Here is a 72,089-nt window from a genome sequence, read left to right as displayed (position 1 = left end):
GATAACATTGTACCCCATGATACCACATCATGATCTAACAATTGATTGAATACTTTATGTGCCTCCTTGAGACTTCCGCATTTTGCATACATGTCAAGAAGGGCACTTCCGACAACTACATCTCTATCAAGGCCGCTTTTCATGGTTCCCTCGTGTACCAGCATGCCATGCACTATGGCTCCAACACTAGTGCACGCTTTTAAAAGACACAGAAATGTGACTTTGTCCGGCTTCACACCTTGCTGTAGCATTTTGTCGAAAAGTTCTAGCGCAGGAAAGCCATCCCCCTGCTGCGCATATCCTGAGATCATAGCACTCCATGTCACTGAATCATGGACTGGCAAACTGCGAAACACCTTGTGTGCCTCCTCTACGCTGCCGCATTTCACATACATGTCGACAAGAGAGTTACCGAGCACGGTATCAGACTGAAGATTACTGGTAATAATCTGGTCATGAATAAGCCTACCTTGGTCTATGGCTCCAATGTTGGCACATGCTGTCAATACACATGACAATATGACCTGGTTTGGATTCCGCCCTTCCTGTTGCATTCTCTTTAAAAGGTGAAGTGCCTGAAGACTATCTCCATACACAGCATGGCCTGCAATCATAGCGCCCCACGATACAATATCTCGTCCAGGCAGATCATCAAACACTTTCTCTGCATCTGCAAGCCTCCTGCACTTTGCATACATGTCAATAACAGCACTGCCAACAAGCACATCAGATTGACATCTGCCGCGAACAATATCCCCATGGATTAACCTGCCCTTTTGTACATCTCCAGTACTGCTACATGCTTTAAGTACATGCAAATATGTGAACTTGTCTGGCTGGATGCCATCCTGACACATTTTATCATACAGTTGAAGAGCTAACCCTTCTTTTCCAAGCTTGGCATGTGCTGAGATGATGGCATTCCATGTGAATAAACCTGGGCTTGGAAGGTTATGAAACACTTGATTGGCTGCAGGCAAGCTATTACAGGCGGCAAAAAGGCGTATAAGCTCTTCGGCCAAGCAGTCAAGTGAATGGAGCCCAATTCTTACGATGAGGGCATGCGCTTGCCTGCCAGCTCTGAGGTCTTTCTTCTTCATACATCCCTGCAAAATGCATCTCACAAAATCCTTTGAAACGGGGACGCCCTTTTGGTCCAGTGACTTCACAGTCTGGAGGGCCTTTGCCAGTCCTTCCCCCTTCCATAGCTTGCTGAAATCTCCAAATCCCTCGTAATCTTTCACCACAATTTTCGAGTACATAATGCCATGGTAGACATCGATTCTGCCCCATGCATCCCACGACCGATGTACAAATGTGAGACTAGGCTGGTTTCAGACCCAGCGACCAAGTCTCACACACGCACCAAATTGTGAGTAGGTGGACCAATTGCAATTCTTTTGTTTTCTTTTTTTCTTTTTGCTAGGAGGAACACACACACTTTTTCTTTCACGAGGTCCTACACACACACACACTTTTTCTTTCACCCTTGTATGTGGCACTTACACTGCCCACAAGCTTCAAGACAAAAACAAACATATTGCTTGGTATAATATCACTGACGTCTGCTGTTGACTCACGAATGTTAATTCATGCCTCCAAACTCACGTCTCATGCATCTAGGCTCATGGCTCACGTCTCCAGGGGTTACATGTATTGACTCACGTCTTTTTTGTGGGATTATGGGCTCGTGTCTCCCAACCTGAGAAATGGGTTGGCCTGGTTTTTAGAGTTTTTAGGTTTTTTGGACTTGATTAGCAGGTGATCAAGGTTCCTAATCCTTATTAATGATGGTTATGCAAGTGATTGAGTGGTTTTTATTTTATTTTTGTTGATTTTACATGCGCTCTAAGCTACCACTCCAATCCAAGCCTAATGGAGCTCACTGCTTATGTTTCAGAGTGGATTATTCCACTCCTAATCATAATTGCTAAACTATTCCTTAGCTTAATGCAGTAAGATCAAAGCCTTATGGGCTTCAAATTCATGTGCAAAAAGTCAATGAAACTAGAATTCCCTAATGCAACAAGCCAAAGTAGAGAGCCTACCACATGAATTCCAAGTATAAACAAACGATCAAGAGAAGAGCTAGGCAAGCTCATTGACATGAGATTTGTGTATGAAACAAAGCACACCAAGTGGTTGTTATCGTTGATAGTGATCGTTCTCAAAAAGAATGAAAAGCTTAGAGTGTACACTAACCTAAAAAAGATTAATGCTGCCATAATTCACGATCATTCCTTACCATAGACTATTGGAAAGAGTCATCGGAGCAGAATTTGCTAGCTTCTTGGATGGCTTCTTACAATTAAGCGACGAGCATCCCTTGCCTTAGACATGTTGGAAAGAGCCATCGGAGTAGAAGCTGCCAACTTCTTGGATGGCTTCTGAGGTTAGAATCAAGTGACAATGGATCCAACTAATCAATACAATACATGATTTACTACAGAGTGGGAAACCAACGTTTATTATGTCATTCCCTTTTAGCTTGTTGACTGATGCCTTTTCCACCGTACAATTCTTGATGTGTACAACCTTCAAGGATCTCCTTTGGAAGATCTTGAAGATACTCTTTGATGACCTATGTATGCACTCCAAGTGAAAGGATAATCTTGCTCATCTTAGGCTATGTAGACTCTACCACATCTCATTGAACCCACTCAAATGTTAATTCTAGGTTAACACGATGTCATTCTGGGAGACATTTTCTCCAAAAGTAGCATCTCCACACATGAGAAAAAGATCTACATGATCTTGAAATTGCCACCACCCATTAACTAATAAGGGGGTTCAGAGATTCATGGGGCATGTAGGGTATTGTAAAAGATTCATCTTCTTCTATGCTGTAAATGCTAGACCCTTATATAAGCCATTGATTATCTTTGAATGTGCAGACGAATGCCAATGGTGGGCATATGAGAAACTGAAGAAGGCATTAGTGATTGCACCCATCTTGAGATCCCCTAATTGGGATCTAATTTTCCATGTGCACATCGACACTTCAACATTCACTATTGGACGTGTGTAAGCATAGCCCCGCCAATGAGAGAGCAGATTCATTGTGACCTTTACTAGTCATCAATTGAATAAGGTTGAATGCAATTAAACAACTCATGAGAGAGAGCGGGTAGCCATGGTATATGGTGTAAACAACTCATGAGAGCGGGTAGCCATGGTATATGGTGTAAACAAGTATAGGCGTTATCTCTTAGCTACAAAGTTTATCTTCTTTGTCGGCCACATCAACCACTACTTTATTTGGTGACCAAGCCTTGCATCGTGGGGCACATCACGAAATGGTTGCTTATTCTTTTAGAGTTAAATTTCACCATCATTGTGCAAAAGGGATCTGTGCATGTCCATGCTAATCACTTTTCCAAAACTCCAAACGAAGAACCCCTCTACACATTGACCACATACCATAATGAAGTGAAGACATTGCCCACTTTTTGGCCAATAGAATCCCATTTCACTATCCCATCAAGACGGAAAAAGCAAGACTCATCATCAGAAAGGTGGCCTCCTAGTAAAAGCTATTAGGAATGCTTTACAAGAAGGGTCAAGATGACATCATGAGGAAATGCATTCAAGAAGACAACTTTGTCACCATTCTTGAGCAAGCTTATTATGCCATAGGACGGAGGACACTTTGTCAGAGACACAACAGCCCACAAGGTTCTCCAAACTGAACTATGGTGGCCTACACTCTTTGGAGATGCAATTGAGTCCATCAAATGCTACACTCTTTGGAGATGCAATAGAGTCCATCAAATGCTACAATGAATACCATGAGGAGATGCATTCAAGAAGACAACTTTGTCACCATTCTTGAGCAAGCTTATTATGCCGTTTTTAGCTTGCATTAGGGATTTCCAATGGAACACATGGTTCTAATCCTTTGAATTGCAGCAAGCCACGCCCTCAAGGGAAACCCTTTCATAAGGATATTAGTTGCTTTATAACAACTAAGCAAGCCAAGATTATGGTGTGCATCACTTATGCTCATCCTCTCCCATGCATTCTTCTCATGATATCAAAACACCGGTTCACACGAAGAGCTCAAGAGTCTTAGTAGCCATATACACGCACTTCTATCATAGCATGTGTGAACACACTCTTAGGAGGTATCTTTTCATTTCTACCTTTTTGCATCCCATGCTCAATACCCACCACCATCTTGAATGTATCTCTCCCAGGGATTTTCTCATGTAACTGCAAATAAAGCAATGAATAGACGAATCTTCAATGGAAATTACTCTCTTTGTGTTCTTGTGAATTACGTTAAAGCGTGTGCCTTCAACACTTGGTGACCACGATCATAAGAATTCCCTTTTGGTGATGTTGAAGGGCAACAAATAATTTCTGATTTCTTTAACCGATTACTCTTCATCACCTTCGTAGCATGTATAGGCAAGGTGGTGGTTCTTTTCATACAAATAGGAGTAGCATGGGCATGGTGGGGTGTGGCTATGTCAGCATGCATGCGAGAGACACCACAGTCTCTGTGTCAGGGCATATTCTAGATGTAATCATTTAGAAGAAAATGTCAATATTAGCCTATACATCATAGCTAATTCTAGTTCATCAAAAACCATTTTTTAATTGCAGAGCTGAATTAGCAAGCATAAACAAGCAAAAAACAGGCTAGAGGGCTGGAGCACTAGATTACATGTGGACCATCCATAATTGTAATTTCCAATCAGTTTGGGTCCATAGGCCAAGCTAAGGCAAAAGCAAAACCAAGTCATGATTGGATGCCACTCAATGTGCCCTTGCTTCTACTGGTGAGGCCATCATGATTGTCTCTACCTCTATTAAGAAAGTCGGTATCTCTTGAGAGGCCTTTGGACTCCACCAAGCCACATGGTGTGACGTCCATCCCCAATCTAGGCCAAAATTTGGAGCCACTATGAATGGAGGTACAATGAACATTCGGAGTCTAAGTTCTAGGGAGCCATGGTACACAAGTTCGAGTTCCATCTATGGTAATGGTGGTGAAAGTTGCTATTTCACAGAAGTTCTAGGGAGCCATGGTACACAAGTTCGAGTTCCATCTATGGTAATGGTGGTGAAAGTTGCTATTTCACAGAAGCCATAGTAGCAAATTGGTATGAATCAAAGGTCATAGAAGTTTGAGTCCATAGTCAGAGTAGAAGTATATGATTCTGTGTGATCCAGAATTTGGGATCTAGAGTCTAAGTCGGAGAATCAGTGCTCACATAACCCGGTTTTTGTATTGTAATTTTCTTGGCTGAAATTTAGAAATCCCAGTTGGAATTCGACGTTGCCTTTAATTTTAAGTGATGAAATTTGTACATCTTAGTTCTAAATCCTGGCATTTGTACGATTTCTAGGTATCCCGGTTATGCCTAAGAATTGATTTTAATTTTAAGGGTTTTAAAAATCCTTTTTTCAAGCACTAGTGAGAACTCCACTATTCGAGCTCTAAGTCTAATTAGCATCAGCGATGTGGCCAACAATAAAGAACATTTTCCAATTTAAACTTTAGCATGGTCTTTAAGGCTTAACCACATGTAAAGGGATGGTTTCTATGTTGTAGGCCAAGTGTAGTTTTGCTTTCTGATCTAATGGGGAAGAAGAAGAAGAAGAAAAAGAGTTGTGCACTTTGCCTTGAGAGAATCATAAGACATCTACATGCTCTTGGTTGTGTGCACCTTGTCTAAAGAGAGATAAATGTAAGTATTTTTGCATGGTGGATCTAGTAGTGGAGATTTATAGCATTATTAAATCCTTAAAGAGAGCCTCATCATCTAAAAAATTAGACAAAGCTAGAGACAAAGTGGTGGATTTTTTAGAGAGCCTAGATGATGCCTATGACTATCATGAGGGGGGTAAACACAAATCATGTTCTAGTTGCAAGAGGATATCTTCATTGCAATTAGCAGTAGAGGAACTAGAGGAAGCTTATGAGAGTGACTTAGAGTCAGAATAGTGAATGATGATGTTAAACTTGATTACCATTATGTCGGGATGGATATGGTGGGGGTTATTGGATTATGGGAGAACGAGGAAGTCTGGAAGTGCTAGGAGGAGTTCTTAGATGACCTTAGCCTCTCATCAGGTGTTTCCCATGGTTTGGCACATGGTCAAGATTCGCATGATGATGTGCAATTTGGGCATGGAAGTGGTGAGGTGATTTTTAATGTTCTCGAGGATGTCTTGTGATGAGGCAACGTCATATGGCTTTTGTAGGAGATCACTTCTGATATTAGGCATGTTATCTGATTCCTTTTTGGTGGACTCTACTTCATGACATGATGTAGTTTCTGATATGGTTGATGATAGCTAGGTTTCTTCTCATGTTTATGATGATGCTTTTACACATGATGCAGTGATACATGGTGATATGGTGGATGATTATCGCATCCATATTCTTGATGATCTCAAGGAATTAGCTTTGGATCGCATTAATGTAGATGTATGCCCTCTTTTGGGTCTATGTAGGATGTTCTTCTTGTGGGTGTTCCAGATGTTTGTGATTTATATTTGGGCGTTCCATCTATTGACTTATTATGCATGATGGTAGTGACCACATTAATGGTTCTCCAAGATTTCATGATATTTATATTCATGTTGATGGTGTTTTTATGGATCATGCATTGTGCATGAATGACATGCTTCTTTATGATGGTGATGATATGGTGATTATGCAATTCTTGGTTTCTCTTTATTATCATGGTGATGATGATGATTAGCATAGTTATCCTCTATGTGCTTCATTGGATGATATGATTTTAGTTCTTGGTGATCATGTGCATGATGTACTTAAGGCGAATGTCTCAGATGTAGATTCTTTTATGGTGGTTCCTCTTGTATATAGATTTCCCTATGCTCTTTCATGTGTTGGATGTTCACGCATGTGCTTACCCTTGAGGTGAGATTCCCAAAAAAAAAGAACCCAAGAGGGTGTAGGCCTCTAAGCATGTATATCTATGTATATGCTAATGACCTTCACGTTGATGCGGTTACTAAGATAGAAACAATAGTGGAACACCTTCTTGCATGGAATAGGACTACCTAGATATGTGACAAGCCTTGGTTGACACCAGGGCTAGTCACAATGTCTTATCTTGGGAGATGTGGACCTTGTTAAGCCACCCATCCTGCAACCATCATCACCATGATAAACAATTTCCAATCCATAACTGTGGGTTGTTTTTAGTCTTATGTGACCCCAAAATGAAAGAGTGCATTATTTTCGGATGGATTGTGGCCCCTGATTGTGTAGTCAAGAAGAACCGTGACACTCCAGCTCCACCATCGAATGGTCATCAGACCTTGGTAAACAAATATAACCGCATTCATCAGCCCTAACATCATCGAATCATGCCAAAGACAACACTCAGAGAAGCCAAGGAAGATGATGGGAAGGATCCAAGAGTGTCCTTGCCTAGCATAAACAACAACTGTACATACTCACCCAATCTATAGGACTACACATTCCAAGGCAATCTCCATAATAGCCTTGATACACCCTTTGACATGGCTAAAATCTATCTGGTGAATCAATACCTTGCCCAGTGGAAGATCAACTACCTATAGTGCACCAACAAGTGAGGCTTAATCGAAGGGACTACACAACCACATAGTCGCATAGGAGTACACCCAAGTGGCATATTCCCTACTCAATGACCACCAAATGTGGCAAGAGTACATGGCCGTACGTAGAGAAATCTACATCAACCTCAAGTTCATGCCAATCAAAAGAAGGTGATCTTGGCATGCACAAGTTCTTGCGCACCGAAGGAAAAGGGCACATTAAGCATGCCCTACCCAACAAAATATAAAGGAACCTTCCATGGCCTCTGCTTCAGCCACACCACTTATTGCTCCAAATATCCTCTAGTCCCAAGTTATCTCAATGACGTCAAATAAGCCAAGCAAGCAAATCTGCTCAACTCTAAAAGTCCTATTACCACATATTAACATCTAATGATCCTAAGAAAAGGAATGTTGAGAAAATGTCAAGGAAAGAAACAAAAAGAGTCAAAGAAATATGGGCTACCACACCTCCAAGAGGGAACTCAATGCATTCACCTAAAGGATGAGCAATAGATCACAACCGTCGTAGGTGCACTTACCAATGCTTCGAACTTGATTCTCTTGAGGCCTCCAAGCTCACTTGTTAAGCTCCACCTCCACGCTGTCACCGTAGAGTCGCTCACACTATCGCATAAGGCAATCACTCTCTCTCACTCTCCCACACAAGCATGAATCATACAAGCATAGAAGAGGCACAATGCTAGAATGCTCTCTCGCTTAATCTCTCTCAAGACACAAAGAAGAGCTCTCTATATCACAAAAGTGGATTGTGTCTTTTTATTATGAGAAAATGCCTTATATACATTTGGACCTTATTCACACTTGGGCGCCCAAAACTTACTTAACTAGGCCTTGAGTGGCCAACATCTCATAATGTACAACTTTTATAGTGCCTTTTCATGACACTTATTAATGTCCTCAATTCGAGGAGCATGCTTGTTAATCCAAAATGGGATTAACATCCCCCCCTTCCTAATGTAGGTTCTGTCCACAGAACCTGTTAACCGAGGTCTAAAGACCTGGTCACTGAGAACTCATGTTGGTAGAAATTCCTTTATGATTGAAGCTTCCTAAGTGTGCGTCTGAAGGCTGAGTGGGAGCACCAGAACCCTGTGTCCACCATGTCCTTGAACGTGACATGCATGTAAGCCGGAAGACACCTTTAGATGGTGGTAATACAGCATCATGCCCCAATCAGATAGGCCTTGATTCATGCTGAACTGCAGGTGCTGAGCGTCGTGGCCATCATAGGGCTCTTTAGGTTGATCAATCAGGACCACTAGCAATTTCAAAAATCTTACACTTGCCACGATCGCTGGGTATGGGATACGGCGCCATGCTTGTATTCAAGTAAGCATTTGTTTCCTTTGCTCCCCAATGTCTGGAAAGGTTGCTGGCATGAAGACCAGAAAGTTGTAATAAATAGACATGGGAGTCGCGCCGCTTGGCCTCCTGAACCTCCAGTGGAGTCCATCTTCTCCTAAGGGGCATGTACAATGGGTAAACCCAGTATGTTGGTGGCGCGCACATATAGACTTGGCTGTACTCTAGAATTATTAAGTACTTTTTCCGCCAGTCTGGCTGTATTCCAAAATCTTCTAGTTTGGGTTGTGTCTCATCTGTGACAATTGTGGCATATTTGCCTCTTGCGTGTACAGGGTGAGCCTTTCTCCACCTGCGAAAGCAATAGCTAATCATGAAGGTGACAATCCTAATTTCCAGCAGGTCAGCCAATTGGGGATTGGCCAATTTTGTGTGCCGCACCACATTAGCCCATAATGTGCCTTCTCCAGCCAAGGGAAGTAATTCTTCTAAATCCGGGCGAGATGCTCGTAGTGGGTATGGCACATAATGCTGCTTTGTTGGTGTCACCTCGAAGTAGGCTTTTGGCATAATCCATCAAGTTGGCTCAAAGGGTGTTACTTGCATAAGCACTTTGAACATCAACTTGGCCTTTAATAGAGGATTGCCAGCGTGAATGAAGCCCTCATATTCTGCACCAGACAATGATTCCAAAATTGTATTATCAGTGAAAGCTTCAATATTGTCCTGGGGAATAGGATAGCGTACCTCCTGAGGTTGCCATTATTTTGGGGAGATGGGTGAGGTGCCAATATCTCCTCAGGGGCAAGAGGGTTAGTGGGAAAATCAATCTGTTGGAGGAGTGAAAGTTAAGAATATGCAGTCGGCCTAAGATGTGTTAGTAGGTGGGGTATTAGGATAGGGATTAAGGAGTCTACTAGCGACATTAGAATAGACGATATAAGTGGACATTGAAGATGAAGACCAGGTTTCTTCCTAGCCATGACCTATGTGCTAGGGGGTGGGTGGCTAGGCTTGTGAGATTTCATAAACTCTTGTAGGTCAGGGATATCCTCAAGATTTATGGTAGGATATTCAATGTGGATGGCATCAAAATTGTTTTGTACATTGTTAGCATGGATTCTAAGTTTTTGTAGATATTAGAGTAGCTTTAGAACTCCAAAAGGATGATATAAGGTAGACTCACATAAGTTCAGATGTTAATGAGTATTATAAACTTCGAGCCACCCATGGCTTATAAATCCACTAATAGCTATGTGCTACCGCCTCATAGTTGGCCAGTGTCTCGGGAATGTCATCTGGAACAAACAGGTCTAATTTTTTAACACTGTTGTCCAAAATTTTAGAATTTTGGAGTACCTGACACTAACTACGAAGGTTTAACACAATAGGATGTAATGGGTAAAAGAAGATATCTTGTGGATTAGTTAAGACTAAGTCCCCCCACAAAATTCCCATTATTATTGTAGGGTCAACATTGTGGTCAATATTCTGCTTAATGAGGGTTAGTTCACCTAGGCCTAGGTCTTCAGATAGATTTTGAAGTAAAGAGAGGGTTAGTGTAGACAAAAACAGAGTGAGAGTTTGAGGAGGGGCCCGAGGAGTTACTCGCAATTGCAAGGCACGGTCAAGGAGGAGACGTAGGTCATCTGTAGGGTCCGGCCATTGACCCCGATCTTGTATCGCCACAACTGGCGTTCCAACTCTTGTAGATGAGAGTCATTATTGCTGAGGAGGTTTGATATTGCAGTTTCACGTATCATCCTTGCACCATCCAATTCCTTAAATCTCAGGGTTTCTTCCTCTTGGGCACACCTGGCTGTAGCTTCGCTTTCTTGAGCTTCTGTGATTCTTTGGAGCCTTTCGGCAGCCAACCTCTAACTGTCTTATAGTTGCTACGTAATTTGTGCCATTGCTTCTTGGTGTGCTGATACCATCCTTTGCATTTCGACTTGACTGCCACTAATGGTGTCGTTAAGTGCCCTTACTTTCTCTGCATGTGCCTTGTTTAATTGTTCTCTCTCTTGTTGTAAGTGAGTCGCTTTGTCCTCTGCTGCTTTCAGATTGGAGGATAGTTGTTGGATTTGTCGTTGGCAGCTCCTCTTCTCTTTGGCCATGGAACTGTGCTGGAGTTCTTGTACTTGCTGGGCATGAAGGGCTGTGCGCTCATGGGTGTGGGTGACCTCCTTCTGGAGTTGCTCTTTAGCTTGGTTGCACCTGATCTTTTTCTTGCCTTTATCAAGAGCCTTCTCAAACCTATTGTTGCTACCTGTGGAAGGAGAAGAAGTTGCAGACCTACTAATAGGAGAAGAAACAGTGGAAGGGGCTGCCTTACCACTTCTTCTCTGCTAGTGGGCAGCAACAAATGCCTGATCAACTGCACGCTGCCTAGCCCTATTTTGCTTGGACTGCGCTTCTTGTTGCAAGAGCTTGTTGACTAAAGTATCATACTTGACAACATCAGGTCTGTCCTCAATAACAAGTCTCCACGTGGAAGCAAAAGTCTGATATGACTCAGGTAAAGCATCAAGAACAGTCTGCACAAGAGAATGATCAGGAATAATCTCACCTGCAGAAATCAACTATTCCTTGAGATCTTTAATCTTAGCAAGAAAAACATTCATATCATCATCTTCTTGCATAATCTTTGATTCTAGCTCTTTACGCAGGTAAGAGATTTTTGCCTCGTTATGACCTGCATACAAACCAGCTAGAATATCCCAAACCTGTTTTGCTGTTTTAGCTGAACGAATATGTGGAGTGATGTTACATTTGACAGAAAGTGCAATCAAGGCATGAGCTTGTGCATCTTTACCATCCCAAACGAGCTTGTTCAGCAGTGGGTAAAACAGCAGCAAGAGTAAAGCTGCTAGAACCTGCAACATCCTCAACAGATCCTACATCCACAGAACCTAGATGTACATCCATACCCTGCACAATGTTCCACACTCCTTTTTGCAACCAAAACATGCTGCATCATGTATGCCCAAAGTGGGTAGTTGCTATCTCCATCCAATTTGTCATCAGCAAAACAACATGCGAAATATATCATTGCTGTTATCAGCCATGGCCACTGACTGAAACTGATGCAAAAAACTACCTGTAATGAAGCAAAGACTGAACAGAAAACAACTCGTGCTATGTAGCACGGTCCACAATAGAATACATATGCCTGTTTTGCAGAAAACTGCACTGTCAAAATTTCTGCACAAAATGACGAAAACACCTGTACAAAACTTGTAATGCAAAAACGGAGTCCGAAACGACCTCAGATGTAATTTTTGAGAACACAAAGCCCTACGCATATCTGCAGAGTATAGGGACCTGCAAGCACTCGTGAAAGCTCACCTCAATCGGAGAACGTGAGTCGGAAGGTGCTAGCGACGTAGCCCTAGGAGCCGATGCCTCCTCTGATACCAATTGTTGGAATTAGGGTTGCAGAAAAGCACACAAAGCTTGGAGAAGAAGAAGCAAGAATGCACACAACACACATTGTATTAGATTGTGTCAATGTACAAAGATAAGTTAGCCCTAGAATAATGGGCGTATATACAAGCCGGGGGAAAAAGCCTCCTAAAGAGGGAAAAAGTGCCCCGGTGGTCCTAAGTGTGTTCACACACATCACTGCCTATATATATGGCAACAAAAAGAACATCTTGTTATATAAGAAAAGCTTATATGGTAGGGTTATCTAGGCAATCGATAGTCCCTTGGGGGCCAGTGTTGTCACATAGCCTCTAATGTTTGACCAGGTTATCCTTTGCCTTCCCTGTTGGGATCATACGCGTTGAATTTAGGAGCGGCAATGGTTAGCATTTAGTAAAAATATCCAGTGGGTCTCAAAATTATTTTGAGAGCTCCTTGGCCACCCAAAACTTGTGTTCACTAACTTGATATAATTTGATGCCATCGTGTCAACCAAAAGTAGCATCTGTTAAATTTAGTCATGATTTACTAAAAATCGCAGGTGAGCTAATGGTATACTTGGAAGTAAACTAATGATTATTTTGATCACCTAGGAGGGTGTGAGATTAGCTTTTTCCTGCTTTAACATTCACAAGGCATCTAAAAATAGGACTTTTCTATATTTAATCCATTTACTTGCTATTAAAATAACAGGGTCCACCATCTTCCTGAAGCTTTTCCACGCACCTATTTATCTTGAATTCAAATTCTTGTGAGGATTCGAAGTCATTTAATCCTTGTTTATGCTGGGAGTAGAAACAAGTATTGCAGGGGATCATTCTAGAGACTATCTGGAGAAGAGGGTTTACCTTGTGTGGACCCCTCCATGAGTTATAAGATTGAGTTGAGATTTGACATGCCTGTAGAAATTAATGAGATTATTTCTTGTGTGAAATCTTGTCTTCACTTAGCTTGATTAGACCACCTAAAAATCCAAGTGGGAAGCTTCCTTGAATGGGATTGTGCATGCTAGTGTCGATGGGCAGCCTGTTTTAGGGAGAATGTGATGTGAAGTTGCCAGCATGTAGAAGAGAGAGAGAGAGAGAGAGAGAGAGAGAGAGAGAGAGAGAGAGAGAGAGAGAGAGAGAGAGAGAGAGAGAAACCAAATATCCAAGCATTATGGATCCATTCGGCCCTAGAGAGAGAGAGAGAGAGAGAGAGAGAGAGAGAGAGAGAGAGAGAGGAGTTTTTAAAAAAAATAAAAAAAACCGAGCTCCCACATCCCAACAAGTGGTGAGCTCACCACTTGGGATGGGGGAGTGGGATTTTTTTCCCATTTATTTATTTATTTTTGAGAGAGAGAGAGAGAGAGAGAGAGAGAGAGAGAGAGAGAGAGAGAGAGAGAGAGTAGTTGAGAAAATATGAACAAAAAAACCCAAGCTTCCACATTGAAAGTAGCAAGCTCACCACTTTGGGATGGGGGAGCTTGGGGTTATTTTCTATTATTTTATTTTGATTTTTTAAAATAGTGAGAGAGAGAGAGAGAGAGAGAGAGAGAGAGAGAGAGGGGGGGGGTGGGGGGAAGAGTTAAAAGAAAAAAAAACCTATGCCCACAAGGAATGGGGGAGCTTGGGGGGTTCTTTTTTTTTACAGAGAGAGAGAGAGAGAGAGAGAGAGAGAGAGAGAGAGAGAGAGAGAGAGAGAGAGAGAGAGAAAGATTTTATTAACGTCTTCCAAAAGACTGAACTCGGCCTATGAGACAAATCAGTGTACTTGTGTGGGGTATCCTCTGTCATCCCAACAAAATGAAAAAGTACTGCACTAAAAAGCTGAATCTGGGTGTGCAATAAGTACAATGAGTGGGGGGGAGGGGATGGAGCTCTACTACTAGGAGAATGCAAAGCTATATGCATGGAGTATACAATCATGATATGCAACCTAGCTAGCTCCATCCTATACCACATTGGGGGTATAAAATGGTATACATCAATGAAGGGGGTGTCCACAGCTCCCTGAAGAACATGCCCGGGTCTCTCTGAAGCGAGCCAATCGCTACGCACCCTCTCTGTGAAACTGAGCTCTGATCTCTGTCATCTCTCTTTGGTATAGGCATGGTGTCCGAAAGCTAGGTGTCCTCTGTCTCCTGTGGGCTCTGAGTGTCTCTGCTCTCTGGAGAGTAATTCCCTATTGTGTAGGGGCTAGGAGTGGGATGGATCTCTGAAAAAATGTAGTAATCTGTGTCTGTCGTCCCCCCTCTTCTGGAGCTGTCTGAGCCTATAATGATGTCTCTCTCTGTGACGCTGTATGTCTAGAATGAATCTCCCTAGTATGCGCTGGTCTACTGCCTCAAAGATCTGGCGTAGGGAATGTGGCTCTCTGAATAAAATGGATATCTCTCTCTGATGGCTGTATATGCTCTGCATCTCCATACATAATGCTCCTCACTCTCCACCTCCTCTCTTCACAATCTGCATACCCTCTCCTCTCGGGGGATCCGTGCTGCTCTGCCACTCGATCTCCAATCGATGTGATGAAACTCTAAGCTAACCAATAGCCACTCGGGAGCCCTGTGGTAAAAACTCTAAGCTAACCAATAGCCACTCGGGAGCCGTGTGGTAAAAAGCCCTCCATGTATCTAGGCCTCTCTGTAAATCCATCATCAGTGATACTTATGAAGTGATCTGTGTAGTATAGCATCTTCGGTGAAAGAGGCTGCGTAGGCGATATTATCCATGTCTCTCGTGTATAGAGCTGCCATAGGTCCTGTCTCAATACTATGTTCCTCTCATTATGAGAGAGACGGATATGTGGTGCATCCCTGTCTCATACTGGAATGGTGGTAGATGATCCATGTCTACGCCATGCTGTGAGAACCAATGTGTGACCTGTGCATACCATGATCCTCTGTCTCCTGCCTCAGCCAGCTGTCTAGATGCCTCAAAAGCTCTGTATGACAATCTGTCCTATGGCATCTCTCTGAATCTATCTAGCATGCGTATAGTCTCAAATATGGCCTCTACCATCATAGGAGGTGCAGCAAACTCTGCTCGGATAATGTCATGAGGTAGTGACGGTTTGCTGCGTATCATGCGTGCCATCATGAGGGCCCGTGGTCTCTCTATCTGTGTCCACCAATGGGTAGCAAGGCCTGGCGCCCATACCGCTGCTCCATACATCAGTGCCGGTGTGACTAATGTGTCAAATAGCCACCCCTTCGTCCGAGGCTCCTGAAAATGCACCAGGTAGCATTGTCTCTCTAGCATAGCCAATGCTGCATATCCCCGTGTCAATCTAGCTCTGGCTGCTGAACCCATGGTGAAGCACCATATTAATGTCTTTGGAAGGTCAAAATAACCTATGAGACCAAACATACATCATCATAGAGACAACGGAGGTCTAGGCCTAATGTCTAGTCTAGGACAAAAATAACAAAAGCCTCAAATGTCATACAAATGATGATGGTGTTCCAACCATTTACATTAAGGCACCCTTAATAGAGTTGGATCTAGCTTTGGCTTGCAAAATTATTCAATGATTCCCTTCCTTATTGGTAACTGCCCATTTGCCTTCTTTGCATGATCCTCGAACTTTGGCGATTTCTATCTTCTTCTGCTTGAGTTGCATTGGAGTCAACTTGTCTCTAACCCAAAATTTTGTGCCTTAGAGTTTTCTTGATTGTTTAAGAACTACAATCTTGTCTGCTTTGCTTTTGTACCTTAACAACATTGCATGATTACGTTTTTATGTGATTAAGAAGGGAGATCCCTAGTCAATAATAGGCATGGCTTTGGTTAATTTACCTTATAGTATGTCATCCTAAGGTCCTTCTCCTAGAGCACGTTATGAGAACCCTCCCTTCAAAAAAATTAAGGATAGGGTTGTTTTTTTTAATTAAAAAAACTTACATGGAGCTTTGCGAAGGAGTTGCCCAACATACTGCAAAGCCACCCGCCTGCCTCTACTTCCCGTAGTGGCAGAAGCTATGGTGATGTTATTGCTGCTGGCAGGCCGCGTTGCTGTCAAAGACTGTTGTTATGCCTTCAAGTTGAGCTACTAAATGTCACTCTCTGCTCTGGTAGATGGGCTAAGGCTACACTCCACTTTGCTATTAAGCTTGGTTGGGCTGCTGAATGTGCTATGCTAGATATGGTCCCCCCTAATGCTAAGCAATAACACCCCCAAACTGGGCAAATGGGGTGTAACCAGTGGAAGCAAGAGGAGCTATGGTGGGTGGAACCATGAGAGAGAGAGAGAGAGAGAGAGAGAGAGAGTGTGTGTGTGTGTGTGTGTGTGTGTGTGAGAGAGAGAGAGAGAGAGAGAGAGAGAGAGGAGTTAAAAAAGGAAAAAATTATGAAAAAATACCCAAACTCCCACATCCCAAGTGGTAAGCTCCCACTTGGGATGACGAAGCTTGGGATTTCTTTTCTTTTTTTTCTTTCTTTAAATTTATTTTAAACACCAACAGAGCTAGAGTGTGTGTGTGTGTGTGTGTGTGTGTGTGTGTGAGAGAGAGAGAGAGTTAGAGAGAGAGAGAGAGGAAAAAAAACCAAGCTCCCCCATCCCAAGTGGCAAGGTTGCCATTTGCAATGGCTTGGGGTTCTTTTGAGGGAGATGGAGAGAGAGAGAAAGACAGAGAGAGAAATCCCAAGCTTCCCCATCCATAGTGACGAGCACCACTTGGAATGGGGGAGCTTGGGTTTTTTTACATGCATCTTCTCTCTCTCTCTCTCTCTCTCTCTCTCTCTCTCTCTCTCACACACACACACACACACACACACACACACACACACAATTTCAAACAAATTTCAAAAATTTCAACAAAAAAAACCTCAAGCTCCCCCATCCCAAGTGGGAGCTTGCCACTTGGGATGTGTTTCCTTTTAACTCCTCTCTCTCTCTCTCTCTCTCTCTCTCTCTCTCTCTCTCTCTCCTCCCCTCTCAGGGTTTCCCACATAGCACCTCTTGCTCCCCACCATTGGGTGCACCCCATTTGCCCACATCTATGGGTGTTATTACTCAACATTAGGGGGACCATCTCTCTCTCTCTCTCTCTCTCTCTCTCTCTCTCTCTCTCTCTCTCTCTCTCTCTCTCTCTCTCTCTCTCTCTCTCGCATGTGTGCATCAAGTTTAGGAAATGTGGAAACTATTTTCAAATTCCATGGACAGTACTTAGTAATCATAGAATTAGATTTGCAATGCAAGCTTTTTGATAACAGCCAATCCAATCTCTCAGTGTTTACGGAGTGAAAGTTTAGGAAATGAAAATTTGGTGCCTTAAGATGTAGTAGCATAAAGAACGTAGGAGAAATGTCATATGTATATGATGGCGATGTGGCATTTGAACTTCTTGCATCAAAAATGACCAAATTTCACCAATGATAAGCATGGAACAAATGTACGATGTGATCATTGTTGGATAAGACCAGTGGAGACCCATGTGAAGTTTCTTCGGGCTGTGTGAAAGAGCTATTATGGAAGTGTGTTTGAGTGCCAATATTCCCTCTATGGTGTGGTAGCTTTTCAATAACTGCACAACAAAACCATTTGTCGTGGCATGGTATGTGAACAGAAGTGAACATTAAGCATTAATTTGAACATCAATAGGATTTCTTAACATGTGTTCTTTTGTAGGGAAGTTGCCACATAGAGTTCCTAGCGTAGGAATTTCAACTGAAGGTTATGGTTTCTTGCCATGTCTTTATTGCAAGACACCTCCCATCTACATAGCTCATTGTGCAGCTTGTGTATACTATTGTATGCAAGGAAATGCACATTCAACACGGGTGATGACACATCAAGGGTTTCGCAGCCCCCCATGAGGTTTGGAGAGGCATAACACAAGAAGCCATCAAGAGAGCCAAGAAGCTTGAAGTTTCTGACATATCTTCCTCTAGCCCCACTGAAAGATTCAAATGTGTATTAAAAAAAAGGAACTTGTCTCATTGATGTCATAGTTAGTATAGAAGCAAATAAGTTAGACATCACCTTGTTGAAACAAACATGTTACACATTGTTTTTTGAAACATATCTAAGGGGATTATATATTTTCTTTAATGTTTCAATTTACCAAGAAATGACTGCTTGGTAGGTTCAAGAGACTGGTTAAGGCGTCAAAGCATGGTGGGCATGCACAAGGACTAGAGTCAAGTATACTAGTGTTGAGGAAGCAATATGCCTATAAGTTCTTTCATGGTAGCCATCTTCTAGGGCAAGCAATCGAGGAACACAAACGATGTTATGTTTTTAAGATGTTAACAACTTGGCCTACTCCTAGAGTGGATTTGGTGCCAAGCTAACTATTATTCTCTTGAATGCTATCACATTTAGAAGAATCTCCTTCTTTAACCTCCTTTTTACTCAAGCCTTCCAAAAAAAAAAAGTATCTGTGGGGGGGGAAGGAATATATATATATATATATATATATGGAATGATATTTTTATTTTTTATTTTTTATATATTTCCCAAAAAGAAGAATTAGTTATAGCTTTTTTCTTTCCTTCAAGACACTACAGTGTTATTTTAAGCTTCTCTCTCTGTCATCTTTTATTATCAGCTCTCTCTTCTCCACTTTGGACTATAGGTTTCTCTCCCCATGTGTGGCATCCACATTTTGAGCTTCAAGGTGTTGCACTTAACTAGCCAATCTCCAAGTAGTAACTCTCATCTCCTATCCATAGGCCTCTCTCGTAGTTGTGTATACATTTTGGTTTTCTTCACATATGGCAAGAAGTCATAGAGGGTCGCTTTTCAGAAAAAAGTTAACCACCAACAACTAGCCCTCAAAAAAATCCAAGTTCAAAAATGGATGTACATATAACTTGTTTCATTCTGTTTCTGTACATGATCTATGAATTCAAGTTGCGAGTTATCTTCTAGTTTGAAAAAGAAACATGGATGATATCATGGGTTACTTTTAATTTCCCGTTGCATGTCATCTTATATAACGATACATCCATGGTACTTCAATGTGGGTATGGTATGCTATGCAAGTTTAGATAAATACATAATACATATACATTGGAGAGAGTATACTAAAGCTTCTCTATCTTTGCATTTTTGTCTTTGTCTAGGGGGAGAGAGAGAGAGAGAGAGAGAGAGAGAGAGATTTGAATGCACTAGTAGCTTAATGCATTAGTATCCCCTTGGTTTTATAGGTGACTACATTTTGAATCCAAACACACAAATGTCTGATGCTCACTTTATAACAATAAAAATACTATTTCAAGGAAGAGCCAATTCCTTGGATCTTGTAATTTTTTGAAAGAAAGTTTGCCAACTCTCCAAGTGTGATTATATTATATATCTATCTATATTTATACATATACACACTTATTAATCGTGTTTACAATAAAGTATTTATGCACTTTTATTATCCATTGAAAAAATCCAAATAGCTTAAACGAAACAACATATCACAAAACTTGAGATTACTCATCATTTAGCTCAATTAGCTTACTATGTGTTGTTTTCACATTGCTCTCCAAGATATTATAAAGCTCTAAAATCAATTTGATTGAATGAAACAACACTTAAAGATCTTAAAATTTGACATTACACACCATTGAACTCAATTACTTGACTATGCATTTCTAGTTGTTTTTATAGCTACTTGAACAAAACAACACTTAAAAGATCACAAAACCTTAGATTACACACCATTGAACTAACTAACTGGCTATGCATTTCTATCTACTTTCATATTGCTCTCCTTTAAGATAACCTTGGATATGGGCTAAGCAATAGAAAACTTGGGATAAGCCATTGGTTTTTATACCAATTAAAATATACCCATGTTTATAAGTATTCCATCGCTCCATAATCTTCATGTAGTTCTACATTTCATAATTTTCAAAAAGAAAATTTTAGGAAGAGTTCGTGTTTATTGGAGTTCTTTATTTTAAGTTTTATCACCGAGTCTCAATTCCTTCTTTCAATCATAAAGTTACAAACCTATTAATTCTTATTTTGTCTACATGTCTTGATGGGAAGACCTTATTACACTTAGCATTCCTTTAATGTCTTGTATACATATGCTATGGAAGGATGATTAAGAAACACACGAAGGGAAAAAGAGCTTCTTGGTAAGGCAACAAGAAAGAAGCACAACACCACAAGCATAGAGATTACAAAGAACAAAGATAATGAAGAAACTCAATCAAGGGGCACATTGGAGAGGACAAAACAAGGGTTCTCTTCTTTCCTTAGACCCATCTCTCATCGTACACACAAGCCCATGATGCTTTTGTATTTTGCACGCACAAGCTGATGATGTTTTTTCCCATGATTCAATATTCTCATGGAAACTTCATCTACTACTTTTTGGCCTCATAGATCCATTGGGTCTTTTTAAGGAGTTAATATTTACTCTTTCAAAGAGATACCCTAGAGATATATAAGGGGTCTTTTTAAGATGTTAATATTTCTCTCTTTCAAAGAGATCTTCTAGGAATGTAGAGGGTCCCTCCACAAGCAAAGAGAAAAACAAAGAGACGGGCACTACACAACTCCATCAAGATATTTTACTCGAACTTCAAGGTTGTTGGGCTCAAGAGGATACATCTCAACTGTTGATCATAGCAATTAGAGAATCTAAACCCTCTTTTCTACCATGAGCACCAAGTACAACCATAATCAAAGCAATCAGAGTTATCACAGTTACCACCTACTTCGAGTACAACCATTATCAGGCCATTCCCCTAATCTTCCAGACTTTATAGTTCATGGGATTCTCAAAAGAATACAAGACAGCCCAATGCATAGATATATCCAAGGAAAAAAAAAATGTAAAAGCTCGACTATAGAGAAGTACCCTTTTCCAAAGAGACACTCACCTCCACAGACTTACTACTACCAGCTCAGTTTAATCCAATCCTTACCTACAGTTCATGTTGCCTCTATGTTGGGTATATGCATTTAGTTTTTCATCATTGTGGAATAGAATGGAAGCTTGCTGGGGCATAATTTGGAACTTAGTCTAATAATGATATGATCACATAAGTGTATTCCGAAATTGGAGTTAGTATAGATCACATACTTTACCGAGACAAGCTGACATGCATACAAAAGCTTCTACTGCCATGGTCCTATGTAAACTTCAAACATGTTCCTTTTGCTAACATGTGATTTATGCAGGTATCAATCACACCACATTCACAAATAGCACATTTGCATGAATGTCATTTAGGCATTGCATTCTGTAGTGCATCTTCGGTAAATTTCAAAACTACGAGTCATTGACATTTCATCTTTCCCAACACAAGAATGTGAGAAACTCTACAGTACAAATGCCTCAATCGACACAACTTACAGAACAGAATAAGAAAAGTTCCATAGTGAATAATACATTTACATATCAACGGAAAGTTTGGGTTATTTCCCAAACTTGACAAAAACACACGTGTGACCTGGACTTCGAGCTATGACATCTCCACTCGCATCATCAGCACCCAAGAGTTGGTGCAGGCTCACGCATAACGATCAGTCACTAGTGGATAGTATCCAAGCAACCATGGGTGGATGATCCCCGACACCTCTTGCATCCCTCTAGCTTAGTAACCACTTTTCTTACAACTCACACTAAGTCAAGAAGAGCATTCACAGTCCTGTACATACTTTTCAAAATAGTAGGTTATGTATGAGTACTGAATGTAACTGTGATTAACCAATGCATGATTCAAGCATGCATTACACTTTCTTCCCTAATTGAAGCTGCACATACACATACACCCAAAAACATTGCAGAAACTCTGGCCTCCAAGGGTAGGTAAGCAGCACTCGCTACTGCTGCTGATGCTTGACCTCCTTAGTACTCACAGAACCCGCCCAGTGCTCTCCACAATGACCTTATTTCTACTCAAAGAATAATGAATAAATAACCGACATGCTAGCCCACTATGCAATGGAGTGGCACATCACGGCTTTGTATGGCCGAGAGCAAAAACACAAGAATTCAGTCTGAGTTTGAGTCATAAAAGTCACTTGGACACGGTGACATAATCTCAGCTTCCAGCATCTTCACGACTTCATGCATAGTAGGCCGATCATCTGGCATTGGACTTAAGCACAGAGTAGCAATCTGCAGCAACGCCTCCAAGCTATCCATGAATGCCCCCTCACACCTAGGGTCAAGAATATCTTTCAAATTCTTCTCCTTTTTGAGTGAAATCGCCTGCCCACATTTGAATGATAATCAGAACCAGTTGCAAAAGCTCCTGATCATTTAGAAGAGGAGACAGTAGGACGAAAACAAAAAGCAGCATCGGGACTTGAGTAAAGTATTGTACCCATCCAACAATGTTTAATCCCTTTTCAACAAAGGATGCATCGCTTGGTCGCTTCCCGCTGATGAGTTCAAGCAGAACAATTCCATAGCTGTAAACATCCGTTCTTTCTGTTGCTCTTCCACTTTGAAGATACTCTACAAAAAAAAGTACGCAAACATGTACTGAGGATACAGGAAAAACCCATCAATAGCATCCGCTCAAACTCTCACTGCATGAGCATCTGTGTATACAAGATGTGTACTAAGTTCATAACAAAATGCGCATGTTTTCATGTATGTTTGAGAGTGAGCAAGAGAGAAGCCATTGCATCTACTTCAACACATACAGTAATTATTAATGATTTGAGAAAGCAGCCATTGCATCCACTTCGACACATACACAGTGATTATCAAGGATTCCAAGATTAGTAATATGTGAAGATAATATAGATGTTTTTAATTTCTAAAACAAATAAAAAATAAGCACAAATGTGTATAAGAGATGTTTACGTCCCCCGCTCTGTAGCTTGAATGCAGAGGTCATGGGTTTGACCCCACCTGATTGCAGCCGAGGGGGACGGGTTGAATAAAGTGGCGGATTAAATAACTGGCAGGGAAAAAACCTCTTAAAAACCACTTTCACACATAAAACTTCATATCATTGAATAAAATATTTTTCATTTTTTTTCGATAGACTATTTACTTTTCTTTTACTTAAAAGTCAAATAGCTACAACTCATTTAGGGCAGAATATGCAAAACAGGTTTAGCTACAACTTATTTAGGGCAGAATATGCAAAACAGGTTGATCGGAGATTGTGGCTATAAATTGAAGGGATGGTAGGATTGGCTACCTAGCTATTTTACTACACAGTAAAATATTTTATGATACTATATAGAGTACTATCACTACAAGATAGCATATTATATTTGCCTTTGGAAAGATCAGGTTATTTCCCAAACTTGGAAAAAAGCAAAGTGCAATATTGACTCTATAAGAGTCTACTCACAAAGCTTCAAATCATCAACTCCATCACGCATAGCATAACTAGCTACATATAAATGACCTAACGTAAAATTAAATAAAGTGGCATATTACACTACCATAAATAAAACTTTATATCATAGGAGGAGCATGTTAGACACACACAATAGGAGCATATTACACGCATACACCAACAGGCAAGTGTGCCCGTGCACGAGCACAGTTGACAACACACATACCTCAAGCCAAATACACCTACTCCATCATGCATAGCATATAGACTAACTACAAACAAATAACATAACATAACAGGAGCATGCTAGACACACACAATGGGAGTATATTACACGCACACACCGACAGGCAAGCGTGCCCATGCACAAGCACAATTGACCACACATACCTCAAATGCATAGCATAGACTAACTACAACCAAAGAAACATAACATTAAATAAGGTAACATATTATACTGAGTATAATTAAAACGTTATATTCTAATAAAAGTATGTTACACATGCACACACGTGACACGAGCTTACACCCACACACGAGCGTGGGTGTGTAGTCGTGTGTGTATGTGTAATATACTTTTTTTAGAATACAACGTATTTATATTACACATGTACACACCCACACCCACACCCACCCACACACAAGTACAGTTGACAGCACGCATACCTGGAGCCAAATACCCAAACGTCCCTGCAATGACAGTTGTGACATGCGAGATGTTGTCTTCTAATAATTTGGCCAATCCAAAGTCCGATACATGTGGCTCGAGGTTTTCTCCAATAAGAATATTGCTCGACTTGACATCACGATGTATGATCCTCGGGGAGCAATCATGATGCAAGTATGCAAGTCCTCGGGCAGCCCCTAATGCAATCTTCAGACGAGCTCCCCAGCTGAGTGATGATTCATCAGGATCACGATCTGCATTTTCACAAAAAAACACCCTAAATCTTGTTAATTATACAGGCAATATAAAAACATCAGCTTATCACAATGTAACATACAGTCAACCCCCTGAACATTGATGGATGAAAGCTCCAACACCTACCTACAATCCCATGTGCTACATGTTAAAACTAAAATAACTCTCATAATAAACAAGAATTGAGGTTCACTACCATGCAGAACTTCTTCTAGGCTCCCGTTTTGCAGGTAGTCATAGATCAGAAGCTTGGCTGAGGGGGAATTACAGTAGCCTCTGAGATTGACCAGGTTGCGGTGCTTAATGCTTCCCAAAACCTCCAGCTCTCGTTCAAAAAGTCGGTCAAAACTCAAACTGCTTTTGTCAATCCTCTTTACAGCAAATGCACTGCCATCCTCCATCACAAGCTTGTAAACTGTTCCAAAGCCTCCATGACCGATCACATGGGTCTCATCCAGTAGCTCAATTCTCCGAATTATTTCCTTAGATGTATAGGGTATGTCGCTGTGAAAGATGACCACCATCGCACCTACCAAGCACAACCAGTATTATTAAACATTTTTAAGCATGGAGCATCATGTGGGCCTAAATAACAAGGTATATCAAAACCAAACAAAATATCATGTTTATATTATTATCACTTCAGTAAGAAGATTGCCCCATAAATCTTCACCATAAGCCTCACAATCAAGGCCAAACTACTTGTTGTGACAACAAATCAATGGTTAAAGGTGCCTGATTGTGAAAGTTTTATCAAGCTTGTAGGAGATATGCACATTTGTAGTGGAATTGTATGTAGGAGTAGGAGATACTAGTGCTAGGCACACTAGGCCTTGTAGCATTTTAGTTTGAGTGGTTTTTAAACCTTAAGAGTCCCTTACACCTTTATAAGGACACATGGCACATTATGGTTGGACCCCTTTGGACCTTTGATTTAGGGGCTTTTCCTTTAGTTAATAAAACTTCTCACACGCTGGCGTTGAGTGTTTCCACCGCAGACTCTAAGCTCTTTTTCTCTGCTCATCAAGTTCTAGGTCCCGTGTGTGTGTGTGTGTGTGTGTGTGTGTGTGTGTGTGTGTGCGCGCGCGTGCGCGCGCGCGTCAAATATGTAGTCAGGCATTTGGGATATCCCATAGGATGGCATATCACCAGGAAGCAGCAACTAAAATGGATTTTCCAAAGACTTCAACATAAACTGGAATACTGGAAGATTTCTACTTGGCCTCTTCATGTCAGGCTCAGAATAGTACAGTCCATTGTGATGTCCTATGTTCAGTTCTATCTGCATTGGTCCTCCAGGGATATTTCAGCCTTTATGTCTCAAGCTATGGAGATGTTATGGAGGACAAAAACTGATGTGAAAGCATTGAGACTGATGAAGATGGAAATGGTGTGCTCTCCTAGGATGCATGGTGGACTTAATGTCCTCAATATAAGATATCATGTACTTGCAAGGAAGGCGACTATGCTGCATACTTTTTTCCGCCAACAACAGCCATGGACTTGTATGCATCCATGTGTGTCAACATGAGGACTTCTGCTTATGGTCATTGGATTACTGATCATTGGGAGGTTGTCATTGGGAGATTTGTAGGGAAGATACCTGGCTGTCCTTTCTTTACTGCTCTGATACTTGACTGGAAACAACTACTTTCTAAGGTCAAATGGGCTCCTGATAATTGCTCGGGGACAAACTCAATGAGGAAAGAAAGTATTCATTGGAGTGCCATCTTTGGCATTCCACTCGCTTTACAGGAACCTGTTCGGGCATACAATCTCATGAAACTGGGAATTAGATACATACATGATGTGGTAGATGATCAGGGCTATGTCTTATCTTTTCCTCAGGCCACTGCTTCCTATGCATTGGGAATGCATCATAGGTCTATATGGAAGAAAATTGCTGATTTATTACATCCTTTTCTACCTGTTCCTCCTATGGCTGACACAGACAGGCTTACGGATTGGCAATTGCAACCCTTTGCTACATGCACTCATCCTGTTCCTCTTCCCGCCACATTGTCAGTGGGGGTCACACTTGCTAAACGTTGCATTGCACCATCCACATGTTTAAGATGTCAGGCTCCTTCAGAGACTATTCTTCATTTGCTTTGGCACTGCCCGTGTTCTAGGATCCTCCTCAAGAGAATTTCATATTATCTTCGGCTCCGTTTCCCAAGTCACAGATTTGGGAAACATTTCTGGCTTTTTGGCAAATTTATGAGGTCTTTGTCTCAATACTCACTATTTCTCTCTTGGGTGAGATATTGGGCTCTTTGGACAATCTGGAGCGAGCATAATTTGGCATACTTGGGTCGGCAGATTCACAAGTCATGTGAATCTTTCCGAGCCTCATTGCGGCAATCCTTATATGATGCCTGCCATGAGGATGATATGGATGCTTCTTGCATAGAGCTTTTCTTTTTATGTTTCTAATCTTTGGGATACTCTCCATTTCGGAGACCTCCCATCATGTAAATTTATGAGCATATAAATATACTGCACTGGATATTACCAAAAAAAAAAATGTGTGTGTGTGTGTGTGCGCGTGTGTGTTGTAGCTACCTGCAGCAAGCTCTCAGAGCAGCACGGCAACATACAACATTTGGTATCAGAGCAGCACGGCAGCAGTTTAGCTTCAGCAGCATCTTTGCCATCTGCGTTCTCTCAGAGCAGGCAGCTCTGTATCAGACGACAGCGTAGCTTTGTACCAAACAGCAGAGTGGCTGTGACAGGTGGTCAGGCAGCTGTGGTGTCTACAGTACACATGAGCAAGATCCGCTATAGAGGCCAGCCAGTGGCACGCAAGGTGGCAACATGGTTGCCTATAGGCAGTGGAGCCAAAGCCTAGGTGGGTGGCACCCAGAGCCAGGCACGGAGGAGAGGAAGAGGGATCGTGATCCCCAACAAGGACACAGGCGGCACCTCAGTAGTGGCCACAAGTACAACACAGCAGGGCACAGCTCCACGGCCTAGGCACAGGGTGTTGCTGGGCAAGAGGCGTAGTGGCTGACTAGGGCGCTGCAAGGGCGACGACCGGTGGTGGTAGCTCTGCAGGAGCAGCGGCCAATGGACTTCAGTGTTGCACAGGCAGCACACGGGAAGTTTGGCAGTGCAGCAAGCAAGCGGCACAGGCAGACTACGGCACTTCATAGGCAGTTCGTGGGCACTCCAAGGCGGCTTTCGGGTCATGGAGCATCAACAAAAAGAGTGCTCTTGCAAGTCATCAGGTATATTTTTAATACAGTGCATTTGAGCTTTTATACTACAGTTCAATACTCTTGTAGGCACACACACGCGAGAGATACTTGCTCTAGCACTTGTGTTTGCAATAGATCACTAGGCTATTTGCATTGTTGAGCAGTGCTGGCACAGGCACATGTATTTGGGGTGTTAGCCAAGAGGATAAGTTGGACGGAACCAACTACTCCTTGTGGAGTTCTATGATTCATAATGTGTTGGTAGCCGAAGGGCTTTGGGATATCGAGTCAAGTGATGACACATGCCCACCAACACTTAGGCCAGCTACACCTTGGAGAACAGCTGCACAAAGGGTTGCAGATTCTCCTCCCCCTACACATGAACAAAGGAGGTGGGATTATCATGATGCACATTGATTGCCTTATCCTTCAAAAGATCTATCATACCTCATGTACGGTCATGTAGATCAGCAAAACAAGCATGGAACACACTGGATTACATGTATCAAACAAGGAATGAGGCACACGTTGCCTATCTCAAGAGGCAGCTTAACATTCTTGAGATGCATGAGGGAGACTCCATGACAGAGCATCTTACCAAGGTCAAACTCTTCATGGAACAACCGCCAAGTATAGATGAAGGTGTACCTGATAGGCAGCTTGTTACAAATACTTTGAATTCTTTGCCTCCTTACCCCGGATTCCACACACCTCCTAATCTCTCTATGAGGGGTTGCAGAGATCAATCTCTTTGATGAGCTTGTGGGCTTTGTCTCTGCGAGAGGAGCAAACTAGGGCCAATCGCTCTCATGGTGGTGAACAGGCCTTAGCAATGAAGGATACAGGCAAAACAAAGGCAGATAAATGGAAATCAGTCACCGAGGGTGATAATTCTTCCAAGGGTGACGCCTCAAAGAACAAGAATAAGAAAGGGAAATGCCATTTCTACCATAAGCCTCGGCACTATATCAAGAAGAGGATTGATTGCTCAAAATAAAGAGAAGAAAGACGCACGCAAAAAAACAGGCAATCTCGTAGACTCTTCGAATGACAAATACGAGAATTTAGCCAACGTCGTGGAGGATGATTGGGTGTTTCTGACCATAGAAGAGGTCAATAATGAGTTATCTCTAAGTGCACGTGAGAAGAGCTAACCTGTTTGCACATAGACAACGGAGCTTCCAAGCATATCACTTCCAGACGTTATGTATTCAGCTCCATGCAGGTTACGGATAATGGGAGGAGTATCTCATGTGCAGATCACTCTTCATGTCACCATTTGGCTGCCCAAGTGGTCTTCCCTTATTTCCTGCTAAGGTATGAGAGGCCAAGGAGCTTCGCGTCCCTCGTACTGAGGCCAGGATTGGAGTCACCTACACGAGGCCAAGGCTCGTGTCACTCGTAGTGTGGCCAAGACATGGAACCCACTGTCAGGGATCCCAGTTTAGACTTGCCACTGAGCCATTTCCGTGTTTGGGAAGACCTCATATCTACAGGTTCCACGAATGGGAGATATATCCATTGCATAATGCACGTGCACGCATCTCCGCTTGCTTGAAACTAACTTCGTGTGACTTGTTTTCATGTGACTGCCTGCTATGACATGTCCAATTCACGGACAGAGGACGCCACTTGAGAACCGTGTGAATGCCCTGTCTTCAGACTAAGTTTGTGGCATATGAACAAATAGTAAGTAACATTTCTAACCTTATTTATATTTGCAAAGGTTTTATAACCTTAGGAGTTCACTCACTTTAAATACTGGACCAGCTGAAACCCTAACTGTACTTGCAGCACATGCTGAAACCCTAACAGTACCTACAGGTACATGATCCAAACCTTACTATACTTGCAAGTACAAGCTGAACCCTAGCTGTGCCTGCAAGTACAAGCTGAAACCCTAACTCTACTTGTAAGTACAAGCTGAAAACCCTACTATATCTGCAAGTACAGGCTAACTATCATCCGACATCTACAATGCCAGATGTACGTGCCGTGAACCGGCAACAAGTGTACCTATTTGAGTACCTGCTATTGACACCACGTATTAGGACCTGTTTGTGTACTCATATTAGAGAGGCTTGAACCATGGACTCTACAAGGGTGTGAGCTAGGCTCTAGTACGAGAATGCATGTAAATGTGTGGTCTCAGAATGACAATTTCGCGTTCACTTCCCTCCAGATGTATGAGACTAGTGGCCAGGCTATTTAGACTCATTCGAGACGAGTCCGACATCGACAAACTACTCCAACATACTTCTATTTGGGTAACTTGTCTTCATGCTTGCATTGCATTGGATTATCTGGCTGGCAAGCCCTTGGAACTTTGTACAAATTTAAATACTCCAATAATATACTTCAGTATCGAGAGGCGGGGCAATGACGGTGTATTGTGCAGTGTTTGTCCCTTATGCATATTATCTTGTGCAATGATGTATCATTCAATTGTTATGTGGAATGTGGCTTTTACATATTAAGTGTGACATGCATATTGTTCATGAGATGGTGCCCAAGGACGCTCACACCTAGCCGGTGTTGTTTCAGTGGTATCAAAGCACGGTTGTTTCCCTCTTCTCAGTGGGGAAACAATCGATTGGGCATTGGGCTCCGTATGTACAGCCAACGAACACTATGGACAGCCATGCATAAAGTCATCAAGGGGCTAGTTCACATGGCCAAGCAATTGGTACTCATGCTTCTGAAGCTTCCAAGCAAGCCTCCACCCCGCATGGGTCGAGAAAAAAAAAAGGATGTATATGGCAAAGAGAGTAGCAAAGAGGATGTTAATGTACATGTGATGCATGCTCCCCATGGGAAAAGTGATAGGCATGTTAGCCACCCCGCTTTGCCTATGGAATTGGCTAGAGATGAGCCCAATCATGGGCTGGAAGTTGTGCATAATGTTGGGACAATCAAAGCTGATTATGTATCACACCACCAAGTAAACCCAAGGTGAACGAGTCTCCTGCAAGGATCCTTATAAGAATGCAAGTATTGGGAGGCCGCTTTTGCATAAGTCACCATTGCATAGAGCACATGCCTCCGTGCCGCATGTTTCTCGTCAGGGTCTAATGCATGCACCTGCTGCTATTGGATAAGGGGAAGAGAAAGCTAGAAAATGAGGGTCACCCTACCAAGAGGCTTAAATAATTCAAAGCAGGTGACAAATCTATAAAGTTTGAAGCCTATCATGGTGATTATGATGCAAGCAAGGCAATGGCTTTTATAGCCCAATTTGACATTGCCTTCAGTGATGAGGAATTCTCTGTGGAGGCCGCTTTTGCACAAGTCACCGTTGCATAGAGCACATGCCTCTGTGCCGCATGTTTCTCGTTAGGGTCTGATGCATGCACTTACTACTGCCCCATTGGATAAGGGGAAGAGAAAGCTAGAAAATGAGGGTCACCATACCAAGAGGCTTAAAGAATTTAAAGAAGGTGACAAATCTATAAAGTTTGAAGCCTATCATGGTGATTATGATGCAAGCAAAGCAATGGCTTTTATAGCCTAGTTTGGCATTGCCTTCAGTGATGAGGAATTCTCTGAGAAATCCAAGATTCGCCATGTAAGCATGTTTCTCAAGGGCTTGGCTGCCTACTGGTGGATCACGGAAAAGCTCTCTAGTAGCCCCCTTCAGACATGGAAGGACTTTAAAGAGAAAGATTATGCACAATTCTTGCCTCCCAATGCCTTAGAGAAGATCATGAGCAAGTGGGATAAGATTGAACAGAAGAACAATGAGTCCGTGCGGACATATGTAAAAAAGTTTTGGAAGATCTACATGGAGGTCTCACCATTCTTGCTTGTGGATGAGCCCAAGTAGAAAAGGAAGTTCAAGTCTGGACTTCAACCAGTCTACAAATCCGATCTTGATAAGCACCAAAATGCTACTTTGCAAGATTATATAGCAATTACTCTTGCCACCGAGCAATTGGAGCACAAATTGCAGCGTCCTAGTAAAGGAGGCCATGCGTTCAAGGGCAAAGAGAGGGCTGGTCATAACCAGCAAAAAAGCGGACAGCATGCTAAACCTTCTGTGAGAGACGTAAAGAGTGGTGGGAAGGCTTTCTTAACTTTAGCTTTAGAAAACAAGTACGCACACACTCCTCTTTAAAGAGTGTGTGCGTACCTGTTTTCACTGGTGGGAAGGCAGCCCAAGGATGCCTCTCAAAAAAAGAGCAAGTTTAGCCTCACTCCTGAGCAAAGGGAGCAATATGCCAAGGAGGGTAAATGCTTCTCATGTGGTAGCAAAGATCACAAGTTTAGGGAATGCCCACGAGGTAAATGAGAAGCAACCAAAGGTAAATGTACATGCCGTTCCCAACATAAAAGGGAAATACAAAGCATGACAACAAACAGAGAGTGGTAGTTGGCGGTTTCGAGCGTGTGATCTATGGCTAGAAGGTGCCTTGGATTATCCCATAAGTGGAAGCATGGGAAGTTGAAGAGCCATATATAGGCTAGAGTGGCACCTTGTCATAGTTATCTCCTATGGCCGGTGTTTTGGGAGGCAGCTCACCGGGAGATGGGAGCCCGGTGGAGGGATGCAATGCCCGTTGGGGGTGTTTGTGGAGCTCGATGGTGATGCGTCTCCTACGTGCATTAGTCTTCCGCTGCGCATTCTGACATGGTATCAAAGCCCGGGCGTGTGTGGTCCTGGACGGCTCAGGCGTGTGTGGCATAGTAGCAAGGGAACCCCGTTTCCCCCCATTGGGAACAGTGGAATGCGTTCCCCCATGGCCAGCATGAAGGGAACGATGGAAACGGGGGTCACGAACGATGAGGTGGCGGAACGTCCGTGGAACACCAAGGAACGTCCGTGGAACACCAAGGAACGACCGTGGAACGCTGGTGGAACGCGAGATGGAACGTTGGGATGTCGTTCCCCCACGTGGGAACGATGACGTGGATTTTTTTTAAAAAAAATAGAAGCCCAACGCCCGTACGGTTGTCGCCTTTCGCCCGTCGCTTTTCGGAAGTTCACTGCCCGACGCCGGTACTATAGTCGCCGACCTGCAGCCTGCCCGACGCCTGTCACCTACAGCCTGCCCGTCACACGTGGGCCATGGCCGTGTAGGCGTACTGCTGTCGCCTGTGCAGGCCCTGCCCGTACTGTTCCGCCTGCCCGTACTGTTCCGCCCAGGTAGTACAGTCGCCCCAACCTCCAGAGTCCACGCCCCCAGCCCTTGCCGTGTACATACTACAGTGTACACTAGTGACTACATTCTACTACAGTCTACATAGTACGAGTCCACAATAGTAGTACATTCAAGTTCTCAACACTGTGCCTGGTACCAACCTGCAAGCAGCAACAATGCAACCTGCCTGGGCCCTGTGCAACAGAGTGATCAAGACTCAAGTTCAACACTTTACATCTTTAGAAGGCAAGGCAGCAAGCTTTTCTCTTTCTTCTCTCTCTCTTTCTTTGTTTGAAATTTTGGTGTTTTAAAAATTACCTATGTCACAATCTGGACTGCACAGTCTCTCCCCATTAAACAATAGACAAAAAAAGGACTCATTTCTCTGTAATGGTTAACTTTGAAAGTCTATTCAATTTTTTGCCCGAATTTGCAGAAATCATGGCTTACTCGGGTTCAAAGCGATCGGCTTCGAATGCTACTTGGTGGGACGAGGTTGAAAGGCTCAAAAGGTATTCATCTAAGGGAGGTGCAACACGATGGAAATGCAAGCAATGTAACAAAGAGAAGTCAGGAGGAGCAAACCGTGTGAGAGCACATCTATGCCATGTAAACAATGAAGCACAAGTGAACAAATGCCCAAGGACAACACCTGAAATGCGTAGAGAGCTTTTGGCAAAGTACCCAAGTGAAGAGGAGAAAGCATGTGCACAAAAGAAACCGGCAATTGATGCATCTTACTTCAGTAGACATGGGGAAGATGCACACTTGGGAGATGGACAACAGTATGGAGGACTTGGGAGCTTTGCATTTTCCCAAGATTCGCGGTCTATGGGTGCAAGTTCTGGCAAGCAGCAAACCTTGGGAGCCGCTTGGGATCCCCGCAAGAAAGAGAGGGTAGATGCAGCTGTTGCAAGGTTCTTTTATCATGATCATGTAGCATTCAATGTTGCCAGGTCTCCATATTTCATTGAAATGGTCCAGGAGATTGCACGGTATGGCCCAACATACAAGCCTCCTTCGTATCAGACACTACGCACCACCTTGTTGCAAAAGGAGAAAGCTGCAATTGAATGAGCTTTAGAGTCTGTGCATGAAAGTTGGGCAAAGAATGGTGTGTCACTTATTGCAGATGGTTGGAGTGACACTCGAAAAAGGTCCATTCATGGCATGGTTGCTTATTCTCAAGGAAGAATGCAATTCATTTCCTCACATGATGCTTCTGGGACTGGAAAAACTGCATATCAACTTGTGGAAGCTTGCCATGGGTTGATCCACACATTCAAAAAGGCAAGGAGATAATAAGCTTCATTCAAAACCATCAGTTTATTTTAAATGAATTCCGCAAGAGATCGCCCAAAAAGAATCTCTTGAAGTACTCAGAGACACGCTTTGGTTATAACTTTCTCATGATGAAGAGGTTATCCAAAGTGCAATTGCCTTTGAAGCAGTTGGTTGTATGCAATGAGTGGATGGGATGGGCTCTTTCTCGGTCAAGAGCCGGCATAGAGGTTGCAAGAACCATACAAGACTTCACATTTTTGGATGAAGTCAACACTATCAATGCTATGATGAAGCCGATCATGCGCTTGATGCGGATTGCAGATGGACGGGAGCCATGCATTGGCAAGGTTTATGAGAGGGCTGACCGAATGATCGAGAAAATCGGGGAAATGGGCTTGTTTGATGAGAAATATGCAGAGATTCGAGAATTATGTGAACCACGATGGAATGGTTATCATACTCCTATGCATGCTGCTGCGTATGTCTTGGATCCCGAGTTCCAAGGATGTGGACAAGAGGCCGATGATGAGGTGATGGATGGTTGGGAGACAGTGCTTTCTAGGCAAGTTCGTGATGCAGATAAACGAAGGTCGATGAAAGACCAACTTGGATTTTATCGCAGCAAGTTGGGAAGGTTTGGATCGGCTGATGCACAGAGAGAGAGGTTTAAGATAGGGGCTGCTTTATGGTGGGAGGATTATGGGGCTCGTACACCACAGCTTCAATCATTGGCAGTAAGGAGTGTGTCTCTGATTTGGTTATATAAATGAGCATTGTATGTTAAGATTTATTGTCATTTCTAGGAATTATCTAGGCCGTTCTCTGTTTCCGTTCCCCCTCGTTCCCGTTCCCCCTTTTTCCCGTTCTCGTTCCCCTAGTGGTGCTTTCATTCCGTTCCCGTTCCTGTTCCGTTGCTACTATGGCACTGTGTGGTCCTGGGCGACCCCCTCGCGCCTCGATGGCTTGCGGAGCTCGAATCGAGGGTGGGTGTTGGAAGGTTGGCGATTTCGTGCGTGTGATCAGATGCTGGCCGACTTCATTCTGTTGGCCGACTGGTGTTGAGTGCAGTCGGGTGCCTATCGGGTGCCCCTTCTACTGGCCGACTGCTCTCTTGGGGCCATATAAAATGGCCCCATAGCCCCCATGCCACATTGTATCACTTCGAGATCTTCTTTGTGTATATAGAGCAGAGTTACACGCCTCTCTCTCTCTCTCTCTCTCTCTCTCTCTCTCTCGTGCTGTTGTTTTCTGCATTGCGTTTGCTCGTGTTCCTAGATTTGGTCATCATTTCCGCTGCGCATTCTGACATGGTATCAGAGCCCTAGGCTCTTGATTGCTCTTGGGATTTGTGTGAGCAAGAGGGGGACTGTTGTGTTGCTGATTGGTGGATTGTATGGGACTGTTTGGGAAGAAGAGAAGCAAGAGCATGGCGGGCTGATTTGCTAGACAGGCACTTGCAGGTGTAAGTTCTTCTTTGTTCCCACCCACCCACCCTTTTTCAGAGTACATCCCCGCAATGGCAGATCTGCCAGAGATGGCCGAGAGGCATGTGAAGATCCCTACACTCCCCACGTTCCCGGTGGACCGTTAGTTGGACGGGAACAACTACGGCATATGGAAGGTTATGATGGAATCTGTTTTGGAGTCTTACAACCTCGCCCAGGACCACACACGCCTGAGCCGCCCAGGACCTTACACGCCTGGGCTCTGATACCGTGTCAGAATGCGCAGCGAAAGACTAACGCACGTAGGAGACACATCACCATCAAGCTCCACAAACACCCCTAACGGGCACTGCAGCATCCCTCCATTGGGCTCCCATCTCCCGGTGAGCTGCCTCCCAAAACACCGGCCGGAGGAGATAACTATGACAAGGTGCCACTCTAGCCTATATATGGCTCATCGACTTCCCATTCTTCCACTTATGGGATAATCAAAGGCACCTTCAAGCCATAGATCACAGGCTCGAAATCACCAACCTTGCAACACCCTCCCTCGATTCGAGCTCCGCAAGCCACCGAGGCGCGAGGGGGTCACCCAGGACCACACACGCCTGAGCCACCCAGGACCACACACGCTCGGGCTCTGATACCATGTCAGAATGCGCAGCGGAAGACTAACGCACGTAGGAGACGCATCACCATCGAGCTCCACAAACACCCCTAATGGACACTGGAGGTGTTACCAAGAGGTTGTAAGGAGTACTCCGCCTTCCCCTATTTGATACATTCCTCTCTTTGCACACCACTTGTCCCTTTTACTAAGCCGCACTCATCTCCACTGTCCTTTGCTCCGCAGTCGCTCGTCTCACTTCTACACACGCACCAGCCTTATGTTTTGCTAGTCCACTCTTGACACACATTGTACGGCATTTTTACATGCACTCGGTGGCTCATCCTAAGTGCCATCCCTCATGCGGACCTTGTTTCCCCCTCCCAGGCTCGTGTCCTTTGGGAGCTGCCATCTTTTGCCCTCGTCTGACTTCTCCCCCATCAACTGTTGTCCCATCTTCACCCTCGTCTCATCGACACACCTCCCATCGACGACCATGCAGCCTCTACCCTTGTCACAAGTTTCTGTGCATGAACAGGGCAGAGGCACTTCCTTCTCTGGTGCCTGCTCCCTCTGGAGCTGATTTGGACCTCTTCTGTGTGCTGTTTTCTCTGTTTGACAGCATGCAAACAGGCTGTACAGCAGTATGTATCGCGGATGCATGGTCTGGCAATCTCGGGGTGTGTGCTACAGGCATAGGCAGCCTTCTGAGAGTCGTCTGTGAGCTGAAAACAGAGATTCAGGGCTGGACAGCATGGATCTTCCCGATCAAAGTGTGTTCTTTTGGGTGCACAGGTGTTTCTCAAGTGGCCCACGCATAGACGATGATACCGTGGGTGATTTTTGAAGAGTTTCATCACAAAAAGTGCGGACCTTCCTGAAGACCAAGGCGTTCTTCTTCAACAGACCTCCATGTGCAAGGGTATCGCTTGCCAAGACGGTGATCATTGTGTGCTTTTTCGTCTCTTCATCGCCCCCTTCTGGCCACACTTCTGGGGCTGTTTTGGAGGAATCTAGGACAGTTTTGAGAGCTCTTCTGGGGCTGATTTGAGGCTGCCTTTTGGGACTGTTTTGGCGCGGAGTTTGGGGCTGTTTTGGCACCATACCGGGCTGTTTTATGGACTGTTTATGAGCTGATTCATGGACTATTTAGAACATGGAGTTTGGCAGAAAAGCTCCGTGTGAATCTCACTGCAGTGTTGTGGAAATCCACAGTTGAAGGCACCCGCACCTTGAAGATCTTTGTAAAAGCTTCTTTGGTAATAAAGGAGTTACCTACGAGAGGCCGCCGTTCCGGCATAGTGTGGTGTCGTTATTTTATTTGTGTTTTTCTTCAACTATGTTTTCAAAGCTTTGTCTGGTATTTAAAGTGCCTGTCTATTGTTCCGAGTCCCTTTTTAGTGTCAATGGTATCAAAGCATAGGCTTTCTCGGAAGTAAACGCAATCAAGCACTTGCTTCCGTACAGAAGAAAGGTCAGAGTTGGTGTTTCTCGTGTGGGAAGAGAGGACATTTGTCTAAGCCAAAAAGAAGGACAAGACCACGGGCAAGTCTTCATCTCAAAAGAAGGGCAAAGACACAACACAAGACAGTGATTGAGATACTTCCCGATGAAAGTGTGTTCTTTTCGGTGCAGACGTGTTTCTCAAGTGGCCCATGCATAGACAATTATACCGCGGGTGATTTTTGAAGAGTTTCATCATGAAAAGCACGTTGTTTTTTGGACCTTCCTGAAGACCAAGGCGTTCTTCTATATGCAAGGGTATCGCTTGCGAGAACGGTGATTGTTGTGTGCTTCTTTCTCTCTTCATCACCCCCTTCAGGCCACACTTCTGGTGCTGTTTTGGAGGAATATGGGACAATTTTGAGAGCTCTTCTGGGGTTGATTTGAGGCTCCGTTTTGGGGCTGTTTTGGCACGGAGTTCGCGGCTGTTTTGGCACCGTACCGGGCTGTAATATGGACTGTTTATGAGCTGATTCATGGACTGTTTAGAACATGGAGTTTGGCAAAAAAGCTCCGTACGAATCTCACTGCAGTGTTGCGGAAATCAGCAGTTGAAGGCACCCGCACCTTGGAGATCTTCGTAAAAGCTTCTTTGGTAATAAAGGAGTTACCTACAGAAGGCCGGCCGTTCCAGCTCAGTGTGGTGTCATTATTTTATTTGTGTTTTTCTTCAGCTATGTTTTCAAAGCTCTGTCTGGTATTTGACGTGTCTGTCTATTGTTCCGGGTCCCCTTTTAGTGACAATGGTATCAAAGCATAGGCTTTCTTGGAAGCAAAGGCAATCAGGCACTTGCTTCCGTACAGAAGAAAGGTCAGAGTTGATGCTTGTCGTGTGGGAAGAGAGGACATTTGTCTAAGGACCGCTTGTCCAAAAAGAAGGACAAGACCAAGGGCAAGTCTTCATCTCAAAAGAAGGGCAAAGGCACAACACAAGACAGTGATTGAGATACTTCTAGTGACTCATCTAGGACTCCCAAGGCGCTTCTAGCTCGCGAGGACCAAGATGGTGTTCTTTTCTAGTATACAGATAGTTTCCCCCAAGTACTTCCAGCCAGAAGTATGTGATGGAGATACTTCTAGTGACTCATCTACGACTCCCAGCGTGCTTCTAGCTCAGGAGGACCAGGATGGTGTTCTTCTCTAGTATACAGATGTGACATGTAGAGGTTAAGACCGTAGTAATCACAACCTTAGTCTAACTAAACTGCACTTAATGATGTTTAAGAGATAGACAAATATGTGTCAATGCAATGCAGCCATATTAGATGATGAATGCGGTTACAATGAGATCCAAATGGATCTATACTACTGAATATGCTGCCTATATGCTGAATATTTTGATATGCTGAATGAACTGCTATCCACTATCTTTCCCTTGTCTCCTGGGAAGGAAACGCTGAAGGGATGCTTTGGAACAGATGCTATGCTGACCTGATGATGAAACGCAAATGCTCTCCAACACGGGAAGGTGGATGCTCCATGCGTTTGCAGATCTGATGGGCTGAACTGAACTGAATGCTCAATGATGGACTTGAATTACTGAATGGAGAGGCGCCTGTATATATATGTAGGACTGCTGCTGGTCGGCCAGATGAAATGTCCAAGACTGCTGGTCGGCTGCCCCATAAATGCTTGTAAAATGCCTGTAAAATTGCATAAATGCCTGTAAAATACCTGATAACTCCTGATGATGCTAATGATGCTAAAATGATGCCATGTCACTGTACACCTGAATGGTGTGCACGTGACATTCCCCGCTGCTAAACTGTTGCTGGGTGGTATACCTGGCAACCTTCGACTCCTCTGTGATCCTTCTCCTCCGAACCATTGCCCCCTTCTGTCTTCTACTGCCGGGACTGAGGTCGTCTGCAGGAGTGAAATCCTTTGAGCCAAGACTCCATGTACTACGGGAACTGAACGGCAAATGCTACTAAAACTGCCTGGAAATACCTCAGTCACCCCTGACCTGCCTCTGGAAACCTTTCACCTACCATCTCCGTCGTTCCTGAAGCTCTGAACCTCTTGAGGCGATGTTGGAGCAAACTTCCGTCTTCTGTGGAAGAGAAACCCCCTGCTCCTGCCAGTTGAAGCCCAAAACTTATGTCCTCCTTTGATGATGGATGTCATTCTTTCCCAGAGAGTTCATGGGCAACATGTATGCCTTGCAGATGCAAGTCTGACTGCTAAGATGACTACTATGCAAGCCATGTGCAACCCTATATGCTGTGCAGCCTGACACTTGTTAGAAAGTGGATAAAAGTGAGACAAGTGGCCTCACACTTGTCACTTCAGCTATTGTGTGGCTCTCCACTTGTCATTGTAGCCTTCTCTTGTCACTTCAGCTATTGTGTGGCTCTCCACTTCTAATTGTAGCCTTCTCTTGCCATTTTAGCTCATGGGAAGCCCAAATCTATAAATTGGAGCCCTCTCTCTTCATTAATAGAGGCTCTCTTGCTGCACACTAGTCTCTACCACCGTTACAGGCTGCCCTAATGATGGCTACTCTCTTTCTCTCTCACTTGAAGGCTGCCCATGAAGAATACCGACTGTTGGGGAGGCTTCCATCGCGAAGAAATACTGAAGGCAAGGATATTTAATCATTTATTATGATTTCTAACCATTGTACTTGTTGTACCCGCATTTGTACTTGCTGTACCTACTGTACCAACCACCGTACCGGCTATACCAGCCACTATACCGACTGTACTAGCTTGTGCACTTGCTATACCAACCACTGTACATGTTGTACTAGTCACTGTACATGTTGTACCAGCATTTGTACTTGATGTACCTACTGTACCAGCCACCATACCGACTATACCAACCACTGTACCTGTTGTACCTGCCACTATACCGACTGTACCAACCATTGTACCTATTGTACCGGCTGAATGGAGAGTTGTACTTGTTGTACCAGCTCTATTGCATGAAGACCCGTGGTTTTTGGGAAAGAATCGGTACCCACACGGAGGTATATGGATTATGTTGTCGGCTCGGCATTTCTACAGCCTATGTTCCGGCTCGGTTGCCTCGTGTAGGGCTGTGTTATGGCATTTGTATATGGATAATCTGGCATCTCCCGTGGGAAGAGTAAGGCCCTCAAAGCTTGTACATGATATTATTCTCCTTGGGTTCATGGGCAGCCTTCAAGTGAGAGAGAAAGAGAGTAGCCATCACTAGGGCAGAATGTGACGGTGGTAGAGGCTAGTATGCAGCAAGAGAGCCTCTATTAATGAAGAGAGAGGGTCCCAATTTATAGATTTGGGCCTCCCATGAGCTAAAATGGCAAGAGAAGGCTACAATGACAAGTGGAGAGCCACACAATAGCTGAAGTGACAAGTGTGAGGCCACTTGTCTCACTTTGATCCACTTTCTAACAAGTCCAACTGGTAGACATTCTGTCATAGGCTTTTTGCTAACTCTTGGTATCTGCTCAATTCCAGATGTAATGACGCGAACGGAATTTTCATCGGAGTTGGCCAAAAATAGCAACTCTCCTAAATTTTAGGAGTGTGGTCCTTAGTATTCTAGGATAATCTCCCATTCCCAAAGCTTGTATTTTCCAAATATTTAGACATCCTGGAGTCCACCAGACCCCTTTCATACTGAGAAATGTCCAGGCTGGTGACATCCTCCCCAGCTTCTTAAAAGTTGTCCGCAACTTTAAGCTTCAAGCCATATATTCAAGATATAATCATGTCCCATCAAGTGGGCGAGACGAGACAGTCTAAAATTCAATATAACTCAAGAATCCATGTCCCGAAGAAATGGGTGAGAGAAAATAGTCCCATAAGTCCAGATATCATAATCATGTCCCAAGTAAATGGGCGAGACAAAATAAGTCTCCTGCCAAAACAAGGCATCGGTCCACATGACCCTTGGCATAGACATAAGTCCTGTGCCAACCAGGCGTCATGTCCACTTTACCACTTGCATTCCGTGTTGGTACTCTGATCACACCCCTTGGATGAGAGGTGAGCTCAAGTAACAAGATAAAACAATCACTCGCAGGCATAGATAACATGGTGTTCCATAAGCATTTCTGCTACACATAGTTTATAGGCGTTTCGGCCACCAATAGTTTGTAGGCATTTCGGTCACCAACTCACACTATCCTCTCAAGTGCCCATGTTCCCTTCCATCTGCTTTCTATTGTTCCACCCACACATGGTGGAAACAATCTTCAAGAGAGCACGTAAGACAAGAGAACAGTACACAGGGTATGTTGTGCTTGTCACTACCCTTTGAAGTGCCCATGTTCCCTTCCATTTGCTCTCTATTGTTCCACCCACACATGGTAGAAACAATCTTCAAGAGAACACGTAGGACAGGAGAACACTACACAAGGTATGTGAACCATGAGTTCCATAAGTCCAATGCATCCCAAATAAAGGGAGCCAAAAAGAATAATCCATAAACCTGAGGATAGATCCAAATCCCTAGAAAAGAAGACCATAATCCTTGTATACCATAACTCTTACCACATACTCTGTGCTAACCACACACCTTGGAGTAGAGGTGGACTTTATCCATAAAAGCATCATATCCATGAGATATCCAAAGATTTCTTCTCTATAAACTCGGACAGATTCGTCCATAGAAATTGCTTGCGAAGCCCAATATCTATATAAATCTCGTCCAAGAAAGAAATCTCCATAGATATAATCCATCCCAATAAAGAGAGCCATAAACAATGTTTCCCTGAAACCATCTCAAGGCAAACAACATCACCTTTCTCCTTGCATGGCTATACAAGGGTTAGTGAACATCAAAAACACTTCATAGTAAATAGCCAAAGCACCAACTTTGCAAACTCAAAGTATACTTAGCTTTTCTTTGCCAGATTGGTCATGAAGCCAAAAGGAATATCTCGTCACCATATCCTTAAGATATCTTGAGATATATCTCCGTATAGCTTGCTTGTAAGCTTGATAATATAATCCACAATATCCATATGGAAAGAGTGCTAAACGTGTGCACATAAAGCCAACTCCATACTTCCAAGATAAATTTTGTGAATTCATAAATCCTTAGATCAACAAGCTGTCTATTGCTCATGCTCTTGCTTCATAAGCTATGAAGCGGCTGGCCATGCTTAATAGCAATGATGGTAAGTGTGGTCCCCACTTGAGATCTTTTCTCTTCCTTATTGATAAAAGGAAGCCTCCGCTTCCAAGAAAGCCTATGCTCTGATACCAATGAAACTCGCGACGGGTGGTGCCCGGGGGACTAGGGCCTTTGACACACTTGTTGATACCATCAATGCATATTAAAACATTTAAACATGGCCACAACCTTAACACATATCCATCATCACTTTGCATAAAACATAAGCTGGACAAAACATACCGGCTGTTGGGGACTGTTTTGGAGGCTTCCATCGCGAAGAAATACTGAAATTTCATCATTTATTATGATTTCTAGCCATTGTACTTATTGTACCAACATTTGTACATGCTAAACCAACCACCCTACCAGTTGTACCAGCCACTGTACCAACTTTTGTACTTGCTATACCAGCCACTGTACCTGCTATACTAGTCACTATACATGTTGTACCAGCATTTGTACTTGTTGCACCTACTATACCAGCCACTGTACCGACTGTACCAACCACGGTACCTGTTGTACCAACCATTGTACCTATTGTACCGGCTGAATGGAGAGTTGTACTTGTTGTACCAGCTCTATTGCATGAAGACCCGTGGTTTTGGGGGAAGAATCAGTACCCACACAGAGGTATATGGATTATGTTATCGGCTCGGCATTTCTACAGCCTATGTTCCGGCTCGGTTGCCTCGTGTTGGGCTGTGTTATGGCATTTGTATATGGATAATCCGGCATCTCCCGTGGGGAGAGTAAGGCCCTCAAAGCTTGTACATGATATTATTCTCCTTGGGTAATAAAATACTCCGAGGGGGAGGGGGGGGGGGGGGTTTTGGCCCATTCCGGCCTCTATGCGGTGTCACACGTGCAAGCTCCATTTTCAGCATTTGTGGATGTTTTGTCCAGCTTTATGTTTTATGCAAAGTGATGATGGATATGTGTTAAGGTTGTGGCCATGTTTAAATGTTTTAATATGCATTGATGGTATCAACAAGTGTGTCAAAGGCCCTAGTCCCCCGGACACCGCTGCGAGTTACAGGACTCTTCTTATTTATTGGGATTTTATGTATTTTTTCATATGTTCATGGGTCGTGGTGCAATCGGCCAGCTTCTATATGCAATCGGACAGATCCCCTGCCTCCCTGTATAAAGGGCCTCCTCGTCATTTTTGTAGTGTCCAATCCTTGCACATTGTACTGCTCTCTTTGCTGGCTATTGCCATTGTAAAAGCCTCATGCTATAATAAAGGTGATCTGGTTAACAAGTGCTCTCTCTCTCTCTCTCTTTCCTTGTCTATGCTTTCCACCTGTGCATACTCCAACATCTTGGCTATGAACATTGGTTTCTTAAGATTTTTTATTTTGCATATTTGTTTGCCAATGAGCTGCTGCTCTATTGAACAATGGAATGCCATGACTTGTGAGATTTCACACACCAAGCTTTATTCAAGCACATTCAAAAGTAGCATGGATGGAGTTCTAAGGCATCCCTATTTGTGTCATCACACACATATATAGAACTGTGCACGGTACATAAATGATCCTCCTAAGTCTCCAACTCTTCTCAAGTGGTGGCAAGGGGTAGCCTGATGCCTCAACCATGATAAAGCTTGCACGGTACATAAATGATCCTCTTGAGTCTCCAACTCATCTCAAGCGGTGGCAAGGGGTAGCCTGATGCCTCAGCCATGATAAAGCTTGGCAATAAAGAGTAATGCTAATGAGTACTGTTACATTATACTTCTTCTTGAGAACCTTCAATGATAGCAATGGGAAGAGCAGCAGTTGATATCAGAAGAATGAAAATTCATGATGCATCTCTCTTAGCTAGACAACAATGTAACCAGCTAAATTGGATTGTAGTTCAAAACTACAAGAAATACAGATTTCACCCCCGCTAAAAAAAGTTCTGAGCACAAATTTCTAAACACAGTGCCATGACTGGTTCTACCTAGTCCTCCATGACCTCCAAATTGGGCTTACAAGAAATACACCCACCCTAGTTGATGGCTGGGCTACAGGTTTGGTCAATCCCTCACCAAGGGTTAGAAGAGGTATCCAGAAATCTTGACCATGTAAGTTGTTGCCTAATTAGACACTATTCAACTTTTTATGTCAAAATTTTTAAATCCCACTGCACAATTGACAAATAAACCTTGAAGTTTAGAACAGCTGCTGTGCTTACCGTCATCTCCATTTTCTTCATAGGCTTTATGCTTTTTACCAAACTTATGATACAAAAAGCATCCCCAAAAGCACATCAATGCAATAAGAAGTGAAAACCCAACTGTGCCAAGAGCACTGATTAGAAATTCTGTTGAAGATCTGGATGATTTCTTGCCCAAACCTGTAAAAAGCAGTCCAAAAAATTCTCATCAGCATGCCTGTAAGCACTCAAAATGATTAAAATTTCTATATATGTGAGCCAGAATCGACATTACCAAATGGAGGGCCTGGAACCCCTTCTAATGGAGAGGACGACGAATCAGGGGTTATGGAGGGCTCTTCCAGCTGACTTTTACAGATCTCACCCACTTGCTGACCACAAAGGCCCATATTGCCGACAAACCTGCATGGTTTTAAAGCAACCCTCTCAAGCCAGAGCTTTGCTTAGTCAAAATATAACAGAAACAAGGTCTACCATGTCCAGAATAACATAAAGAGCTTTTTATAATACATTGAATCTTTCCATAGCATACCCTAATCCTACACTTTGGTGTCAAAAAAAAAAAACTTATCATGGAGAGTGCTAAAAATTGACTTACGATTCTCCACCAAAGTTTTTCAAAACTCCATTTTCAGGGATCTCTCCAATTAAAAAGTTTGTTGAAACATTGCTGAAAAGCAGAATTAGTCAACATCATATCTGAGAGCAACCATTTTAAACCTCAATAAAATATGTATGTTTGTGTCCGCGTGCATGCGTGTCCACAGACACACTTTATTATCCTAGTTCAACTCAACTTTGTGAATATCTGAAGTAACACAAAGGCAAAAGTTGTCAAAAGAGTAGGCTTACTACTTACAAACTTGTAAGATTTTGAAGGTTTCCAAGAGAATCTGGAATTGTGCCACTGAGAGAGTTACTTGAAATGTCCCTAAAATGGTCAGGTTCATAAACATTATAGCAGCTAGTAATTTGCAAAGCAAAATGAGAGTTTGAAGGTGTCTTCAGCATCAGGAACATACAAAATCTTGAGTTCCAACAAACGACCTAGCTCTGCAGGAATTTGTCCACTTAAATAATTGTCCTGCAATAACCTGTGCACAAAATGTTTAAGCTTGATGAAATCACACTAGTTACTATTTTGTCGTAAACATTACATGAAGCAGATCTTGTGTGGTCTTCCACGAGCTATGGGGGGCTGCATAAAGACACCTTTACATTTGACAGCCAGCCAGCCAATGAGGAAAATGAAAGAGTAAAACATTTAGGGGATGGTACCCTCAGGGCTAAAAAAACCATATGAAACCAGCAGCAGAAGCCAGATTGGCTAGGGGTTATGTATCTATGGCATGCCTAGAGAGACAATAATTCCAAGCACATTTCCAGCAGGTACAGACAAAGTCTCTTCTTTTTGGCTCACTCATCAGACTAGGGGCCATGTTTGGAGCACCATTTTGGGCAATCGGATTCGCATCTCTTGATTAGAGCTCGTTAGAGAGGCTGCAGGTCATGATGCTCAGCCCCATGCAATACAATGGCAGGAACTAAACGAAATCATTAGAGATGACATTGAAATTTGAATGTTAAACTCACAAAGTAACTCCCAAACAAGAGACATAGCAAGTTATGATTTAAATAGAGAAAACAATTGTACATAAAAAAGAGGGGGGGAGAGAAAGATGTGCATTCTATTAACATCTGTGGGGGCCACATATGGCCCATGAAACCAGAGTACAACGCGGGAGGCCGAAGGTGGTATCAAAAAAACAAACAAAACAAAAAAGATGATAGTACAAGCTTGTTGGGAGTTGGTACGTTATATAAGATACTTGATATTACTTTTTACTGGCTTTAAGGTGAGAAAACCCTGAATGTGCAAAATTCCCTCCTGGAACACTGCCCACTTGCCTGTCTTGCAAGCTGCTTGCACTTTCTCCAACTCTGCTCCCTTTTGCTTGAGTTAAGCTGATGTGAGTTCCTCAGTTATCCATAGATGTGTACCCTACAGAGTTTTTGACTGTTTGAGATGACCAGGCGACTTTCTTTGGTTTTGAAGTCATGACTGTGTGGTTTTTACCTTTAAGTGCAATGCTCGGCAGGGCCTCAACCTTCCAGTCCAGTGAATAAAGGGTGTAGCCAACATGAGGTAACCCCACTGTTCTTTATAGCTTGCATCCTCTCTGTACCAACCTTTGAGGAGCCCTACCCACGCAGAGTTGGCAGGATCGAGGCTCGATCCTTTTCTGTCCTAAAGAGAAGGAGCAGGAGTCTTCTGATTCTGAATCCGGAAAAGAAACTTCTGACTCTGAGTCCAGTTCAATTTTCAGTTCCAATGTGACATTGCCTCAGCTTCATAGGCCTTACCAAAATTTCCACCAAGTTTTTGGTGGTCTCTTGCAAATCGAGGCTGGAAGAGCACCCATGCAAGAGCATCGAGAGCTATGAATATGCAAAGTATGTGGCATGCACAAGGTTGAGACTAAGCAGCACACTATCCTTCAATGTCCAACATACTACAGACTCAGAGGCTGCATCCATTGTATATTCAGAGATAGGTTTGGTCCTCATTGAGTCATGGAGTGTGTGCACCAAAGATGTGTGGCAGTTTTCTTGCATGACGCGGGGACAGATTTGTGAGGGAGCAAAGAAGACACAGGGCCCAGGCCCCATGGCCAAACACTCCACAAAGCTTTTTCCTAGAATGTTGGGCAACACCAGGCTAAAGTCAAATAATTAGAAGACGAGCACATCCAACTAGAGCATGCCTTGGGAGACTTCCACCCCACAAAGTCCACAACATGACATTGAATTAGTTAACTCTGCATCTAGGTGCCCATGGCCTTAACCAGAGGAGACCACGTACAGTGCAGATGAAGATTATAAACATGTTCCATAGCAATATGGAGGGCTCACCATCTCATTTCTCAAGCATTATCAATCACCATTGTCATCCCATTGCCCGAGAATGAGGGAGCTTGCAGCCCCAGCAAAGGCACACGTGGACAGTGTAACCTGAAGCAGGGAGCTTGCCGTGGGGCTAGAGCCTTTGACACATATAGTTCCATCATCGCATATTAAACATTGAACATGTGAACATGGCCGGGAGACCTGCAGATCTATGTGTGCACGGTAGAGAGGAAGATTATAAGGAGACTGTAGGATATGGGAGTACCAGCAAAGATGGCTTGGGGGATTCTCGCACTCTGAAAGAACACGGAGCGCAGAGCAGCAAGCGAAATAGAGGTGCCGCATGCGGAAGACGGCCATCAACTGGCAAGGTCCCCCCACCCAAACATCCCATGAGACCACCAATAAATGTGGGGGATGAGGGGAGACCAAGGGGCATTTTGCCCTGTATATAGGGATTAAGTTGACCCCAACCCACTATGTGGGATAATAGACTGCCACATGGCAGCGTGAGAAGCGGAGGGCAAGAATCCATTCCAACACCCCCCTGGATGCGAAGCTCGAAGCCGGGCACCAAGAGCTGACGAGGCTCTAATACCATGAAAGAACGCAGAGCGCGAAGCACCAAGCGAAATAGAGGTCCAGCATGCGGAAGATGGCCATCAACCGGTCGGGTCCCTCCCACCCAAACATCCCATGAGACCACCAATAAAGGTGGGGGATGCGGGAAGACCAAGGGGTATTTTGCCCTATATAGAGGAGTTAAGTTCTCCCCAACCCACTATGTGGGAGAATAGACTAAGTGACAAGCGGAGGGCAAGAATCCATTCCAACACACTCTACGAACCCGTCACTAGCAGAGTACGGCCCCAGTGGGAGACTCAGGAGTCAGAGGTCATACATAGCACTATCAAGGTGAAGCAGGGCTGCCCCCTGTCTCCCACTCTATTCGGGCTATCCATTGATGAGATATCTAACTACATAGATAGACAGGGAGGACCAAGAGCACGACTGGCAAGAGTCTTGATACCGATCCTATTGTATGTAGATGACATTGACCTTATATCGAACTCGCCACAAGGGTTGCAACCTGGATGCAGTACAGGCCTTCTGCGAGGACCAGGGCCTCACTGCTGTGAACCTTGGGAAGACCAAGGTTATGACCTTTAACACTACCAAACAGTGGATAGGCAGATATGCGCAGTAGTTTATTTACAGTGGGGAGCCCATGGAGCATGTCATATCATATGTATACCTCAGAATCACCTTTTCTGGACTCAAGTTCTCCATGGGGAAGGAAGCTAAAGCCAGATTGACACATGGCTATACAGCCCTGGGCTCACTAGAGAGGCAATGCTGACAAACAGAGTTCCAAGAGCCAAGGACAAAACTATGGCTATTTGACACACTAGTCACACGAGCACTATCATATGGAGCTCCCATCTGGGGGCCCAAACCTATACCACAGGAGGAGACCAAGGGCAAGGTTGTTAGAGGCATCAGAGGCGTTTGGTATGGTACGAGGCAGGTATGGTACGCGCCTCAAAAGACTCGTATTATATAGTGATAGATAGATATAATATATATAGTGAAAGTTGAGAGAGAGAGAGAGAGAGAGAGAGACTAGAGTGTGTATGAGATCTATTAAGGTCGAGAGAGTTCAAACGCTGCCTTCTTGGACGAGGACTTCGATTTGGCCATGGAACGCTTCACGCAAGCCAGTATTTCCGTACTGTACCTGTCCGTACAGCCTCCACAGGTGCCTGTACTGTACTGGTCAGTACCCAACAGCAGCCGCCTGCTGACTGTACCTGTCAACGCAGCCTGCACCTGTCCTGTCCAGCGCCGCCTGTACACCTGCCCTGTCCGTACAACTGTCCGTACAACTGCACCAGCAATAGAATCTGCAACAGCAGTTCTGTACCCGTTTTCAACTACTGTCAGCGCAGCCTGTACCTACAGCAGAACCTGCAGCAGCAATTCTGTACGGGCAGATTCCACCTGGACTGTACGGCCTGCTTTGCACAGAAAACAGCAGCCAAAACAGTTTGCTCCTCTCACACAGCAATCAACCGTCGACTTCCCTCTTCTCCACGCTTCAAGCTTGCACGATTCCCAAAAGCGAGAGAGAGAGAGAGAGAGAGAGAGAGAGAGAGAGAGGTGAGAGAGGCATGCAACTCCAAAAGTGGAGTGACCTCTCTCCAAAAATGTCCTAGGGCCCCAACTTTAAGTTGAGGCATTAGGGTGGCAAGGCCGTGTGGTGCATACAAGAGACATTGTTCGTCATCTTGGGTATCCGGTGGGTGTGGATGTGGACCCCCAAGCGCTTCTTGCTTGGATTTCTGCTTGGATCTCGGATAAATTTGTGTATTGGAAAGCTCAAGGGTGGCCTATGCACGTGAGAGTTAAGGTAGCTCAGGTTATTATGCTTAGCATGATTTCCTATTTTTTGCCTTTGCTACCTTGGACGCACAAATCTCTTCTCCGTTTGGTTGCTCCCATTCGGTTTATGTTGTGGAAGAGGCAAGGAAATATTATGGGTCACATGGATAGCTTGGAATCACATTACGACGCCCAAAAGAATGGGTGGGGCTGCTTTACTGGATGTCCGCTTGCATATGGTGGCACATAGGTGGGCGCTTTTTCAGGATATGTGTTTGCAGGAGCAGCCTTGGGTATTCATGGCTCGTGACTTAATTGAGTTGGAGGGATTGTCACATGGACGGACACGTGTGCAGGCTTCATGGTGGGGCATTGTGAATGCGGCTCATCCTGTCCGTATTCGCTCATCTCACATTTTATCGCATATTCTCCTTTCTTGGCATGAACTTCTACTATTGGCTCGGTGGGATCCTGGTCATGAAAGACTACTTTTGAACTCTTTGCAGTTCGAAACATTTGTGGAGTCGCGTGTCATTGTTTGGCCAGATAGAGATGCTTCACGCATACGACTCAACCGCATGGTCAAGTTAGGCTTGGTTAGAATCCGAGATGCTGTGATACCTGGTCGTGATAGGCCATATTCGTTTCGTTGTATTCGGCAGTTCTTTAGGGTTCCTCGGACATTTCAGCCACTATGGGTTGACATCATGCATGTAGTTGAGCCTTTTACTCCATTGCCTCGGCCATCTGCAGATCAGCCTTGGCTTGATTGGGCACTATGTAAATCTGGTGACTTGATATCACTTTCAGCTAACCAGGTCTATCATAAGCTCGTATCAGAGAAATATTGGGTTTCAGCCAAGGCCAATAAGGTGTGGGGATTGCACAAGTCTAAATCATGGTGGCAGAAAACTCTTATGCGTGGTTGGCAGTCTAAAGTCCCTTACCAAGGTAAGGTTTTCATTTGGAGGATGTTGGTGAGAGGGTTACCTACACGGGATCAGCTCAACCGTCGTAAAATTACATTGGCCTCTTGCTTCTTCTCCACGACATGCACTGAAACAGTTATGCATCTGTTCATGAGTTGTCCAGTGGCCCGTCAGATTTGGTCTTTTGTCTCTCGCGTTTGGGAGGTAGTAGAGAGGACTACTGTTTCGGCTCATCAGTGGATATTTGGGATTTGTCCTCAAGTTATTACTTCGGACAGTCACCTTGTGATATTCCATTTCCTTAGATGGACACGACTTTGGCATATTTGGACTACATGGTATGGGTTCATCTTTGATTCCTTGTCTGGAATACATGGGCACATTCTACGTATCTGCGGTTTGCTGCTTTGGCAATTTTCTTCTCTTCTCTCAGCTCAGCTACTGGATGCAGATGTTATTTCAATATGATCTACGGTGGCTCGGCTGGCTCATCTTTGATGCTTTTATCTTGGATGCTTATTTGGCTACGAGGCTTTCTTATTAGTGTACAGGTTTGCATGGTCATGATCCTTTAGAGGATCTTTTGTGGGGGGTTTTTTTGGGGCCATAGGTTCTGTGTGAGCCATGTGGCTGATGTACATTTTTACATATAATATAAAACACCATTTCATGAAGAAGAAAAAAAAGAGACTAGAGTGTGTATGTATGAGCCTTGAGGGAGGGAAAGAGTGTGTGTGTGTGTGTGAAAGAAAGAAAGCTGTATTAAACGCCTGCAAAAGGCCAAAATGACCTATGAGACCAAAATAGTCCATCATCATCATCTGGATACATCATCTGAAAGAAAGAAAGCTGTATTAAACGTCTGCAAAAGGCCAAAATGACCTATGAGACCAAAATAGTCCATCATCATCATCTGGATACATCATCAAGATTCAAGGGTACAAAGTAAAATGAAATGAACCGGTAGAGTATAGAGAGAGCTCCAAAAGTGGGTATAAAAAACATCATCATCCTAGTGTGTTTGAAGTTTGAAGTTTGAACTTTGGGTCTTGAGAAAGGCTTAAGGGAGGGAGGGAGAGAATGAGAGAGAGAGAGAGTGTGTGTGTGAGAGGGGCTGCCTTGGGCCCTTAAAGCCCCCGTCAATCTCAAACCAGCAGAAACAAAAAAAACAAAAAAAAATTTGTGGACGCCTCGATTAGGCCGCCTCTAACCGTTAGAGGCGCGCCTCGTAACAACTATGACCAAGGGGGAAACCAGCTGAGATAGATGTGGAGGAAGCATATGATGGATAGAAGCCAATGGAGAGGCCCTTGGTGAGGATGATTTCATGCCTAATTAGGAGTACGCCATCATTGCCACAGGAGATTGTGCAGCGGAGATGGAGGCTGCACAGATAGTGACATAGACTCTACTCAAGACACTGATATACAGGCACAGGTTATGGGAGCTCCCAAGAGACGAATACCCCGGGTCGCCGTAGAGTCCTGGAGACAGCTGGCACTAGATGGAGACACACAATGTTGGTATGCGCAGGTGGGCACTTGGTTCAGTTTACATGGCATGCACATGGAAGCACTCCCCCCTTTTCACTACAGCATAGAGGCACCTTCCCTTGATCTCAGCCGCACAAAGCTGAACAAGGTCATTAGGAAGGAGATTGTAAGACTAGATACTCAGAGGATCTGGCGCTCACCTACTAACCCCTGGCCTTCTACACAGATCACCTTCTTAACTTGATGGGGGATAGCTTTATCACACGCCCATGCTACTTGGACACGCATCTACCACTTGGAATGAGATGCGCGATTGGCTAGATCCGCACCTCATCCAACCAATTGAGAGTGGAGACAGCCAGATATGGGCCAAGGACGACTGCACCGACTGCACCAAAGGATAGGATGTGTCAGCTTTGCCATGCAGATGCCGAGACGGAGGAGCACTACATATGTCGATGTCCGGTATACTATGTGATCAAGGGGAGGTTCCACTGCCATGGGTTTGGACCACTCTCAAGGATCATGGACGTCCCAGATCAAAGATGCCTAGAGCTCTTCCTTCTAGAGCTTCACAGATGCAGAGAGTCACTATTGTGGCCCCGACCAACAACACCTACCCAAGGATCAAGCAGAGAGCTCTCATTGACTTCTTCCAAACTCGAGCTTCAAGGGCAGACCCACTGTGAGGGCAAAAGGACGAAAGGACCAAATGTACGAGAGATCAGAGCAAAACAACACAATATGAAATATGTGAGTGAGTCTATATATAATGTTGAGTGAACATATGTACAAGAGCGCTCTGATGTGAGGTGACTCTGAGTAGAAAGACCAATGTAGAAGCAGAGATGATGTCGGAACTGAAGCACTGAAGAGAGAGAGATGAAGCAACTATTCTGAATATACTGAAGTGATACAGTCCCAAGCAAGAGACAGGCAGAGTCTCATAAGTGAGGGAGCAAAAAGAAAGACTAGACGAAGAGAAAAATGGGAGGCCAGCCCACCTATTTATAGGTAAGAAGGGCTGGCCGATTGGACGTGTGAACCTAGCCGACTGGACATGGGTTTGCTGGCCGACTAGGAAAAAGGAACCCGACATGGAAAAAATCTTAAAAAAATGTACAAAAACAGGGTGGCCAGCCCACAACTGAGGGCCATGAAAAGGAACCAAAAAGGGGACTCCAATGATGAGCAGAATCTAGGGATGAATGTGCTAACACCCCCTCTCAGCACCAGATGCTGAATATACTCCGAGAAGCCGAAGATGAGGAGCCAAGGAAGCCTAAGAAATCGGCTTGGTAAACAAATCTATTGCATTCTCCATTGAAAGACAATACTCCAAACGCAATCTCCAGCAAGAACCCGTTCATGAACATAGTGATATTGTATCTCAATGTGTTTCGTGTACGAGCATGAAACAGAGGGCTCTTGGAGATGGCGATGCAGCTCTAGTTGTCACAGCAAAGAAGAGTAGATCCGGTAGGAGGACAACCAAGCTCCTCCAATAATCTCCACAACAAAATTGCCTCACATGCAGCATAAACTGCACGATACTCCGCCTTTGTAGAGGAAAGCGCCACAGTAGGCTGCTTTTTACTGCTCCATGAAATGGCTCCAAACCCAAGTGAAAAAACACAACCGGTGGTCAAACGCCGAGTATCAGGATCTCCAGCCCAATCTGAATCAGACCATCCAAGAAGAGTGCATCCTTGGCCATAGAAGATGCCAAAGTCCAGAGTACCACGCAATTACCGAAGAACTCTAAGAGCACACCGCCAATGCTGTTGATGGGGTTTGATGAGAAAGAACTCAATAAGCTGACAACAAAACATACGTCCAATCGGGAGTAGGTCAACCAAACCAAACAACCGGCGAGAACCCGATAATGTCCCTGATCAAGCCCTGGAGAAGCATCAAGAAGAGAAAGCTTCTCACTAGTACCCATAGGAGAAGATACTGGTTTGCATCCAGTCATCTGAAATCTGTCAAGTATCTCTCGTGTGTACTTCTACTGAGAGAAGAAAATGCCCTTTGGGTCTACCAAATCTCAAAACCAAGAAAATAACACAAAAGGCCAAGATCCGTCGTCTCAAACTATGTCTCCAAAGCATCCATGATTGAACGGATCCTCACAGAATAAGAACATGTAAAGATGAGGTCATCAACATAGACCACAATGATAACAATCAACCCCCTCTGTCATCAACATAGACCACAATGATAACAATCAACCCCCTCTCAAGGACAATCAACAATCCCGACGACTCATCAACATAAACCTCCTGTGTAAGCTCTCCACTCAAGAAAGCCGACTTGACGTCCATCTAGAATACGGGCCATCTATGATGTCCCGCAAGAGCAAGAACGGTGTGAATGGTAGTCATTTGAACCGTCGAAGCGAAGGTATCATCAAAGTCAACTCCGGGCCGTTGAGCATAACCCTTGGCAACCAACCTCACCTTGTGCTTGTCCGAGCTGCCATCAGCTCGAAACTTCAATTTGAAGATCCAGCGAACACCAATCACCTTACGCTGCAGTGGCCTAGGCACCAAAATCCAAGTGTCATTCCGTTCAATAGCATCCAACTCTACCTCATAGCACGATGCCAAGGCTCATGTGAAAAAGCCTCGTCCACAAAAGTGGGATCAGAAGGACCATGAATGATAAGAGGACATAAGAGCATAGTTAACAACCATGTTACCCTCATGAATTTGTTTCCCTTAAACTCTGGAAGATTGTCCAAGAGAACCAGGCGGAGGAGCAGAAGGAAGCTCACGTAACCAAGAATCACGAACAGTCTAAAAATACCATCCAAGCACAAATCTAATCGAACGTGCTGGAGGAGGAGAAGAGTCATCATCATCTGACTGAGAATCCACTATTGGAGGTGTAACGGAAGCAAAGGGAGGAGGATGAGGCGAAGAAGGAGGCGGAGAAGGAGAAGCTCACCACCTCCCTCTGAAGATGTAGGAGTCTCGTCAAACACCACATCACGGCTCACAACAACTTTGCCGGCCTATTGATCATATAGACAATATGCCTTGCACACAGTGCCATATCCGAGAAAAGTCATGCGCTGAGACTTCAAGTCCAACTTGAAGCGATGCTCCTTAGACACATGTATATACGCCGAACAACCAAATACCCGAAAATGAACAACAGAGGGTTTCTCACCATGGAAAGCCTCATAAAGAGTTCTATCTGGAAGAGCAACAGTAGGAGACCTGTTCAAAATGTAGACAGCAGTAGAAGCCACCTCAGCCCAAAGACATCGAGGTAATGAAGAATGTTCAAGCATAGGATGGGCCATCTCCATAATGGTCCTATTCTTCCTCTCTGCAACTCCATTCTATGATGGAGTATATGCCGTAGTAAGCTGTCTCCGAATTCCATGAACCTTGCAATATTGCTGAAACTCCTGGAGGTAAACTCACCCCCTCTGTCGGTCCTAAGAGCCTTGACCGAGGAACCGGTCTCTTTTTTCACCTCAACCCTCCAATCACAAAAGTGCTGAAAAGCCTCATCCTTGGACTTTTGTTACCATTTGGCCCATCTCCATTTCTGGAGCCACTTCTATGGGACTGTCACTCCATAGAGCGGCCAGATTTGTACCATGTTCACGTGTGGCCAGGCCAATGCCCCATGTGAAAGGGCCACTCATCTTGTGTCACATGGAAGGGAGCCAATTTTGTGCCACCCATGTGTTACCAGTATTGTGACATATGGACGGGAGCTTGTTTGCTGCCACCCGTGTATGACCAGGATTTCGTCTTACCCATGGGACTGTCACTCCATGGTAGGACTGATATTTGTGCCGAGCTTTGTCTATGGGATTGTCACTCCATAGGAAGGCTCGTGCCAGGCCTTGTGTTTTGCCTATGGGACTGTCACTCCATTTGAAAACCAGGACTTCACATTTCTGTTCCCGACAAGAAATCCTTGTATAAGTTTCAGGAAAGGGAGATTTCGTCCATTTTCGTGTGTTTGTCTACTATGTCGTGCCATTACATTGGACAAGAATGTCCCCAGTGTATCGTGGGTGTGTGGTTTGTTAACAAGTTGGTGTGGCGTGTGAACAGGTGGTAAGTATTGCCCTTTTTGGCCTTTTCAAATGTAAAATCCATTAAGTAATGTAAACCTTAATGTTTATAAGGTTGGGTGTTCACACACATTTAAAACTTTGGGTGGACATTTGATTTAATGTGGGTGCCCAACATTATTAAGGTTTAATAATAATATTTATAACATGTATTGCATGGAGAAATATTTCTTTCCCACACGTGGATGGTTGGTGGGAGGGTGGTTGATGGAAAGCACCCGCCTCCTACTGTACTCACCTAGATACTTGCACCCACCTTGATGCTTGTACCCGGCCTGGATTGCTGCACCTACCTACTGCCCTGTACCCGATTGTATCTACAGCCTTGAACCCGACTGTACTTGCTGTTCTTGTACCCGACTGTACCTACAACTGTACTCGCTGTTGCCCAACACCCATTGTTGCCAGCACCCTCCTACAAAGCTGTACTAGTTACTGCCTTGTACCAGCTATTATCCTGTACCTGACTGTACCAGTTGTTGCCTTGTACCCAACTGTACCTACCGTCCTTGTACCCGACTGTACCAGTTGCTGCCATGTACCCGACTGTACCAGCTGCTGTCATGTACCCGACTGCAGATGCTGCCCTTGTAACCATCTACAGTGTTGGAGTGCATTACAAAGAGAATGAGCTTCTCTCCTAGGAACTGAATTTGAATCCTTGTCAAGTATTTATTTTTGTATTTTTAGATTCAATTATTATTAAAATTAAATGTTATTTTCACTAGTCTTGTCGAGCAAAATTATCGCACCCTGTTGCCTTTATCAAGTAAGGCCACCGAGATGGTGACTTTTCCCATGATTACCCTGACCGCACCCTCACATTTTGAGGAGCAGTGAAGGTCATTTGGATATGAGGAAAACAGGGAGCAAAGTTGACTCGGGAGCACCAAGTATTACTCCCTCAGCGATGCTTCACCTTGCGAGGCGTTAGTACGGACGTGCTTGTTGGTGCATGGTCTCAAAAGACCAGTGAGGGCAGGTGTTCAGCCAGTGAAGGTGGGAGACTGTCTGTGACTTAGTCTACTCCGACAACTGATTCTTCATTAACAAAATCTTATTGTTTACCAGTTGTACTCACTCCTTGTTATAGAGAAATCAGATCTTGGACCCGTGAACACTTGTACATATAAATACTCCAAGAAATACAACTGTATTGAGGGGGAGGGAGTCCTTTCCAAGAAATACAACTGTATAAGGAGAGGGAGTCCTTTCCAAGAAATACAACTGTATGAGGAGAGGGCCAACCCTTTCTGGAAAGCCGCCACCCCTCCCCTTCAATACAGTTGTATTTCTTGAAGTATTTATATGTACAAGTGTTCACGGGTCCAAGGCCAGATTTCTCCATAAAACAAGGAGTGAGTACAACTAGTAAACACTAAGATTTTGTCGATGAAGAATCAGTTGTCAAAGTAGACAAAGTCACACGCCGTCTCCCACCTTCACTGGGTGAACACCTGTCCTCACTAGTCTTCTAGGACCGTGCACCAACAGGCACGCCCGTACTAACGCCTGGGAAGGTGAAGCACCACTAAGGGAGTAATACCTAGTGCTCCCGAGTCAGCTTTGCTCCCAGTTTTTCTCATATCCAAATAACCTTCGTTGGCTCCTCAAAATGTGAGGACGCGATCAGGGCAATCATGGGAAAAGTCACCATCCCGGTGGCCTTACTTGATGAAGGCAACGGACTGTAATAATTTTTAGACTTGTGAAAACAACATTTAATTTTAATAATAACTAAATCTAAAAATACAAAAATAAATATCTAACAAGAATTCAAATTTAGTTCTCCAAGGAGAAGCTCATCCCCTTTCTAATGCACTCCAAAACTGTACGTCGATACAAGGACCGCAGATTCAGGACAGCAGCTGGTATAAAGCAACAACTAGTACAGCTCTGTAGGCGGGTGCTGGCAACAACAGGTGCTAGGTAGCAATTGGTACAGCTACAGGTACAATCGGGTACAGCAACCGCAAGTGGACACAATTGCAGGAACAGTCGAGCACAAGAACAGCATGTACAGTCGAGTTCAAGACTGTAAGTACCATCGAGTATAAGACAGCAAGCGGGTGCAGTAATCCAGGCCAAGTTCAAGCATCTAGGCTCGGATACAACAACAAGCAAGTACTTTCTATCAATCACCCTCTCACCAATCATCCACGTGTGGGAAAGAAATATTTCTCCATGCAATACATGTTATAAATATTATTATTAAACCTTAATAAGGTTGGGCACCCACATTAAATCAAATGTCCACCCAAAGTTTTAAATGTGTGTGAACACCCAATCTTATAAACATTAAGGTTTACATTACTTAATGGATTTTACATTTGAAAAGGCCAAAAAGGACAATACTTACCACCTGTTCACACGCCACACCAACTCGTCAACAAACAACACACCCACGGTACACTGGGGACGTCCCCGTCTAGTGTATTGGCACAACATAGCAAACAAACACACGAAAACAAGTTTAAATGCATGTGCACATGTAATGGACGAAATCTCCCTTTCATGAAACTTGTACAAAGATTTCTTGTCGGGCACAAAACTGGTGCGACAAAAATGTGAAGTCTTGGTTTTCCAATGGAGTGACAGTCCCATAGGCAAAACACAAGTCCAAGCACGAGCCTTCCTATGGAGTGACAATCCCATAAACAAAGCTCGGCACAAATATCAATCCTACCATGGAATGACAGTCCCATGGGTACGACGAAATCTTGGTCATACATCGGTGGCAACAAACAAGCTCCCGTCCATATGGCACAATACTGGTAACACACGGGTTACAGAAAACTGGTTCCTGTCCATGTGACACAAGATGAGTGACCCTTTCACATGGCACACTGACCTAGCCACATATGAACATGGTACAAATCTGGCCGCTCTATGGAGTGATAGTCCTATAGAAGTGGCTCCAGAAATGGAGATGGACCAAATGGTAACATCCCCCCGGTTTCTAAACAGAAGACCTCAACTGAAAAACCTCAAGATATGCCTGCAAAAGCTGCAGGCAATCAATAAAATAATCCTTATCTACCAACTTTGCATCAATGGATACGTAGTTCTTAAATTTCACAAGGTATCTCTTGATAATCTTCCCATGTGGTAGCTTTCTCTCCTTGTGAAATACAATCTGCTCTAGCTGGAGGATTTCCTCAAGCTCATCAATCTTGGGCGGATATTGTGTGACAGGCTCTTCCGAATCTGGCCCCACATACTTCCGCAAAAGACTCACGTGAAAAGCATTGTGAATCTTCCAATGGCTGGGTAAAGCAAGCCCATAGAACACTTCATTGATCTTTTCAATCACTTCGAAGGATCCATAATATCGAGTAGAAAGCTTAGGATATGATCCCTCTCGTCATGGTCTCTTCCGAAGCCTAGCTTTCTCAAATTTCAACAATACCCAATCACCTACCTTCCTTGACTTGCATGTCTCTTCTATACTTGTCGGCAGCCCTCTTATGGTTATCTTGTGACCTTGCAATGGCTGTCCGCACCTGAGCAAAGGCTACATTAAAGTCACGTACATACTCATCGGCTGCAAACATCTCATCTTTTGTACAGAGGATGGGTGGCAAAATCACTCTGTCATAAATAATGTCAAACGCAGTCTTTCCCGTGGAGACATGTACTGTGTTATTGTAGGCAAACTCTACAAGTGGAAGATACTTCTCCCAAGCACTCTTTTGATCTACCACATAACACTTCAACAAGTCCAACACGGTAAAATTTGCAGCCTCACTTTGACCATTTGTTTGGGGGTGATAAGTAGATGAGAACTCAAGCTTAGTGTCCATGTTATCAAATAAAGCCCTCCAAAAGAGGCTCATAGTCCTAGGATCTCTATCCCCAACAATGGACTTAGGCATACCATGATGCTTAAATATGTGAGCAAGGAAAAGCTTCACCATATGATCAACTTTAATGGTTTTCTTAACAAGCAAAAAGTGAGCTTGCTTGCTAAACCTGTCAACTATGGTCCAAATAGCATCATTCCCATGCTGCGATCTAGGTAAGTCCATAGTAATGCTTTTCCATGGTTGTGAGGAAATAGGCAAACACTGAAGCAAACTTGGAGGCTTTTCCCTATCAAATTCCACCTTTTAACAAGTAATACATGCGCGTACATAAGCCTCAATGTCTTTATGCATGTTTGGCCAAAAGAAATATCTTTCTATTATACGTGTCGTAGGTAAAATACCTTTATGACTAGCATAAGGTGAAGCGTGACATTCCTCCATAACCTTTGGACGCATATCCTTGAGAGATGATACCATGAATGAGTGCACAAAGCGGAAGCAAATAAGCACTAGAGTGTGCTGATCAGAGAGTGCAAGAGAGAGAGAGAGAGAGAGAGAGATATGAAGCAACTATGCTGAATATATTGAAGTGATACAGTCCCAAGCAAGAGACAAGAAGAGTCTCATAAGTGAGGGAGCAAAAAGAAAGACTAGACTATGAGAAAAATGGGAGGCCAGCCCACCTATTTATAGGTAAGAGAGGCTGACCAACTGGACATGTGAACCTGGCCGACTGGACATGGGTCTGCTGGCTGACTGGAAAAAAGGTACCCAAAATGGAAAAAATCCCAAAAAAATGTACAAAAATGGAGTGGCCAGCCCACAACCAAGGGCCATGAAAAGGGACCAAAAAGGAGACTCCAATGATGAGCAGAATCTAGGGATGAATGTGCTAACAATGAGGAGCAAAGAGGGCTGCCGTCCCGAGTGGTGCAAGCTCTGGTGACACGGGTGTTGCGTACCAAATCTGGTGTCGATGGTGAAGATAAGCAGAGAGTGGGCTGCCGTCCTAATGGTGTGATGTAGCAGAGAATGGGCTGTTGTCCCGATGGTGAGAGCTAAGGCAAAAACGCTGAAGTGCTCTATGTATAGCAGAAGGGGCTGTTGTCCCATGAGCTGTGGAGAAAACGCTGATGTGCCGATGTAAACGCAGATGTAAAACCCTGATGTAAGTGCTGATGATAGGCTGATGTAAAGCCTGACATAAGCACTGAACGAAGGCTGATGTAAACGCAGATGTAAAGCCTGATGTAAAACGCTAATGTCAGTGCTGATGTAAATGCTGAAGGTATAGCAGAGAGGGCTTCTGTCCCAAGGTGTGGCTTGTAGCAGAGAGTGGGCTGCTGTCCCATGTAGTGGCCAGATGAGAAACGCTGATGTGCTAAACGTTAGGCGGGGATGATGAAGCTGCGTTGTGTAGAGCCCGACAAAGTAGCAACAACAACATATGGTACCGGATATGTGCAATGAAGAGGTACACCATGGTGAATAATGAGGCAAGGCTTTATATACATTGGGGGACTGCTGGTCGGTCAGCCTAAAGGCTATCGGCCAGCAGCATAGACATAAAATCCCTAAATAAAACCAAAAATCCCCAAAAAAATCTCTTTTTAGGGTTGGGAAAAATATTGTTTTCACACACCCCCTCTCAGGCCAAAAAGGGGACCATGAGAGAAGATGAGAGAAGATGATGGATGCCAGGGTCCCACACTGACACACTAGCAGGAGGAATGTATCCCCCTCTGGAAACAAAATCTAATAAAGTCAGAGAGGGCGATCGTGATGGCAAAGGTGGTGAAGATAAATGGATGTACATGGGTTGATTGTCTCCCAAAGCAAGATCTTGAACGGGGCTCTGCATTGAGTAAGAAGTCCCATTCCTTGAGGGGTCCAAATCAGAGTTTTGAGAATCAACTTCTGGTGAGAGAAATTGGTCCTCCAAGAGTGCGGGTAGATGATCCATGCTGTATGCTCTCAAGGTCTTCAATCCCTTTGTTCACGATAGCTCTAATACCATGTGAGGGCAAAAGGACGAAAGGACTAGATGTACGAGAGATCAAGGCAAAACAACACAGCATGAAATATGTGAGTGAGTCTATATATATTGGTGAGTGAACATATGTGCAAGAGCCCTATGATGTGAGGTGACTCTGAGTAGAAAGACCAATGCAGAAGCAGAGATGATGTCAAAGCTGAAGCTTCGATGATGACGAAGGCTCGCATTGATGTGAGGCAAGGCACTCCGGGAGGTGGTCAATGTCACAGGCTCGCGTCGGTGGAAGCAGAGGCACTCCAAGGTGGTAGTGGTAGCGGAAGATGAGGTGATGCAGGCTCTAATAACAAGGGTGTTGCGGTACCTGAGGTGGTGGATGAAGAGTAGAGAGGGCTGCCGTCCTGAGTGGTTGTGGTGGAGCAAGCTCTGATGACAAGGGTGCTGCAAGACCTAAAGGGTTCAAGCTCTGGTGACAAGGGTGTTGCGTACATGAAGGGTGCAAGCTCTGGTGACAACGGTGCTACGTACCTGAAGGGTGCAAGCTCTGGTAACAAGGGTGCTGCGTACCTGAGGTGGTGAGGAGCAGAGGGCTGTCGTCCCGAGTGGTGTAAGCTCTGGTGACACCAGTGCTGCGTACTTGATCTGGTGTCAATGGTGACGATAAGCACAGAGTGGGCTGCCGTCCCGATGGTGTGATGTAGCAGAGAGTGGGCTGCTATCCCAATGGTGAGAGCTGAGGCAAAAACACTGAAGTGCTCTTATGTATAGCAGAGTGGGCTGCTGTCCCATGAGCTGTGGAGAAAACACTGATGTGCTGATGTAAGCACTGATGTAAACACATGTAAAACCCTGATGTAAGCACTGATGATAGGCTGATGTAAATGCTGATGTAAGGCCTGATGTAAGCGCTGATGATAGGCTGATGTAAAAGCTGATGTAAGCACTAAATGTATGCTGATGTAAACGCAGATGTAAAGCCTGATGTAATACGCTGATGTAAACACTGAAGGTAACAGAGAGGGCTGCTGTCCCACAGTGTGGCCTGTGGCAGAAGTGGGCTGCTGTCCCACGGTGTGTCCCGTGTGGTGGCCAGATGAGAAACGCTGATGTGCTGAATGTCAGGCGAGGATGATGATGCTGTGTTGTGTAGAGCCCGGCATCAGCAGCAGCAGCAGCAGCAGCAGCAGCAGCAACATATGGTACCGGATATGTGCAACAAAGTGGTACACCATGGCGAATAATGAGGCAAGGCTATATATACAGTGGGGGACTGCTGGTCGGTCAGCCTAAAGGCCGTCGGCCAGCAGTAAAGACATAAAATCCCTAAATAAAACCAAAAACATATGTCATCAATAGAAGTCATGTGAAAGGCCAAGGGTCACCCCTTTGGGACTGACCTAGGGCTCAATCATGTACAAGCATTAAAGCAATCTTCTTGTACCATATGAAATACAAGAAAACCCTGACACCAATCTCTCTCTTCTTCTCTCTCCTCTATCTCAATCATGTTTGATAAGCAATAAGCATCTTGTTCTTAATCAAGCTTAGGGCTGTGGATCAATACAGCAAGACTTCAGCGCATGCAACATTGGTATCAGAGCATTCAGGCTCAGCCACTAAGCATAGTCCCAAGGAAGGTGCACAGTTCCAGCAAAAGAATACAGCTCAGTAGCAGATGGAGTGGTTTGCAATAGGCGAAGCCAAAGAAGGCATTCCCTGAGGATATGTACGCATAACCATACAGCATTAAGCTCTCAGATTCAGTTCCAAAAGCCTAGCAACATCCATGATCAATTCCAGGTGACCCACCACTGTGTTATAGGTAAGGGAAAGCAAGCATGGGGACAATAGTGGAACAGACGCTCACTTCTTTAGCAAGACTTAGAAGTGGAGTTCAGAAGTGAAGGTGTTCAGACAAAAATATCACGTAAAGTCAAAGCCAGTCAAAATAGAAGGTCAAAGTCAATAATCCAAGGAGGAAGGATGACAGAGTGTCCACCCCGTCATCAAGTTTGGCAAGAGGGAATGTTACGTGCACGCCCGTGCCATGGCTAATCTCCACCATGAACTATCTTAATCCTTGATTAAGCTTCAGTTGGGACAGCATGTAGGTTGATTAAGCTTCAGTTGGGACAGCATGTAGGTCATCATCTTCATCATTAGCATCAACATAAACATCAGCAGTAGCAGCACATCATCATCATCAGAATCACTATCATCATCGTCATCGTCATCGTCATCGTCATCAAGGGAGGTGGAACCCTGTCAGCAGCCAACAGAATGTCCCAACCAACCGGCAGCCAAGCACCAGAAGGAAGGGCAACAGGACAGCGTAGCAAAGCAGTTAAGCACAGCAAATATGGGGATTTTCCTCAGTACCATGTCCAGCAGCAAGCCAACTGCCTTCGGGACTGGCCAACAAGCTCCTCCAAGCATATATAAATACTTTCAGTAATTATTCAGCAAGCTAAGTCATTCATTCAATTCATTCCCTCATCCATCATAGAAGTCATGTGAAAGGCCAAGGGTGACCCCTTTGGGGCTGGAATGAAATACAAGAAAACCGACCCCAATCTCTCTCTCTTCTTCTCTCCTCTGTCTTAATCATGTTTAATCAACATCTTGTTCTTCATCAGGCTTACGGCTGTGGATCAGGACAGCAAGGCTTCCACGCATGAAACATTCTTTGCACATGGATCAGCTCCAGCATTTTCGCTTTGTCATTTTCTTTCAGTTCATTTTAGTACCCATGATGATGTATTCCATGGACATGATGTAATCCTTTTGGTATCATAGGTCATTTTGGCCTTTTGTAGACGTTAATATAACTTTCTTTCTTTCTCTATACGACGGGAGACTAGTGGGCAAGTAGTATTGTTGTAAGCTAGTTGCACCCAACTGCCATGTCATCATTGCCACGTGCCACGCGTCACCTACGTTGTCCAACCTTGCCCCTTGACTACTATCTCATCTCTGGCTCTACCCTACACACTCATGGGTGTGTCACATATATTTTTCCAATGGGTTTGATACCAAGACCTTTGCTGCAGCCTTTGACAGGACATGAGGGGGTTCCTTAGATAGTAAGGGGATTCTTCGTGACCAAGACTGTCAAGTGTGTTAGCCCACAAGAAGACTTGCTATTACCTGCAATCGTGGAGAGATCCATTCTACATACAATTTGTAGGGTGCCTTTCCCTCGCTTTTCAAAATAAAATTTTGGACACATCAATAGGTGTGCCTAACTTTGAGCTCAACAGTTCAAGGTTGGTCGGAGCCACACTTTGACAGATGGACCTTTCTTTGGACACAAAAGGCATCATCATATGCAAACAAATTGTGCATTGTAGAGCCATGAGTTGCTTGAGCCAATCCTACAGTCACCATCAAAGAAGTAACAATTCTGCCTCTGGTTGTTATCCTTGTTGAGGAAGGGTTGGCCAGTGGTGCAGCAGGGCCTTTGTCTCCACGACCTTATTTCAACATGAGCCACTAACCTTTTTTCTACAAAATCCAGAACCCTTGTTTTGACATAAGCAAGAGAGCATATCACATGGATCACAAGTGCTTTTTGGAAACAAAAATATGCTAGGTATAAGTGGGTCCATAGCCATACAGAAATTACGAAGTGCAAAATGTGAACCAAGACAAAAAGAAATGGTGGGGCCACAGAGAGCACTCACAAGGCTTTCAAATGAGAGAAGTTCCCTAAAATTGGAGGAATCGAACCGTAAAGACTGTTTTGATGGAGAGCCCTGAGAACATGACCTCTTGTAAGAAGCTCACAAAAGAAGAAACAAGAAATTGATAATGATCTCATTACGCTGGCTACCAAAAACTTACAATCTTTGTAGTTGATCAAGCTTCCCTAAATCAGGGGCTATGTTTCCCCATAGCCTATAGAATGCAAGATTTCTGCTTTGAAACATCCCATCAAAAGTTAGCCAATTTCAATTCGGAGCAATTCTTATTGAAAAGTAGAGGCTCTGCAATGTGCTTTTAAAGAGGGATTACTGACTCACAAAGAAACCACGCGGCCTGTTTGGCTATCGCAAGTGACTCCATGCCAATCACATGGGCTCGAATCATCTTCCTTCCATTGAGGTAGCACTTCATCTGAATTTTTCAAGTTCATTTTAAATGCCAGCAATGCTTTGCCTGAGGGTGCAACCACAAAGGACAGATATTTATAATCAGTAGTTGTGGAACCTCATATTATGGGTCTCCCAACGTAAAAGCCTTACAATCATGTCTATGAGCTATAATACTGCAACTTTTTGTCTCTAATGGATCTAGGAAGTGCATCATGAACACACCATCAGGAGTTAGAGCATGGCTGTGACAGCTCAACAATCCCAGCACCAGAAGGTACAGTAAGTCCAGTACTTCCACTCTCATTTTGTTTCCAGGTCAACTTCCTACATTGAGTGCATAGTTCACCTGCAATAGAGAGCATAAATGACTAGAGTTAGTGTCCCAAACTTAGGTCACACTCAAGAATCAAAAGAATATAGAACAGAGATACCCTTGCCCATAAAGAGGCAGTTTCACTATCTACAAACTTCACTCACTCATCCCCACACATGCCTCCAACCAAGACACTAGTATGATGGGATGCTTCAATATATAGTGTTACTCTGTCAACCATACCATTGCACTACTTATGACAGTTTAATTTGTCAAGTTTATGCATTCAGACATTGCTACACATACTCTCTAGCAAAGCACCTAAATGCAGTCCCTCTAAAAAATACAGAGAATATCTCACTAGCTCGTTCGCACTCTGAGAACTTGATGAAGTCATGGTTACTATCCAAGGGTTTTTATCTCCTTAGCTCCAAGAGTGCGTCTTCATACCATGCAGCTCATGAATACCTTTAACATAAGCAGACATGAGTGCTCACTTCAAGACCATTCCATGTAGACACTTTTCAAATTGAATCAAAAGCAGCTGCAATCACAACTATTGGCTTCATACAACCTGCCCAACTAGTCTGTGGACTTGCAGAATACAGCAAGCGCTGTGCCTGTATGATCCTTCAAGTTACATCCAAGGCTGGATCTATGCAAGCTCTATGATGTTCACTGCATTAGCAGCAATGCTAGCAGAACAGAACTGCAGAGCAACACTTGCTGGCATTTTCAAAACCAGTTGATCTGGACGCCAAAAATTAGCCTCTCAGTAGAGGAAACCCATCACATTGCCTTTTTTGTTCCTGCTCCAAGCAGAAAAGCAAAAAGCTTATCTGGCCCTCTTTATCCCAGGGTACACTGCATTGAGAACACTCCAGAGATTGAAGCTCAAGGACGAGGTAAGTTAGGCTTTGTTGATCCTGCATCAGAACAGATACTGAGAGTACTAACTCATCATCTGCTGCGCAAACAAGCTTTGAAGCACCTGGGCAGAAAAAGGTATGTACAGATGAAGGCAACCTTGGACAGTTTTCCTTCTCGTATTTGCTGTAGGGTTTCTTGACAATGTCTAGCGCAGAGGGGCCAGGGTTGGTATCTGTCGCCTGATCCCTTCCTGCCTGCGAGTGCAAAGGCATGCGATGAGGATTAGTAGAGTATAAAACTAAACTACATGCCCATAAAGCTGTACAACAGTGGGTGTGGGTCAAAACGACCCACCTCTCTAAACAAGCCTCGTGAGGCAATGAGACGGGAAAGAGATGAGGGCGACCAGAGTTGTAAAGCGTAAGGTAAGATGGGATGAAATGGGCGATGGGGCTTTAGTGCTGTGAACAGTTAATGAACAGCCCAACTGGCAAAGACCCAAAAGGCAGAAAGCTGCTACAATGAAATAGCCCAAAAAAGCGAAGGAAAAACTTTTATCTGAGGAAAAGCAGAAGCTCACAAGAAAGCAAAAAAGCAGAAGGAAACCCTCTCTAATGAGAAAATGCAGGAGCCCGAAAAGCAGAAACCCTTCCTGTGATGACAAATGCAGTTGCCCAAAAAGCAAAAAAGAAAACAGGTGGTCACCCTCTCTAATCAAAAATGCAGAAGTGCAAAAAGCAGAAACCCCTTCCTAACGAAAAAAGCAAGTGCCCCCCCAAAAAAAAAAAACAAATGCAGAAAGCCCAAAAAGCAGAATGCAGAAGCAACCCTACCGGATGAGAACTGCAAGGGCACAAAAGCAAAAAGCAGAAGGGACAATATTCCTGTTGGGAAATGTGGGAGCCCAAAAAGCAGAAAGCTGAAGCGGCAGGACCCCCGAAAGAAAATCCTTTCGTGAAACCTGGTGAGAAGTGCAGGGCTGAGGGGCCCAAATGCCTCCTTCGTGAGAGCCCAAACAGTAGAAAACTGCAGGAACAGTAGCGGGCAGCCCTGCCTAGTAAGAAAAGGTAAGAGGCCGTAAAGAGAAAGCTCCAGTGGGTGCAGACTACAGAGGAGAACAGGACGGTGGAACTGTGGAAGCCAAAATGCCCAGTTGTTTATGATATCAACCCACAGTGATGGGGCCAAAATCTAGCTTGGGTGTTGCGGTTGTCCATCTAACTTGGGGCAGTTAATCTCGGTGTGAACGGATAGCCCAGTTTTAGGTCTGGGTTGTCTTGTGTAGCTCTCCTTGCTTTCCTCTAAGGTGGGGACCTTTCCCCTGCTGTCCAACCCTTCCCTTTGCCGGTAGCGTGAAGCTATTGCACGTGATGACGAGTTGGTAGCCCGTGGTTTGAGTGAAGGAGAGTAGTTGTACACTTTATTTCACTCAAAGGTATGCCATAACACCACATAAGGGCTCTTTCATATGATATTAGAGCCCTCTCCCGCCGCAAGACTAATGTGGCGAGTAGGCGCAAAGATGTGATCGTGCTCCCAGGCTGGGATTTGAAGGGAGCCAAACAACATTGCAGGAGTGATGTTTACTACCGTGAAAATAGCTTGGTACCTACATTTTTTAAAGGTGTAGTGGGAGTTCGAAGGGACAGGCAAGGAAGAAGCAAGACCAAATCTTAACAAAATTCTTCCCCATTTACCCCGGGGCATAGCTCTTATGCATGTACGATATCACAAGCCATTAAGTATAAGGGGTTACTTCCACATGTACTTAACTTGGTGAAAGGACCAACTAACTAGGCCTTGGTAGCATTTCTTCATCCACCATCAATATGGGCTTGGCAACACACGCTTACATATAAGGGGTTATTCCCACGCATTCTTAACTTGGCAAAAGAACCAATTAACTATGCCTTCATAGCATTTCCCTATCAACTAAAGTGAGTTTGGATGGTCAAGTTTCATAACAAGACCTTGAAGGGGTTTAGTTGAGGCCAACGATGCTCCAATTTTAACTTGGCAAAAGAATCGATTAACTATGCCTTGATAGCATTTCCATATCAATTGAACTGAGTTTAGATGGTCAAGTTTCATACTTAGACCTTGAAGGGGTTTAGTTGACAATGCTAGAGTTTGCCATGGCGGCAGACACATGTTCAATTTGCGGGCATTCGCGGTATGGTTAACAATTTGGTAGGTTGGTTGGACAACAAGCCATGCACTTCGGTAGCTTGTCAAAAAGTGGAACAAAAGGTATGCAAGTAATTCATTAACTTCATCTAGGATTCTATTCTCCTCCCAAATGACCCATGGGAATCATCATCCCCTACTACTAGGATGCCCTGCCACCCAACTAATGGAGGACTCAATAAGCTAGTCTAGGTTGATTCACAAGTCGTAAACTTGGTATTTGATTGTTGTCCATGCACTTCAGTAGCTTGTCAGAAAGTAGAACAAAAGGTATGGCAAGTAATTCATTAACTTTGTCTAGGATTCTATTCTCGTACAGGAATCATCACTCCCTACTACTCGGTTTGAGGGTTATGGGTTTAAAGTGGACTCAATTTCATATACACACGTGCATCTATAATATCAACAAGCCATTAATAAGAAGGTAATTTCATATGCATCTACGACGAGCCTTGGTCCCTGGTGGAATGAGCAAGAGCAAGGAGCATGACTAGTGCTGATGGCTAGCAAGATAATCAGCACATTCATAAAGGAGTAACAAGGGGATTAAGGAGATTACGAGGGAATCGTGGTGGAAACCATACTTGTATTATAATGATATTGGTCCTTTTTATAGGAGATACACCCCTTTACAAGGTGTGTGCATATGTTACCACCACACATGCCACATGTCAAGGCATGATGCCAATTGTCCCTACGTGTCACCTTTGCACATCATTACTTACATAAGATCCTTCTAAGGGGTTGTTTCCACACATAAGTGAATCTACACACTAGCAGTTGTTCACACACATTAGAACCACTTTATTTAAGCCCTAGGTCACACACAACTAAGTGCTAGTTTACACATCATTACTTAGATAAGATCCTTCAAAAGGGGTTGTTCCCACACATAAGTGAATCTACACACTAGCAGTTGTTCACACACATTAGAACCACTTTATTTAAGTCGTAAGTCACACACAAACAAGTTCTAGTTTACACAACCACCTAGCACCTTTTTTTTACTAATCTATTAGATATTTTCACTACCATGGATGTGAATATTCCCAATAGTTGGTAAAGGGGAGGTAGAGTACTTATGACGTTTTCCTTCCGCCTAAATACATCATGAACTTGTCAAAGGGGGTTTCATGCATGTGCTCGATTGTCAAGTTAGACATAGACAAACCAATGATATGATCATTTCACAAGCATTTGAGTGCCATAGTAGAACAAGGCTATGCCTCACAAGAGTTGTAAGATTTTTTAAGCTTAAAACATGGAAGGTGATCAACATCATAGAAAGTTTTTAGCTCCCTAGTCATTATAATTTAGGTGAAGGTAATCAATATAGTAACTTTTTATTTCATGAGCCCTTATAATGTAGACCATCCTCCATTGTTTCAAACAAGAAAGGAACTTAACAAAACTTTAGGGCCTTTATAGACATCATTCTAAAATTATGGGCCTTCTCCTAAAATTTTGTGTGGGCAAGGAGATGATAAAATTCAATCTTTGGTAGGCCTCCTAGATTTCCCATATATCCATATAGCTAAAGGGGCATGCACCTACTCGAGGCTAATTGCTAATGCATTTTACATTCACTCATTTATTTGGATGGCAATGATGAGACTCATGATTTGCTTTCAAGTGAGTAAACTCGCTTATCAAGAAAGACAAAAAGTAAGTGCTAGTAGCCATATAGTCAAACATGAGTCTTATTAAGGGCTACAAATTTTGACTAAACCAAAACGATAAATCAATTTAGATGAGAGAATGCACGGAGCATATACAAGCTTCAAGTGCTAAAGTAAAGAGGAATCCCCATACTCGTGTATGTTCAAGGGCTCTTAAAAAGATGCAATGAGTATTTTTACACTGTGTGTCACAATAGGATAAAACTAAATTCAATCAGTATTTCTACACTTTGTGTGTCACAAATGCACCTACTCAAGGCTAATTGCTAATGCATTTGTACATTCACTCATTCATTTGGATGGCAATGATGAGACTCATGATTTGCTTTCAAGTGAGTAAACTCGCTTATCAAGAAGGACAAAAAGTAAGTGCTAGTAGCCATATAGTCAAACATGAGTCTTAGGCTACAAATTTTG

At 43.8% G+C, this 72,089-nt stretch overlaps 2 protein-coding genes across 6 annotated transcripts in view; both read right to left on the bottom strand.

Annotated features, from left to right (window-relative positions):
* LOC147636254 (pentatricopeptide repeat-containing protein At1g06140, mitochondrial-like) overlaps nt 1–1,301 on the bottom strand; it is a 3,256-nt gene extending 1,955 nt beyond the window's left edge. The window contains exon 1 of the mRNA XM_086801684.1: nt 1–1,301. This exon is cut by the window's left edge and continues 806 nt beyond it. Coding sequence (XP_086657810.1) covers nt 1–1,262 — 1,262 coding nt within the window. The 5' untranslated portion in view covers nt 1,263–1,301.
* Nucleotides 1,302–21,598: 20,297 nt separating this feature from the next.
* On the bottom strand, nt 21,599–69,085 carry LOC147636253 (LRR receptor-like serine/threonine-protein kinase FEI 1). 5 transcript variants are annotated; one of them, XM_086801688.1, is made up of 17 exons: nt 68,161–68,299; nt 67,963–68,060; nt 67,511–67,862; nt 67,298–67,404; nt 66,846–66,969; nt 66,552–66,687; nt 66,373–66,444; nt 66,213–66,284; nt 45,943–46,014; nt 45,780–45,851; nt 45,519–45,590; nt 45,195–45,322; nt 44,939–45,100; nt 24,668–25,000; nt 24,216–24,470; nt 22,575–22,708; nt 21,599–22,459 (listed from the first exon to the last, which is right to left on the bottom strand). In XM_086801688.1, exons 5-17 carry the CDS (start codon nt 66,925–66,927, stop codon nt 22,241–22,243), a joined length of 1,809 nt encoding a protein of 602 aa, XP_086657814.1. In that variant the 5' UTR covers nt 66,928–66,969; nt 67,298–67,404; nt 67,511–67,862; nt 67,963–68,060; nt 68,161–68,299; the 3' UTR covers nt 21,599–22,240. The 5 variants fall into 5 exon arrangements, with proteins under 5 accessions (XP_086657814.1, XP_086657813.1, XP_086657816.1 ...); XM_086801687.1 differs by having other exon boundaries at nt 67,511–68,060; nt 68,161–68,959; XM_086801690.1 differs by lacking the exon at nt 67,298–67,404.
* Between the last annotated feature and the right edge of the window lie 3,004 nt (nt 69,086–72,089).

Source organism: Cibotium barometz, chromosome 8, assembly GCF_041138505.1.
Source record: "Cibotium barometz isolate CiBa-2024 chromosome 8, ASM4113850v1, whole genome shotgun sequence".
Taxonomy (NCBI): Eukaryota; Viridiplantae; Streptophyta; class Polypodiopsida; order Cyatheales; family Cibotiaceae; genus Cibotium; species Cibotium barometz.
Note: the sequence above shows the minus strand (reverse complement) of the source record. Positions and strands in the feature narration are given on the sequence as shown.

Excerpts from the sequence above, each read along its gene's own strand:
- LOC147636253 (XM_086801689.1), bottom strand. The coding sequence starts at position 66,927 with ATGAGAGTGGAAGTACTGGACTTACTGTACCTTCTGGTGCTGGGATTG. Across the intron at positions 66,688-66,845 it reads CCATGCTCTAACTCCTGATG|GCAAAGCATTGCTGGCATTT; the intron begins GTGTGTTCATGA and ends TTGCACCCTCAG. Across the intron at positions 22,709-24,215 it reads GTTTGGGTATTTGGCTCCAG|AGTATCTTCAAAGTGGAAGA; the intron begins GTATGCGTGCTG and ends TTTTTTTTGTAG.